This window comes from Cryptomeria japonica, chromosome 3 (assembly GCF_030272615.1).
Source record: "Cryptomeria japonica chromosome 3, Sugi_1.0, whole genome shotgun sequence".
NCBI lineage: Eukaryota > Viridiplantae > Streptophyta > Pinopsida > Cupressales > Cupressaceae > Cryptomeria > Cryptomeria japonica.
In genome coordinates this window covers 250,003,360-250,075,448 of record NC_081407.1, presented here as the reverse complement: position 1 = coordinate 250,075,448, position 72,089 = coordinate 250,003,360, and positions in this window count along the sequence as shown.

Here is a 72,089-nt window from a genome sequence, read left to right as displayed (position 1 = left end):
ATGAACAATGTATCCAGAGACTAATTAGATGAATTTGTGCTAATATTCTTGGATGATATATTGATCTACTCCAAATCTATTGAATAGCATGATAATTATTTGAGGATAGTGTTACAACGCTTAAGAGAGCACAAGCTATTGAGTAAGCTATCCAAGTGTACCTTCTATCAAGACAAGGTACATTATCTACACGATATCATTTTAGCAAAAGGGAATGTAATAGATCTAGAGAAAATTAATGCAATTTTAGAATGGCCAACACAGTAGAATGTGACTGAAGTCTAAAGCTTCATGGGACTTGTAGGATAATATAGGAAGTTTACAGAAGGGTTTTCTAGAATCGCAACACTAATCACTTTACTCTAAAAGAAAGGGAAAATATTTGAGTGGACTAAGAAGTGTGAACAAGATTTCCGAATTTTGAAGGAAAAACTCACTATAAATCCAAGTTCGACTATACTTGATCCAAATGGGTAATTCACAGTAATAATTGATGCAACGAGAGAAGGTGTAGGAGGAGTGCTAATGTAGATTGGACAAGTGGTGGCTTATGAGTCCAAAAAGTTGAAGCAATATTAACTGAACTATGCACCGCATGACTTAGAGTTGGCAGCCATAGTTCATGCACTACATATGCAAAGACATGAGTCCAAAAAGTTGAAGCAATATTAACTGAACTATGCACCGCATGACTTAGAGTTGGCAGCCATAATTCATGCACTACATATGCAAAGACATTATCTTCTGGGGAAGCCATTTAAATCAAAGACAGATCGGTTAGGACTCAAGTATACCTTTACTCAACCCAATTTGAATGCTTCATAAAGGAAATGGCTAGAGTTTCTCAATAAATATGACTTTGGGATTGAGTATATCAAGGGGAAGGGAAATAGACTAGTTGATGCTCTTAGCAGAAGAAGGCATCTAGTAGATCCATGCCTACAATATTGTGTAATAGAGATAATGCAATATAAGGTCCAACCAGACCAATATTCAATGGATAGTGCCACATGGGAGAATGTCGAGGATATAGACCATTCTTTTCCTCATTTGAGGACTTAGTTAGAGATAATTTTGTTTGCACTAGTGTGATGCTCTTATTTACTTTAGTGTGTGTTTAATAAGACATCAAGATGATGTCTCTTCCTAGTAGGGAAAGTTGTCACATCTAAATCTTTATTTTCATAATTTACCAAATAATAATAAATGGAAAACTAGATGAGACCATTGGACATATGTTGTTTAATGCTTTGGTGAATGTGTATATGAATGGAAGTTAGATATGATTAGTGAGAACACATAGAATATATTAAATGATGATGTTGCATATTTCAAATGTTTTATATTATGATCATGGTTTATGCACTAACCTATTGACGAGAGATTGAGTGCAAATGAGTGTAGGATGTAGGGTTGAAGGCCAAAACATGGTTGAGGTAGAGATGTTATAGCCCCTTGACAATAGTTGGCTTGATGGAAATCTTATGCACACACCTATGTAGTTGCATTCATACTGCATTTTGAATGGCTTTATTATGCATTTTGTGTTATCATGCATACTTAGTTTAATTTGTGTGTTATTCTTTAAAAGATGTTTATGGTTATGATTGTTAAGTGATTAGCTTACATAAATGCAATTATGTTTACTATAAATACTCATTTCAAAAATGACTCGTTAGGAAAAATAAAATCATCTCTTTTATTCTTTTATGTTATTGTCATTACATGAGTTCTTAACTACAGTTTCAGAATGCAAAAGCTTCAACAAGCTTATTCATCAAACTCCCAAGGGAGTCGATATCATCACATGCCAAATGAAGGCGAAATTTGCAACAATTTGGAAAGAACAAGCACTCAGCTTCAAGAATCAATTGACATTCTTTATAGCAACAATTGAGGGTATTTACAAGTAGAGAACCTAAAAATATAGAGGTATTTGGTGCCATATCTAGCAACAGATTAGGGCTCTTCATTCACCACAAATTTGGGCATTCTCACAACAAATCTAAGCATTATTCCTCTTTGATTTTTTAGTATGTATGTCTTTCTTGGTGAATTCTTACAATATGACATGTATATATATATATATATATATATATATATATATATATATATATATATATATATATATATATATATATATATGTCTCCATTGTTTTGATTTAAAACTCAACAATACACATATAACGTGTATATGTGTATATGTATATACAATGGTATAAATATATGTATATACATATAATTATATAGTAAAAGAATATAATTGAATGGCAAAAATGCTCTTTTGAATTTTTATCTTAAATTTTATCATAATTGTAGTATGACATTAGATCCTGCTTATTGGCACAATATCATTTAATTGACCTTTCTTTTTGAAATAATTGTACATTTAATGAGGGTAATATATGTACTTGCACCACTCTTTACGTGACTGAAATTTCTATATCCTTGCTACAAAAATATCATGAAATGGTTAGAAAAACATATAAATTAGATAGAATATTTGTTTGCATTAAATATCACATGAAATCATAAAGAATCACATAGATCTCATTTTTGCATGAAATGTAATATGCCTTTTCCTTAAATCTTGAATGAATCCATAGTAAGAAAATAAATGCATTTAGTACCATAATGTTGATTATTTGCATGAAAAGAAAAAAGAGTTATTTTAATAGGCATATGCATGTTTTTCTTAGATTGTTCTTTATTTAAGGAAAGTAGCTTTTTTTTTCTTTTTCTTTTGTGCGATGTGGGTTTACCTTCTAGGACAGGGGTTGAAGATTGGCTAACAAAGAGGCAATCTTTTTTTAGGATCTATATGCAGGTATACGATTTTAAGTGCTCTGGCCAAAGTCATGTGTTTTCATTGAAATAGATGAATGTTTGCCTAGATTAAATATATATTATGTCATGTCTTGATAGTAGGACATTGCATGTAGTGTATCAGGTTGCACTAGATTCCATCCTACCTTCCATTTCCAAGTTGTTAGGCATTTCATGTAGGGTCAACTATTCTTCATGTTAGGAAGAATTTCAGGGTTTAGCATAAACTTTGTGGTTCAATGGAAAAGCGCATGAACCATGTCCTCATCTCTTGGATTTGTGGATGACCGTGTGGGTTGGTGGCAGCAAAGATTTCATTTATTACGTTTATTTATCATTACTTGTATTTGCACATCATTATTTGTATGGTGATGACTACATCGCATCAGAGCCTAAGTTTTACTCTTTGTATATCATATTTCATGTACTTATATCCTAGTTACATGTGAGATGTAACATGTCAATTGTATATATTGAAGATGTTTCATTCATTTTCATATTTTTGTGAAATTGAGTTATTTATTTAAATTGTCATATAGTTTTAGGGTAGCGCACCTTACACCTAAAGGCGAAGGCCTGACAAAAGAGATCTAAAACACAAGAAAATTTTGCAGATTTAAAGAACTCTACAAGGTTCGAGGATATGATCTAACTTCTACTAAAAGGGCAAGTTCATTTTAAGCCCAACATATAAGTTCCTTCAATCCTTTTATATCCAAATTGAAAAGTTTCTAACTTCATTTTACCATATGCAAGGTACAATCATGCTTGACTCTAATATCGAGACATGCAAATACGATACCATTACACTATCATTCATATTGCATTCCAATTACAATCCATCTCATTACAAGAGGTCAAATCTTAATATTACAATTACAACTTGAAACTCAAATGCCCTTCATAATCAATATTACAAATTCATTTTAATTATAAAAGAATGAAACCTAAATAAACTAGTAGGTACAAGTCATTAACATCATCAATCTTCATCCATTATCCTCCATTCCTAACAGTGGTTTCCACACCACCCAATTTCATGGAATCAAAAGATCCATTCCCATCATGCTAGGGGATTGTCACATTGGCCATAAGCACACTCACAACAAACACATAAAGAGAGAGCTTACACACACACCATATACAAAATATATGCTCTCATACACATCGTGTAAAGTACATGCAAGTAACATCAAGAGATAAGAACAAGTTTCTTCTTTTGACACAAACACCCAAAGCACAAACCCAAACACTCTTATTGGACACATTCACCAATGGAGGAAATCAAACATCATCATTGTGCATGATCACCAATGGCACAAAACCAAAAACTCTCATTAGGCACATTCATCAATGGAGGAAATCAAACATCATAATTGGGTATGATCACCAATGGTAAAAAACATCAAAACAACTCAAGGATATAGGACTAGATCCTAGAGAGGGAGTAGAAAGTGACATTGTGAAGCTCCAAGGCATGGCTTATGTGAAACCAAGTAGTCCTCTCATACAAACAAAAAGACTCAATTATATTAGATCCACACTCCATGAGCGGTCATGTTTTCCATAAACATCCTTAATCTATACAAGCATTCAATGCATGAGAGTAGGCATCCATTATTTTAGTTATTTAATTATCCATGTTTCATTACTTTTCACTTATTACCATGACTTCTCAATGAGTTATTTTGGTGGCCCCTTTGTGCCTTGAACTTCGTTGGAAGCCACTCCCATACTCTCTAACACCTAATCCTAGGTTCATCACATTCACAAAAAAATCGAATGCAGCACATAGACTAATGCATGAAGTCATGACATAAAAAAATTCTTAGAAATGAAAAACAAAATTTCAACATGATCCTTACGAAAATCCATGGGGAGATCACTTTTCTTCCATTTGAAAAAATTCAAAAACACTTTCAAGATTCAAATTTTCAAATTAATATACATAAGAAAAACCATAGAATTTTCCAATTTCAACATTAAAACTGCTTAAAAATTCAAAATACAAACAATTTTCTAAAAATACCCTTTGGTTCTGAATAAAGAATAAGCATGTAGACTTCTCTTCCTCCATTAAAATTTCACATAAATCACTCCCCAATTTCAAATTTTCTAAAACTAGTAATATTAACAAAATCATATAAATTTCTTCAACTCCATTGATGAATGCTTAAAAATTCAAAATTTTAAGTTTTTCAAAATATACTCAACAACACACTTTTAAGGTCAACTTCACATTTTCATGGATTTTTTTTTTCCCTAAAATGAGGGCACAAAATGGAGTTTTTGAAAAATTCAAACAACAAATTATTCCTACTCAATTGAAAATTTAAAAGAGGTTTACAAAAATTTAAAATTTAATATCAGCATGGCAAACCCAATTTAGCTTATCAGACATCTTCACGGAAAATCACATAATACTATTGTAAATCACGATTTCAAAGGGGAAAAAATTAACGCATTTAAAGAAAATAAAATTAAAAAAAGCTTTTTAAAATCTAGTTTTTGATAAGTGCAAAGTTAAAAATAGACGTTCTGCCCATCTACATAATAGTACGACGCACCATTCAAAAATCATGCTCTCAACAGAAAAGACTGCAAATACCAGTTTCAGAATCCAAGCAAATTTTCCTGATTGGCAGAATCAGAATCCAGATATGTCGCCTGAAATATATAATACAAATCAACCAGTGGGCTAGAAATGTAGTTGATCTATTTGCATCTAGACACCATATGATAAACCCCCATCAAGTGAAAATGGTTTGTCACATCGAGAAAAAAAAGCCACAATGGAAAGCATGTAACATCTCCAAAGTGGTATTGAGTTTCCTGTACTCAAAATAAATTTCCATACATGTGGGCATTACAGTCACTACTTGGTTCCTCACAACAATAGTCTTAGTACAAAATAGAATATATGTTTGCGCAAATGAATGAAAAGCAAGTTCATACCTTATGAGGACTAATAAGAAATCTAAAAGCTACTTAAATAATGAATGCACAACTTGCTACTCCATGGACCTGACTTAAATAATTCTAAAATCTGTGACTGAACCTATTAATTGAATTCTGATTCACTGTACAAGTTTCAACTGAGTTTTGTCAGATGGCTCTCATGGGGGCACATTTAAATAGACTTATGGCTACTTGAATGATGAAAGCCCTCTAACCGAAGAGAACCCATCAAATTACACCTTCAATAAAAATCTTTATAAGACCTTTGAAAATTAAGTTCTAACAGAAATTTTGGGTAGTAGCGGCAGAGCTGTCAGGTAATGAACGTTGCAGTTCAGAGTCACTTATATGTAATTTCATTCTCTGGTACAAAAAGGAATAATTTTGCTAATACCTTTTAAGTTTTCTGATGCTAACATTCATCATCCCACTTGAAATTCCATGTACTGCATATTTCTCCAAGTCTACGTCAGATTTTATTTAGTCCCGAGGGGTCTTATATCACCCAAAGAGGCCAATCTCCACTTATCACTATTAACTCATCTTTTAGGGAGGCAGTAACCAAGGAACCCAATATCCATCACAAGAAAACCTGCCAAAACTCCTCCATCACCATTTCTAACAAATGGTGGCCAAACCTTCTTTCCCAGCCAAAATGGAAAAATCTCAAAATAGATATTCTGAATAGCTTCCAATTTTGTTTTTGGGAAATTGTATACAGGCTTTGATTCTCAGAATAAAATCTTTATTAAATGCTTTAAAAAAGCTCATCCGGGACCAAAAATGGTAAGAGAATGGATGAAGGACCAATGGAAGCCGACAATAATGATGCACAAATTAATCATGCCGAATGGAAACTCGATGCCAATATTTGCTGCCTCTAGGGAAATAAAGCGATTTCCCAAGGGGAGGATATGTTTATAGACAGGACAAAGCTTTTCATCAGACCACACTCAACCTAAATGTTAGTCTTCCTCGAACAGTTCTGGTATGGGTGTGATTTCCTTACAATTAAGTTTTGGGAAGAATTACGCCTGAAAGAATAAGCAACTCCCTAGATGAACAATAAATGTATTGACGCCTATAAGTCATTCTCAACCTAGTAGTTCTCAACTATACCAAAAATTGACTAAAAGATGTTTTAGAACAATCGCCCCTAAATAGAATGCTCTTAAAACTAGGAGGCATCAAGAGGGAAAAACCAGAAGAGGAGAACGTCCCGTCCAGATATATGTCACATGCATGACTGTCTTGGGAGAGTCTGTTGTACAAAAACATAAGAGCACATTGCTCAGGGAGAATCAAGGCCTCAAGAACCTTAAGAAAAAAATTTATATCCTAGCAACACCCCAAGGTCAATTAGTAGAAATTTAGTCGAAGGCAAACGAAGGTAAATGTCAAAAATCCCAAATAAACACATGACCATATGGTAATTCTTCCAATCTCCAACCCCTTTCAATTGCCAGATTCTCTAGTACTAAAGGGCAACGGACTAGAGGTATTGTTGATTAGCAATTAGTTTGGTTATCCCAATGTCTAATTCACCAAAATGGATTCCTGAAAGTCTATGAATGAAGCCAATTGATAATTGTGTTTAAATTTAAGTTATTTGGATACATACATACGTTCATAGAGTTTTCAAGTTGCATATTTAGAGACTGTGATGAATAATTGAAAAGGTACCAAGGAAAACGAAAACTATCACAACAAATGAACATTTACCAAGCAGAAACCCCTGAGACTAAAACTCAAGCAAGGGAGGTTGCACCTCCATCCACTAAGATTTACCTCTAGATAATCCCACGTGAGTAGAAGTTCTGAAGTAATTGAGGTTGCATTTCATTCCAGTAAAATTTATCTTGGGGAAATCCAAGTGTGAATAACAGTTTCAGCAAGTGCAGTTGCAAGGTTACAAGTTCAAAGGCCATTGTGGCTGGTTTCCGACATCTAGAACCACCAATTTGCTTGTTGTACACTACTCAAAATGGTCTCAGGCAGTATTTATTCCCTGCTAAATCCAATTCTAGATTATCTCCAAGCATCCCCATTACATGTAGTTATCATACAAACATGTGTATCGACTTTCATGCAAATTCAGAACACATGAAAAGGAAACAGAAAAAAATATTGTTTTATGAAATTCAATATGAATTCTGAATACTTGAAAAGTAAATGGAAAATGATATTGAAGTGCTTTATCTTCTAGGTGAAAGCTTTTATTCTCCTTTATCCATTACATAGACAAATACGGCCCATGGATTGCCAAGAGAAAACATGTAGCGAGTCACTAAAAAATTAAAAATTGGTGACATGTGATACCTGAAGTGAAATCATAGGCAAAACATTCAGTCCACAAAACATATGTCAATTAAACAAAGTCATTCTACAGAGACATCCCAAAAACCAATGGCCTCCTCTTTGCCCTTTAAAGTCCTAAATATGCCCAACTATAACACAATGATATCTAACGAACCAATACTTCGGAACAAGGAAGATCTCAAGAAGTTCCTGTAATATCACTCACAACAACTCACTTCTACCCTGCAAATAATGAAAGTGAATGCTCCTCACAAAGGTATTTCTCCTTAGATGAGATGGAACGCATGCACTGGATCTTGAAAAATGAGGCATCAATCTCCAGGTATATGGGAGCATGTCCAGGACCCAAAACTCTTGGGGCGTGGGTATAGGAAAACTAGAACTCAACATGCTCAGTAGACACATAGATGATGCCCAATAACTACTTTATTGTTGTTTTCTCTACCCAACACAAACAAAGATAAATCTTTCAAAGGAGGAACCTAGTTAATGAAGAAATCCGGCTTATTCAATAGTTTGTGCTCTGTCGGCACAAACTCTTCTTTTGAGTGTAGGATTTAATTTTAAAAAAGCAAAGGCCCTCAACAATATAGAGCTCAACATGCCTCCAATGAAGGAGGTTAATGCACTTGGTGCAAAAGAATAAGAAAAGAATAAAAGCAGAAAAATTATAAGAAAAAGAAAAGATTAAAAAGCAGAAAAACTTGAACTAGTCTTGTTGTTTGAAAACTGAATTCAGCAGCATCACACTATTGAGGCATTAGTATGTGACAACAGCCTTTCAGAGCATTGGTCAATTCTCCTTTCAATCTCTCTCATTTGTTCAAAACAGTTGATCACAATTCAAGTTTGAACAAAATCTGGTTAACTCATCCAGAGTTCATTATAAGGTCAATGAAAGGTGTGTTGGCACCCAAATTCGACCGTCCAATGGATCTTGAATCTTAGACCCCTTGTGCATTTTGGCTTTGTTATGCCCATCACAAATTAGTATCACCAATTTGAGACGTTTCCTAATAGGTCTCCCTTTGTCAAAGTTTACATTTGCATTGTTCTCCCCCATCCGCACATGCCTATAATGTGTTGGATGTTGCAAAGGTCCTAGAAAATGTTTAAGTGTGGAGGTTGTGTTGATGTGTTTTTCATGCACATGCGAACACAAAATAAAATACCAAGGTATCTTATCCTCTCTTGCACAAAATTTCCTCGAATGCTAAAGATTTCGCCTAAGGATAATTCGAGAAGACTTCAAGGTTCTTATATGTAGGGTCTCTACGTGTGGATAAGCTCAATTCAATCTGATGTGATTATGCTGGAATCACAAAGGGGACTTACGTTTGAATGCTTGAGCGTCTGATTTGCTGGAACTCAGTCCTATCTACTAGCCTCTTACTGATTGTAAGTGTGCCCTGTGTGGTCAACTGGAGATATTGAAATTGTTTAGGGTTCAATCATTACTTGAATACTGACATGTATCTTATTGATAGTATCTATATTCATTAATGATTCAAAAATCTTTGAATTCCCTTAGAAGATCACACCGATTCCAATAGAGTTGTTGTTCTATGGCAATACTGGGATTGGTAGAGTTTCACTAAGATTGCCCCCCATTTAGTCATTCAAAGGTTTAGTTTAGCATAGCCCTCTCTAATCCCTTATCTTTTGTCGTTTTTGAAACATTGGTTAGTATTAGGAAAATCCAGTTCCTCATTGGTTAAGTAGTTGCAAGAACCAGCTTTCATAGAAAGTATGTAAGGCCCCTTGATGAAACAACATACACAACGAACACTGGTGCTTATCCACATGTAGAGAACCTACATATAAGAACCTTGGAGTTATCTTGATTGATCCTTAGGCGAAATCTTCAGCATTCGAGGAAGCTTTGTTCAAGAGAGGATAAGGTACCTTTGGGTATTTTATTATGTGTTTGATCATGTATAAAAGACACATCAACAAAATTGGTGCTAGAAGGAGGGCGAGTGCAAGCGAGAACACTTCTCATTCTAAGGGGTCGAAGAGAAAGGAGGGACCTGAAAAGAGAGAATCATCCAAGAAGAAACAAAGAGTAAATCCGGATCATCCCTCGAGTGCTTCTTCTAGACATGAAAAAGAGATAAGTCAAGGAAAGGATCAAAGAGAGAAGGTTTATGAGATAGATGAGTCCATGGAGTCCACGATACAGAATGATAAACAAGACAAAGGAAGAACACCTCAACACTCATCAAGTCAGTCTCTTCCTCTCCAAATTGATGTTAATGAGCAACAAGGAGAAAGAAATGATGATGAAACAACATCTCCTTTTAGAGGCGAGAGGCCATTGCCTTAGGAAGTGCAAGTAAGAGAAGGAAAGTCTTCCATTCCAGATTGGCTTAGAGAAAGACTTACGAGGGTAGTTGTGGTTGAAGATGAGGAGCAAGTATTTGATTTGGAAAACCTTCTAGACAATTCTCAAGAGGAGATTGAAAAGAAGAAAGCTACAAAGATGTCTAAGGTAATCATAGATGATACAGGATCCAGAAAGATACAGATAGCTACACCAACAGTGGACAAGTACAATGATGAGATCATGATAGAAGAATATGATTTAGAGACATTTGATCTTGGTCCACTTACTTCCGAGCAAGCCATGGAAGATGCGACTGATTCAGTGAGGGCAGTCAATGATAAACTAAAAGAAGAAAAAGAAAATAATAAAAGGTTGGAAAAGGAGATTAATGCTTGGAGGAATTATTTTAGCCACCTTAATGAGCCATTAAGGCGACGGGATCCAGTAGTCTCACCCTTGCAGGCACTCCCTCGAGTCAATAAACCAGACAGAAAAGATGAAGAAATCAGCCCGACTCATGGATACATGGATTGATAGATCCTACATGGTAGCCAAGGAATTTATAGGAAGAATGATGAAAACAGTCCACAGGGCTATCCAAGTCCTCAAGATCATTCATAATCTAGTGGTAATTGTCGATGCATTCACTCACACTAGAGACATTATCATCCCGGTATTGCAAGTGGTAAGAAGGACATCAAGTTAGGTTTTAGCACAAGAAAGAATAATTGATGGAGGAACCCATAATCTCCTACAATGGTCAACTTTGCTCCAAATGAAGGAAGTTCTATTCAAGGACATTAGTAGTAGGTGCAGCCGAGTTGAGGATACTATCCATCCTATTCAGGATAAGGTGTTTGACGTACTGTGTGCAATCCTTGATAGAAGGATAGAGATTGAAACAAATGTGGACGTCCAAGAATTGGAGGATAGGATCAAGGTCATCTTTTGTAAAGAAGATAGCATAATCACAGAAGAGCAGCGAGATCAGATGTATACTACTATGTTCTTGATTGAGAAAACAAAAGAGTTGGAGCACGGATGGGAGATGACTCTTCTTGTGGCCTTTGATGAGGTCCTTCACTTGGAAGAGCGAATGAAGAACATGCCTAAGATTCCCATTGCAGAGATTGAGGAGATTACGTCCAGATTCATTGAATATGCCAGAAAGGAACAGGGAAAAGGGAACAAAATTATAGATGAAAAGTTGTTATGAAATGATGTGGCGATTCAATCCCATTGGACGATGCTTTCTCGTTATTTGTACCAATTTCTATTGGCTATATTATGATAATGCTTATCTAAATAGGGTTATTCTTGTAAAAAACCCTAATTAGGGTTTAGGTGTCAAAATCTCATCCCTTGATCTTCTTTAAATCTAGGCCATTCATTGTATTTGAGAATGCTATATAAGCTCTCACTCAATTCATTTGTAAGGTTAAGAAGAAGAAGAATAAGTTTATTAGCAGCAGAGAAGAAGAGTAGTTATTCATAGAGAATACAAATTTGGTGAAGAGAGAAAGTTGAACAATTGTTGTTTTATTTTGCTATGAGATCAATAAAATATTGAAGTTATGGTGTTTTATTGCAATCCTTGTGGCTTCTTACATGGTTGTTTATCTTCTTGAATCACTCTTATTGAAGATAGCATTTAGATGTTAGAGTTAGATTGAGTGATAAATGTTGTGCTCGATCTTTTCGTGAAGCTCAAAGTCCAAACCACTAGCCTCTTATTGATTGTAAATGTTCCCTGTGTGGTCAACTAGAGATATTGAAATTGTTTAGTGTTCAATCATTACTTGAATACTGACATGTATCTTATTGATAGTATCTATATTCATTAATGATTCGAAAATCTTTGAATTCCCTTAGAATATCGCACCGATTCCAGTAGAGTTGTTGTTCTATGGCAATATTGAGATTGGTAGAGTTTCACTAAGATTGCCCCCCATTTAGTCATTCATAGGTTTAGTTTAGCATAGCCCTCTCTAATCCCTTATCTTTTGTCTTTTTTGAAACATTGGTTAGTATTAGGAAAATCCAATTCCTCATTGGTTAAGTAGTTAAAAGAACTAGCTTTCATAGAAAGTACGTAAGGCCCCTTGATGAAACAGCAAACACAACGAACACTGGTGCTTATCCACACGTAGAGAACCTACATATAAGAACCTTGGAGTTATCTCGATTGATCCTTATGTGAAATCTTCAGCATTCGGGGAAGCTTTGTTCAAGAGAGGATAAGGTACCTTTGGGTATTTTATTCTGTGTTTAATCGTGTATAAAAGACACATCAACAGGTTGTATGTTAAAGTTTCTAAGTGTTTGAAGGTTGTCAGAGTTTCATACTTTAATGGTTAACCTTCCCAGCATACCTTTCCCCTCCCCCTTGACCTACTGATCCTTTATCTATTTAAATTCATCTAAATTTTTCAAACCAGAGTTTCAAACCATCCCTTACTCAGCTACTTCATTTGGACCTCCCCTAATTCCCAACTCCCAGCTCAATTTTCCTTAAGCACTTTATTAGAGTTGCAGGCTTCCTTCTACCTAAGTATCCCTTTTTGTCATCCCAAATCCTTGCCTTCTGGAAGTTTTTTAAGTATCATTTGTTAGACTTTTAGACTTTCCCTTTCTATCATACCTTCTCTATCAACTTTGACTCCTTGACTCCCGCACCATTTTATTTAGTCCTCATTTGGAGTCGGAATTTCGACCTTCCTTCTACCTGAGCACCTGTCATAAAGGATGCCAAATTCTGGTCTTGAACATTTTGATACTCATCTTTTCAGAGTTGAACATTTAGACTTCCCCCATATTGCATACCTGTATGAGTTCCTTGTCACCCCTAATCCTTGATACCCCAACTAAAGGCACAAGGTATGTGTTATCCTTGACATTCAAAATTTGAAACTCTTGTTATTTTCATTGTTCAAACTCACCTAGCCCTTGTACACGTCCAGAACACCATAATGGGCACAAATTCACACATTTCTAGCAACAGAAAAAAGGGGAAAAAGTCAAGTGTGTTTTTAATGTAGTGAGTGAATCTTGACCATTGTTCCAACAAACTTCCCATACTCTATCTCAACCTATACTGGATAACCAATGGCGAAATTCATGATATGAGCAACTCTAGATTGAGGAAGAACATTCCCACACATTTTCCTAGTACATCCAAGTTGTCTCCTATTTGTCCCCTACCTGTCTCCACATCCTGAGACATTTCTAGCAAACAAAACTTAATTAGGGACCCTATCCATCCCTACATCCTCAAAATGTCCCCAATATAGGTATGCCTGGAAAAACCCAAGAGACGTATCCCCATGGAACATAGCAAAAATGTCAAAAAATGAAGTCAAATGCTGAAAATCACATGGGTTTTCTTATAAACCATTGGTAATTTGGTAGGCAAGTCCACAAAAAAAACTTGTGAGTCTAAATAGAAAAACCCAAGTCACAGTGAAAACTCTGTGAGTACTTGGCTTAATGCAACGCACAAGTCGTGGTAAGTCAATTGAGTACTTACCAAGTTTTCCTACTATGATCCAACCCATCAATACTATCATTTTATCTAAAAATGCTAGGCACACTTTAGAAATTCAACAAGAGTGATGAATTGGATTTATTCCCCAAATGCCAAGCCATCAAAGAGAAAGTTATGATGCAACTATGCAGATACGTTTTGGCAGCAGCCACAACTACACCAACACAATCTCACCCTTTGACAAGCTTGGTCTTAAAGAGGAAATCACAATATTTTTTCTGTTTTATCGACTTTGATTAGTTTACAATGAGTCTTGATCTAGTTTAGCATCTTTGGTCTTAAATAATGCATAGAACTTAAAACATATTCTATTTGCATTGTCTTTTACTTACGTGCACATTTGATTTGTTGCTTCATTTCTCAATGGTCCCATTGATTTTTTGTTCAATTTTGCTTTACTTGAAAGTGTATAGAAGTTGTTTACAAGTCTTGCACACTGAATGTATGGTAACTCAACAAATTACGATCTACCACCTTTGGTGGATTACACCCAGTCACAACTAGACAACGTTGTGTTGGCCTCGTACAAGTAATCAGTCTGTCTTGGAATCAAGAAGTCACCTTTTAGTTTAGCCTTTATCACACATAGCCTAAGGGTTATACGTGAATTGAAAACTCAATAGAAAGCAAACACATTTCAAATTCTGATTTCTTGCATAGCTAACAGTTTCCAGCTTCCAGCATCCCAATCTCTGAATTAGTTTTGTTAGGAAGATTATGCTTTCAATTTCACAATGCACATAGATGCACACATTTCCACATAAACCGGCATCTTCACCTGCCATTTTCAGATTCTGTGATATTGAATTATAAATCCATTAGAAAGATGTCAAGTATAGCTAACCCATTTATTTCATTATGCATTTCCCTTTGGATCGAAAGGAACATATTAATATCCTATTTGAAAATGACTTGTGACAAGAAAGTTGAGTTGCTTACAAGGTATTTGGATACTTCTCTTGCATAGTGTCTAGCTGTTGTGACCATTTCACACATCACCCCATTGAAAATGGGGACCCCCTCTTTTTGCTCGCCTTTTGCTTCGTTTTTTTAGGATTTTGTTAGTCAGTCAGTTGTCTGGATTTAGGGTTTTCATTTCTGTCTTTTCAGGCCAGAATCCAGTCGTTTTGAGGGCTTTTGAGCTTCCTTTTCGAAGGATGTTAATTTTGAATGCAATGATTTCGCCAAATTGGTCTATTTTCAATTGGAATGTTGATGCAAAGCTTAATTTGTCTAAGTGTTGGAGATGAAATGTGATTTTTTGTCCGATTGAATATTTTTGACCAAATTTTGACTTTTTTGATTTTTGATCCCGGGCATTGAGAATGATTTGTTTTCGCCTCGTGAATTGATTAAACTTGTAAAATCATGTTATTTTGGCCTGTAGGAGCAAAATCGCTCCTGTCCCTCAGTGAAGGACGGGAGCTCGTTTTCAAATATCTTACTGTCCCTGCAGAGTCAAGATGAATTTCGAGTTGGAAGTAATGGAGAAAGGCGAGATCTTTCCATTGAATATAGATTGAAGATTTTCATAAACACAGAAATGCCTCCAAGAGCAAAATCGCTCCTGTCCCTCAGTGAAGGACCGGAGCTACAAATCAAATTTTGCCTTGTCCTTGCAAGATTTTGACGACTTGACGATTTGAAGAGATCCAAAGGAAGATGTTTTATCAGATGAATATAATTTGAAGTGCAAATATGAAGAAGAATGGTCCAGAATGCTAAAATCGCTCCTGTCCCTCAGGAAGGGACCAGGGCGAAGTACATTATAGCTCCTGTCCCTCTCCCAGGGACCAGAGCGATATTCTTCATAGAGGAAAATTCAGGCCAAGATCAAGTCAAGTTCATGTTTGGTGGCAAGGAAGACGGTGAAATGAACTCATTGAATATAAATTGAATATTTTAAAATGTCAACAAGGGTCCCAAAATGCCCAGTTCGCTCCTGTCCCTCAGGAAGGGACCAGAGCGATCTTTGTTATAAACGATCTTCTTGCCAAGTTTCAATCGATCCCAAGGCATGAATGAATGGAAGGACGCATTACGAACCCGTTGAATATAAGTTTTGAAGGTGACAAAGTGAAATGAAGACCACAAGAGCAAGTTCGCTCCTGTCCCTCTCCAAGGGACCAAGGCGATACAGTGAGTGTGTTGCCTTTCCCTCAAGTTTAAGACCGATCCAAGACAAGGAACAAGGTGGCAGGAACGTCTTAAGACATTTTTTTAATCAAGCACAAGCATCAAGGTTGTCACGTTGGAAGGATTTGCGCTCTAAGACCCCAGATCGCTCCTGTCCCATGGGAAGGGACCAGAGCGATAGTTCCATTAAGGCATAGATTTCAAGAGACAAGCAAATATCAAGCTACCACAAGGATCGAAAGGACGTCATTACACGCGTTGAAGATAATTGTAAGTTGAAATAAACAAGAACAAGCTCCCAATGATGAATTTCGCTCCTGTCCCTCAGGAAGGGACCAGAGCGATGTTGAGTATATTGATCAATTCATGCAAGAATTACGTTGAGTCAAAGCTTCACAAGGTTGTAAATGGTTCAAGACGTCTTTTGAGGATGACATGCAAGAGTTTTGAACGTCCAAACGTTATCAATCAAGCTAAGGAGTCCATATCGCTCCTGTCCTTTGGACAAGGACCAAGGCGATCCCATCAAAAACACTCATACTCCTTCGAAATTAAGTTAAGGCGAGGATGGGCATGGTAAAGGACGGCGTTTGGAAGACATCACAACGAAGATTGGAGTTAAAAGTTGCTAAGATTAAGGAGAAAGACATGGATCGCTCCTGTCCCTCTCCAAGGGACGAGGGCGATGATCCTCTAAACATCCAAACACCTCATGAAAGTAAGTGGAACGAGCGTAGAAGGAATAAGCAATGATGTTATTCACCTTGCGATGGAAGTTCGAAGATTAAAGATGCAAGATCAAGCGAAAACTTTAGGATCGCTCCTGTCCCTCTCCAAGGGACAAGGGCGATGATACATCTAAAGACACTCATGCGCACATACATGACGATCTAATTCGAAGGACCCAACAAAATGATCGATATTGAACGTAGAAAGGAAGGAGATGAACGTTAAAATTGCAAGAATTATGACAAAATCTTGGATCGCTCCTATCCCTCTCCAAGGGACCAGAGCGATGAGGTACGTCCTCTTCATTTTCAAATTTTTGGCGCCAAATAAACCTTTTTAAATTTATTTTAAATGCTAAGATCGATGAGTTTTGAAAATCCTATTAGCATTTAATATGGCGTTAGGCATTTATTAATTATTTTGCCTTTATTAAAAATCGAAATTTACAAATTAAAAAACGAAAGGCATTTAATTAATTATTAATTAATTGTTAAAATCGAATGGAGCGCTCATACATGGAGGTCGGCCTTGTTATTTAATTAAAAAATCATTTAAAAATCGTTTGAAATTGTTATATTTTACCAAGTCGGCCTTAGTAAATGGAGAGGTGCAAGCGCTATATATAGGAGGGTGAAAACTATTATTTTCACATCATTATTTTTATCCTTCTACATGCGAATTGAGGAAAGCGAAGATAGTGCGAAGTGTGTTTGAAGAGGTGCGAATTCCATCCAAGGTGGCGTAGGCAGTCAAAGGTGGTGCGATATTTAAAGACCTTCATTTGAGCGAATTTGCTAAGAGTTGAAGACCACGCCAAAGGTGAACTTGAAAGATCACGTCAAAGACAAAGGTGGCGAAATTGATTTTCTTTGAGGAGATAATGTTGAAGATTATTTATACCTCAATTTTGCCTAGGCGATCCTTTTCTTTTGCATTCTAGAGTTAGCTCTCTGTTGAGGTATGGCGATTTGATTTTTATTGTTTTATTTGTTGATCGTCATATTTTAATATTTTGAATTTTGAATTCCTAGCTCAATCGTTTTATTTTAGGAAATGATAACTCAAAGACTTATCATGAAGTTTCCTAAAATTTCTTCTCTAATCTATGTTATTTATTGCAAGATCTAGTTTCTCATTATGAAATGTTGTGTAGGTATGGCGACCCCGAAGGCGGGAGCATCCACCAGTCGCTCAGCTCTCATGAAAGAAGATCAGAAGACTGAAGAAGTGGAGACTAAGATCGTGTCGAAGTGGAGCCACATTGGAGATACAAACTTGGGGAACTTCAGCACGAAGAAGTTTCGAGAGGTCCCTTACATTGGTAAGCCATCACCTGTCGCCCGGAGAATAATCAAGAGTGGTATCATTAAGGCGGCAGGCTTTCCTCCAGTTATTCAGTGCCATGAATTAATGATCGAGTGTGCTCGTCACTATGATCCACAGTCCAGAACGATCGTGTCCAATGAGGGAAACACTTTGGCATACCTTTCAGAAGAAGCTATAAGTGAAGCTTTCCATCTTCCAGAGCACAGGGACATGATATACAAGAGCATAGAAGGAGCCAGATCAATGTACGAAGATGATCCAGATGCTTGTCTAAGCATTATCAATAAGAACTGGCTACTCAAAAGCCGTCCCCGTCTGAGCAAGGTCCCGAACACACCGCACAGGATTGATTTCCAGGAGGAGTACAGAGATTTAATTACCATGCTCAACCGAGTTACAGGAGCCCCTCATGCCTTCTATTTCGAGAAGTGGATGTTTTACTTCATCCAGGTGATTGTTCAAGGGAAAGGTACAATACATTGGGCTAGGATGATTAGCCATTGCTTAGACGTATAGTTGAGGAGACTTAAGGCTACTAAGTCCTTCCACATGAGTTCATATGTCATCTATGCCTTGATCAGGAGTGTTGAATACGCAGGACTACCTCACAGAGGAGTGATTGGAAGAGGACCCGGCGAGGTCAGAGCTTGTGATTCCTATGCCTACTTGCATCATCCGCCAGGGAGCAACTATAAGTTGGTTAATGATACTTTCACGATGAACATCACAAAGACGTTGCAAGGTGGAATTCACAACAGGTTATCTCAGGATGCCCAGGAATTCATAAAGAGGTACGGTGCTTGGTTCATTCAGTTTCCCAAGTTCACTTATATTAGAGTGCATGGATGTCCTTTACCTCCATACATGTTGCCGAGATATACGACAGACAGAATTGTGTTACTTGAAGTAACAAGACAGTTGGCAGCATATGTGAAGGCATTCAGACACAGACATCAGAATGGAGTTCCAGTACCCATTATTTTGGGTAATTCAGTTGAGGTATGTCCTAATGCTTTAGCCATGGATGACGCAGAGAAGGAGTTAGCCTTATATTCTTTTTCATCTTTTGTTTTGAGAGAAAGCTTTGATCCGCATGGACATTTAGAGGAGACCGTCGGTAGAAGGTTTAGGCATGAGTATCAGATCGAAGATTTTATGATGAACCTCTTAGATGATCTTGAAGTGAAACGAAAAATGCATTCTAGATTGCCTTTGGATTTCATCAGGAAATGCAGGATTTACAGAGTGGCCGACCAAGCTCAGGACAGTGGCAGACATATCCAGTCTTCCTATGATCGAGAAAGCAAAACAGTAAGGTTAGATTGGAATGAGCCCGAGGTCGTGGATTTAGATACTTTGATGGCACCAGTCTTGTCTTGTACTCGCAGATGGGTTGACATTCAGCATCAGAAGTTAAGAGAACAAGGCATAGCTATGTCTTTCACTTTGGAAGAGAAACCTGCCGAAGGTGGAGCTAGTGTGAGTGAAGGCAATCCTAATCCTAGAAATTCAGGTGAAGGTAACCTTCGATGTGCCAGTGAGGGCAATCTCCATTCAAGAGGTTCGAAGAGGAAAGAGAGACCTGGAAAGAGAGAGTCTTCCAAGAAGAAACAAGAGGCTAACAGAGATCGATCATCCGGTACTTCTTCTAGACCTGAGAAGAGAACAATTCAAGTGGAAGAATCCATGGAGTCGATGGTACAGAACGATAGACAGGAGGAAGGACAGGCACAGCATGGTTCACCAGATGGATCTCTCCAAGACTATGGGTTAGATGAAGACAAAGAAGACAATGAAATAACATCTCCTCCCAGACAAGAAGAAATAGTGCATAAAGAGATTCAAGTTCAAGAAACAAGATCGATTATCCCAGATTGGTTGAAGGAAAGATTAACCAAGGTGATCGTAATAGAGGACGAAGACAATGCAATTGATTTAGAGAGCCTTGTTGGACGTTCACACGAAGTAACAGAAAAGAAGAAGGCTACCAAGATGTCCAAGATGATTCGAGATGAGACTGGATCCAGAAAACTGCAGATAGCTACACCGGCAGCAGACAAATATGAGGGTGAGATCCTAGCAGAGGATTATGATATACAGACTTTTGAGTTAGGACCACCTACCGCAGAGCAGACTCTAGATGATGCTACCGATTCATTTGAGGCATTGAAAGACAAGCTTAGAGAAGAAATGGAGAAGAACAGAAAGCTTGAGAGAGAGGTCGGTGCATGGAGGACGTATTTCAGTCACATCAATGAACCTTTGGGACGTCAGGATCCAGTTAGATCACCAGTACAAGCATTGCCGCTTCAATCAATCAATGAAGCAGAAAGATTCAGGAACATGGTCCAACGTACAAGTAATTGGATGGATAGATCTCATACAGTGGCTGTAGAGTTTGTAACAAGGATGATGAAGTTTATTCATCAAGCTATCCAGGTTCTTGAGATGATCCACAATTTGATGATAACAGTAGCTGCATTCGCCCATACCAAGGACGTTATCATTCCTGTCTTGAAAGTTATTAGACACACATCAAGGAAGATTTTAGCGCAGGAGAGGATCTTGGATGGAGAACCTCACAGTTTGTTTCATTGGTCAACCTTACTCCATATGAAGAATGTTTTCTTTGAGGACATCAGTACTAGATGTAGCCAAGTTGAGGAGGTGATCAATCCGATCCAGGACAGAGTATTTGAGGTACTTCGTACCATTCTTGGCAGAAGGATCGAGGTCGAGACAGATGTGGAAATGCAGGAACTAGAGGATAGAATCAAGGTCATCTTTTGCAAGGACGCAAATGTTACAGATGAACAGTATGATCAGATGTTCGCCATCATGCTCCTGATTGAGAGGACGAAGGAACTTGAATCTACTTGGGACGCGGCTCTTCTAGATGCATTCGATCAGGTCATCCACTTAGAAGAGAGTATGAAGAATCTCCCCGAGATTCCAATCGCAGAAATCGAAGGAATCGTGACAAAATTCATTGCATATGCTAAGAAAGAGAATTGGAAAGGGAATAAGATTCTAGATGAAAGGTTGTTACAGATGACATGACATCTTATTTGTCATTGGTTTATGTCTCCTAGGTTTTTGTGCCAAATTTAATATTTGGCTATGTATTTAATATTGTTCAGTAAAAAGGAGGCCATTTGTAACAAACCCTAATTAGGGTTTAGGTGTCATGATCTTGTCCATTGATTTACTTTCAATCTGGACCTTTCATTGTAATTGGGGATGCTATTTATACCCCCATTTTTCATTTCATTGAATATATAGAGAAATAGTGGAATAGTGTGAGAGTTAATAGTTGATGTAAGAGAGATTAAAGTTAGAAGCAATTTCATTTTGTAGTAAGATTGAGCTTTGAAGAGAGAAATTCAAGCAATTGTTGTACATGATGACTTGGAAATCAATAAAATATTGAAGTTATGGTGTTTTCTTGCAAATTTCTAGAGTTATCTTCATGGTTGTTTGATCTACTTGAATCGTGCTCAATCAAAGTAGTTTGTTAATTTGAAAGACTAAGTGTGAGATTTGATATTTGGTAGGATTCGTAATCCAAACCACTAGCTTCTTGCTAATTGTAGGAACGCCTTGCGTGGTCGACTGGAGAATACATTGAGTCCTTTAATCTTCAATCATTATTGAATCTTGGATATGTACCTTCGTAGTAGTGTCCTTGATCTTTGATGTATTGAGTATCATTTTATTACCTTAGAAGATCGCACTAATTTCAATTGAGTTGTTATCTTATGGCAAAATTGAAGTTGGTTGAATCTTGCCAAGTCTCGTCCATACTAAGTCATTCATAAGGTTAGGCTAGATTAGACCTCTTTTAAACCCTACTCCTTTTGCTATTTTTGAAAGTTTCTTTAGTTTAGAAAATCTTTGAACTTTTGGAATACGTAAGGCCCCTTGGAGGAAACAGCAAATCACATCATACCACTAAAAGCTTGTCCACACGTAGAGACCCTACTAAAAGAACCTTGGAGTCTACCTAACTGATCCTTCGTGCAGATCTTCAGCAGTTAGAGACTATTTTCTCAAGAGAGGATAAGGTGCCTATTGGTATTTTATTCTGTGTATGATTGTGTATAAAATACACGTCAACACTAGCTTTGTTGAAACATTCCCAAACCCCAACTTGGAGGAGAGGAAGTGATTGTCTATGTATGTAGGTTTATTATTATTGGTGACCTCCTTACTATGAAGGCACTAGATCAACTAGTCTCATTATTCAAGATAAATATTGCAGTGTGTTCTCACACAAGTTCCTGTCAGCTAGGTGCTAAAATCTTCAGAACAAAAAGTCTTAGGTGATTCCTTCGTATAGTTTGGAAAGACCTCTGCCTATGAGAAATCAAATGTTGTCGCATTGTCCCATGTAGACTAAAGCAGGATAGTGGCCATTTTGCATTGTAAGTACCCATTATCATACAAACTGCATTTAGATTAGAATAATATCTATTCAATAACTGTAAACATCTTGTCCAATTCCAACCATTCCCAAGAATTTTTCCTTCCTTGCAATTCTTCTAACCTCAAATCACAGACTGCATATTCTGCAACCAATGTTTTGTATACCTATAAGGCAAGCATACTTCTTAGCAGAACATTTCTTACATATTGTTCATGATATCTTAGTCTATTTTGACTAGATTCAGTAGAAGTAGACTCATGGCATTAAGATTCCTTTTGGAATTCAGCTAGGGATTTTCTTTCATTAGCTGTGGATTGAGACTGACCATCACATTCCCCTATGAGATAGGACTTATCAACTTTGCATTATCCAGAAGTTGGAGACCAATGCACTTTAGTTGTAGATTGCCCATTGAAGTACCAAGATTTGGACAATCACTTGACACTTTATTCTGCTGTCTCAATCAGAGGTGTCACCATCAAAGAAGGATCTTTTAAATAAAGAGGAAAGCATTAACTTGTACCTTCTAAAACTGTTATTCTTGATCCAACGCAATTGCTCAATTACTTTTATCTTCTAACACATGAATAAGCGGATTCTAATAGAGTACTTAGTGTGTGCAAAGATTCCATGGGTACAATTGAGAATCAGATTCAAACCAAGAAATGCAATCTCCAAATTACTGTTAAGAAGATATATCTTGATGATACTCCGATAATCTGGAGACCATTTTCCATTTTTTAATGTGTTTCCAGCTAATGGTTAGAGTAGTACTATCGATAAATTATATTGACAGTCAAGTTCAACTCTCAAGGTGATATGTTCTTCATTAGTTCTAGTTTCGGTAAGGATTCCTCATCTTTCCTTCAAAGATTATCATTAATTTGTTCCTGAATGAATTGGAAACTTGCTTTTCACTTACCTTAACAAATCGGATCAATGACAAACCTCAATATTACAAAAATATGCACAGCTTCTAAAATGTAAAAACCATAAGTTGCAGACGCACCTGAACACATGGGATTGGACTCTAGGATATGATTAGTTCCAACAGGATATGCACTCTGACCATCTCTCCAAAGGATAAAGGTATTCAAGACTGAATGACAGCACTACCTACTATATTGAACAAATCCACGACTGAACTTGTTAGCAGTGCCAAAATTAAGGTCCAAAGCAAATTTGTTTAGAAGTGCACGAATGATAAGATCCAGAAACAGAAAATAGTCTCTGTAAAAGAAGTTATGCAAGAATGGAGACTGATTCCAGGCTAAGATAGATGTATAAAGTACTGACAAATTGACAATCAACCCTGGCCCCTTTCCAAGCTTTTGAAGAAGAGGATTCCAATGCTTAAGTGTCCAGCAAGGAGATGGTTCCCTTTAAATGCAGACATGCCTCAGGAAATACAGTTCTGCTATGATTTCTTGCAGGGAAGGACTTACAAATGAATACCAAGTTGTGCAAATACAGAAACATTCAAATATAATCTCATTTGACAAACTAAATGTTGTTAGGAATTGAACATTAAGGAACAAGGATAAAAAGGAAATATTGTGGAAAGAAATTCAAATAATCATCTATACTGAAACTATTCTTTTTTTGTGGGAAAGGGGGTGGTGGTGGGTGGTAGGGCAGGGGCGCAGAAAAATCATTTCCACTCCCTGTTGTAGTAACTTACCAAATAAAGTCAATGGTGATAACCATGGTTCTTAACTCCACTGCTAATGCTCTCAAGTCCTCTCTGAAAATTGTGACCAGCATTCTCCTAAAAATAGTTGCCAACTTGCCAATTATCCATGCTGCCCCTAATGTTGAAAACGTAACAAAAAATCGAGATTACAATTCTTGTGGCATGACTAAGTAAAGTGTGATAAGGAAAAAAAGGGAGCACTTCATTAAAGAAGATGGTATTAGACTTACAAAATGATTTTAAAAATTTCAAGCAAATGGAAAGTTTCATATATCTATTAAAGCCACTAGTGATTTTTATTTTTATTTATTTAAAGTAGTGTGTTGAAATATACACTCCAACTTAAACAGGTGTCATGAGGTAATGAAGGATGAATTTTCTGTTTCAGTTTTAATTTGGTATCAGAGCAAGGTGATAGGAAAATCTTTCACCCTTGGGTTAGTATGTAGAACTCTGCTATGTCTCTTGTTGTCAGCTGTTAGAGAAATTGGCTACAAAATGCTCTACTGTTATAAAAAGAATCAAGTGCTCTATGTAGAAAATGGTGCCACCGTGAAGCACATGCAACCAAAAGAAAGGAGTGCTGTACGAGGGATCCTTCAGATTTAGTGCAAAACCAACTATTGTGTGTGATGAGGCTTGTGGAAGAACCATTGGATATTGATAGTGAAAATGACTTCATTGAAGACAAGACCTTTGTCCTATCTTGAAGAGGCCAATAATTTGAAGACAGGGAGGGAAGTAGTAGAGGATAGATAGATGCTCAATGGTCTGAGTTGTTAGTAGATTAGAGAAACTATATCTCATTGGAGTTATGAGACATACACGTGAGGATTGGTGTCCAATAGTGTTGTGACCAAATCACACATCACCCCATTGCAAATGGGGCCCCCTTTTTTTAAGCCTAGTTGGAGAATAGGGTGTCTTAGTTTAGCATAGTATAGAGTTAGAGTCTTTAAATTCAAAAATACAAAAAAATCAAAAAATTCAAAAATACAAAAAAATTAAAAATTTCAAAAATCCAAAAAAATTAAAAATTTCAAAAAATACAAAAAAATTTGAAATATTGAAAAAATCGAAAATTTGAGTAAGGCATGAAGAGGCATAGGTCGTGCTTAGCCTTCGCACTCGTCACGCGTTGCTTTCGCGCTTAGCTTTTGTGCTCGTCACGCATTGCTTTCGTGCTTAGCCTTTGCACTCGTCATGTGTTGCTTTTGCGCTCATCATACATTGCCTTCACACATTGCTTTCACACGTTGCTTTCGCGCTTAGTCATCACACATTGCTTTTGTGCGTCACTTTCGCGCTCATCACGCATTGCCTTCGTGCATTGCTTTCGCACATCGCTTTCATGCTTAGTCATCACACATTGCTTTTGCACGTCGCTTTCACGCTTAGTCATCACACATTGCTTTTGCGCGTCGCCTTCGCACTCATCGTGCAAAGCTCTCGCGCATATCATTATTAATTTTTATATTCGTCGTGTGAAGCCTTTGTGCCTACGTGATAGCGTTGCACTCGTCACACATTGGGGACTTAATTAGTCAACGAAGAAGAAGGTGCACGGCAAACGTAGAACGAAGAAGTAGAAGAGGTATGGGTGTCACGTGATGAGCTTGCAAAATCAATGCAATAGAAGGAAACAATAATGCCTTGCGAACGCTTTACAAGCGCTACCTCCACACTCACGTTATGCGACATATTCCTCACATCGCATTCAACGTGACAACACAAGGAGTCGATAAAGAGACATTTAATGAGATGCATTTAGTGTTCATGTTCGATGAAGCTCAAGGCGGCTAACTTACAAGTTTCAAGCAAGGTTTGACGCATCTCAATACCAAGCAATTAAGAGATATTTAATGAAAGTGACGAACTTTGTACTTGGCTATTCGATGAACATGAAGGAGAAACGTCCAATGATGCCACCTTAGCATTTGTACAAAGCGGCTTCTATGCTGTGACCAATGACAATCAAAGTGCGATGAAGGATATTCAATGAGAGAGGCTGCTCAAGCTCACTCAAGCTCAAATATTTAATTGATGCCCTATGTGAATTCAACATGAATCATTAAGGTGACTAATGAGAACGGAGGCTTACACGGAATCATCATTGGATCACCTTTAATAATGGGTATGCCTGCATTCAAATTCAAAGGTGCAAAGTTCGACTTTTGATATAATAGATTTAATGTTCGATGCCCTACATTCATAATCGACTTTTTCAATCCATTATATGTCGGCATCAATTCATTTAATGAAATGAGCTCAACAGCCGTGATGAGGTACTGACCTCTTGGATCAATTATAAGTTTCAATTTGATCATTTCATTTGATCAAATTGTGTTCAATTTGCTTTTCATTTGCAATATTCGACCTCCAATTATCAGCAGACTGCTTGGTGGGGACTGTGACTTCAATCTAGACAGCGATGAATGCATTCCACTTACAACGATCCTCTTACATCAGATAGCGATTGCATTCAGAGATTAACGAATTGGTTTTGCTTGTGGAAGTCGTGCTACATACCTGATCAAATTCTTAATTATTGGCGAAGTGACTACATTCTGATCTGTGAAGCGATTTCATTAGCGAGTTGACTTGGTAATAATGTGGTTTCAGTGAAGTCATGAAAGCGATTCTCATCTAAAGATCGGCATATTATTCACTCTAAGTATAGACCCAAGTGATCTTGAAGAGGCAGCGAGCTCATCTTTGCATGTAGTGAATTTGACAGAAAGGTTGAATCGGCATTCAATGATAAGCTCGATCATCTCGGTGATTAAGATGAACAGCAAATGCATAAGCCACAGAGGGCTCTATACCGATTATCAGATTGGTCTTCTTTGGGATGGCAGATTTGATCATTATCGTAGCAATGCAATAGTGGGTCACGACTTTGGTTACATCGACACAGAGACCTTATCTGGAAGTGAAGAAAGGACTGCATTTCAACCTCATCGACAAAGTATAACCATCGAACTCACCTTACTGAGGACAAATTCCGATCAAGCGATCTAAATCTGAGACAAAACGATAAGTGACCTTGGATTCCTTTTGACCAGTGAGTTTGAAACCATTTTGATCTTTACATTTGATCAAAATACATATATCCGATTATTTTGAGAGATTGCCGGTGTGAGATGGTTTATATATACATTTTAAAAAGACCAGACCATGTTCCAATGTTATATGTATTGTAACTTAACCAATCATAAGGATTCTTTTTCTTTATTTTGATCATCTTATAGGCTTTGAAAAGACTATTATTTATTACTAAGATGATTACATCGAATGGTTAAAGGTGTCACTTGGGATTGTAAAGTCTCATTAAGGTTTTCTTGCATAATTGACCAATATAATCAGCTATCATTACGTGACACTAAACCGACTCTCGCAGGTACATAATGGCAGGATCGCGACAAACGCTTATCAAGGAGGACTCAAAGAACGTCATCACAGAGTCAAAGATTACATCATATTGGGGCAATGTAGGTGACACGAACCTTGGATGCATGGACATGAAGAAATTTCAAGGTACGCTTTACACCACCAAACCAATAGGATGCGCAAGGGCAATGATTGAAAGTGGCATCGTCAAGGCAGCCGACTCCCCTTTAGTAGTGCAATACGCCGAACTCATGCGCAAGGCACTATGATCCTGATAGAAGAGTGATTACCGCACCAGATGGGAGAGACATAGCTTGTCTCTCCAAGGAAGCAATCAGCAAAGCACTTCATATACCTCAATTTACAAACATGATATACAAAAGTCATGACAGCGTGAAGGGAGTTTACGATGACAATCCAGATAAATGTCTTGGCATAGTCGATAAGTATTGGTTATCGAAGAGAAAGGCGAACTCTCATCAAGAAGGAAGATATTGCATCACGTCACATCACAAGCTCGAACCAGGCATCCTAGGCAAGAACACAGTCCATCCAAAGCAATGGCAGGGTCTAAGGCATTCAAGGCACGATGAAGATCAAGTATAGGCAAGGCAACGTCTACACGAAAAGCAACATCAAAGCAAGGATATGAGTCATCGTCACATCAGGAGCTTGGACATGTTGAGTATCAAGAGATATGCCTCATTCATTTCACAACTTGTGATGAATTACAAAGAGCGAGATGAGGTGGCGCCTAGTCATCATTTATCCAATTATAGCATTTCATGAGAAGGTGTCTAGATTCGATGTACTTAGCTCATTCATCAAAAGAAGATAACTACCTCATATGGGCACAAAGTTCGATGCACCTACCATTGTCATTCATTTGTTGAATTTTCAAAGGACATGTGTCCTATCAAAAGTAATTTTATCATTGGTCAAGCATTAAATGCTTTGTAATGGGTTCAACAAACCCTAATTAGGGTTTCTATATTGTAATCTTGGCCATTGATCTCAAATCAATTTGAGCCACTGAATGTAATGAGAGCACTATATAAGGCCTCCCTTCTTCATTTGTAAAGTAGTAGTAAATAGTGAAGAAATAATAGACAGAGTTCAAGAAAGTAGTAGAATAGAAAATAATTAGAGTAGAGTAGGAAGAGAAGGCAAAGATTGTTGTCAGGACATTGTTACAAGAAACATGTAAACTTCATTGAAGATGTGGTGAATTTTATATGTTGATTCAACAATTTGCATGGTCTCTACTTCTCATTTGTTTTCATGTTGTTAGATGAATGGAAGACTTTGTGTATGATCAATGGTAAAATTCGTATATCCATACTACTAACACCTTGCTCATGGTAATGTGCCCTGCGTGGTCAACTGGAATCATTTAGCTAAAGCTTAACTTCAATTATCATTCTTCATTGATATGCATCAACTTGATGGTGTCTATGCTTGTGGTGATGATTTGAAAATCATAAAGCTATCCTTAAAAAATTGCACTAGCCTTGTGGAGATGTTCATAGCATGTCGAAGAAAGACTTAGTTGAATTCCACCAAAGATTGTCCTTTTCTCTTACATTCTTAGAGTTAGATTAGATCTCTCTCAACCCTATCCTTTTTTCCTCTTTTTTTAATCCAGTGAATTTGCATGTTCCAGCATCATTAGAGCATTCAAGAATTCAACGTAAGTCCACCTTGTGAAACCAGCGATATCACATCATATACAACCGAGTCTATCCAAGAGCAAGTCAAGACTTGACATAAAAGAACCTCGAAGTCATCTCAAGTGATCTTTATGCGAATCTTCAGCATTTTAGAGTCTTTACTCAAGAGAGGATAGAGTATTCAATACTTTATTTTGTGTTCGATAGTGCATCAAAAAACCATCAACAAATAGTTTAGAAGGGGATCTGAGATCAGGAAATTCAACATCATACCTTCACAGGGGTGATGAGACACTTCATGTGCAAATGGTATCCAATGATGTTGGGAACTTAGATGATAGCCAGGTGACTACACAAAGTTGGGGAGCAACTTGAAGAAGTCTTTACTGTCCAAGAACTATTTTCAAAGAACAAATTCTACATAGTCTATTGTTTTGTTCTATGTTGTTTGTTAGTTTAATGTTGCAGCATTGAGTGAAGGTGTTGAAAAATACACTCCATCTTAAACAAGTGTCATTAGGTAATGAAGGATGAGTTTGATGTTTCAATTTTTAATTGTGTTCATATTAATAAATGTTCTAGCTGATTGAGAGGGTATTTTTTAAGCACAAATAAAAAAAATCCATATAATTGTTGAAACTTCCCTTTATGAGTTTTAAGGGTTTAAGAAAAAAAATCCTCCTTCACAGAGCTAGAGCATTTATTAATACAAACATGACTATAAATAAAAAATAAGAGCTGTTAAAATTGATCTAGGAAAACCACTTTAATATATAAATGTTGATTTGTTTATTGGAAACTAATGTCACAAAATTTTGCACCCTTGTTGAGCTATCAACCCAACAACCTTGTGAAACATGGAAATAAGCCCAAAAGCGTGGAACCTTGCGCAGGGGGTTGAATCTTCAAAGAAAGCCGACTTCCTTCCTAATCCAAGCGCAAGTGTTGAACCAACCCAACACTTCAAATTCTACTTCTAAACCTAGTCTAATAGCTTGTAGGAGAAAAGAGGTGAGAAATGTAGAAAGTAAAGAGGTGATGCACCAAAATAAGAGATGTCTCTCTCGCTGCCCTGAAATGACACGAGGAATCAATCAAAATACCATGGAGATGCACAAACTTCAATACATAAAAGACACCAAACACATGTATGGAGGTTAAGGTTTGTCGAATGTCAAAAGGGAAGAAGATTTTCCACAAATCAAACTCAGAAACAAGTTAACACAAAAGATATGTGAGAGAAAGCCACAAAATACATACTTATCATGAAGGTAAGAAGACATACACAACATGCACAAGTCGAAGAGAGGCAAGAATCATGCTTTCAATTCATTCACAGGCCAACGACCAAACTTAGTGTTGTAAAAATGCAAGATATTATACAAATCTTCACGAGAAGTGAAAGAGCAAAAGATAACTCAAGATAGCAGGGAGATAACGCCTTACAAGGAGGCTAAACAGCCTATTTATGGCAAACTGGTCATAGAGAAAAAATCAACGATCAAAGAGGGGAAACCAAAACCCTGACTCTTGCGTGTACACATGGATGTCAGTTTGAGAAGATAGGGAAGCAGTTGGATCTAACATGATTGTGCGTGCAAGAAACCTAACCATACCCTGACAAAGCAATCCTAAGAAGGAAGTACATCTAGAAGGTGGATTGCCTAGCAATCCAAGGTTAGAGCATGCATACCTGACATGAAGACCATCAAGCAACCATAAATAAGCATGGCTTTGGACTCAACTTGATGGCAACCTGCAAAACGCATTAATTGCGCCCCCTGTAGCTCCATGAATCGAAATAGACAAGTTGCGAGAGCTTATGAAGCATCAAGATCTTTGAGTGTTGATCACGCCATATGGAAGTGTTATTGGTCATCGGGTTTTCAAAAAATTGTCTCTAAGGGTGAGGAGTTGAACTTTGGAGTTCGAAAGGCCAAAGGGATGAGAGGGAGGCAAGAGAAGGATTTCGGGTTTTAGGGTTCAAGGAGATAGGTTAACATTTACCCTTTGGGTAAGGGTTAGATTGGTTCCCTGAATCTCAAAAATCTGACAAAGGGAGGGATTTTGGGTTTTAGAGTCAAGGAGACAGGCTAATGCTTACCCTTGGGGTAAGAATTAGATTGGTTCCCCGAGGCTTGAAATCTGACAAAAGAAGGGATTTCAGGTTTCGGGGGGACAAGCTAACACTTACCCTTTGGGTAAGAGTTAGACTAGTTCCCCAAATATCAAAATTTGACAAAGGAAAGGATTTTGGGTTTCAAGGAGAGGCAAACGCTAGATTATCTCCCTAAATCCTAAAATCCGACATCCTTTAGGAAAAGGGAAGGAGAGTGGGATAGCGGACCCTGAGGGACTAAAGGCAAGATGCAAGGATGAAAGGAGAAGGCTCGAAGTCCGACCTATGACAAAGGAATACTTAAGCATTTTCTTGATTCTCTAACTTGATGTTTGATCAATTGGGGCAGAATTGGTCCATGGCACATATCTCTGATCGGTTCTCATTAATGGACCGTGGGTTTCATAAAATGACAACATAGACTTTCCATGTACTTGACATTTTTCTTTTTTTAATTCTTATAACATCAACTTCTCCAATGAATTGCTCTTTTTTTTACTTTGTCTCTATTTATTTTTTCGTGTCAGTTGATGCAATATACAATTTCAATTTTGTTAGTTTTCAATATTAGGGGCATCATTGATAATTGGTCACTGCTGTTAGGGAGCACTAGAGAGCGTTGGTAACAATTTTGAAGGAAGTGAGAACATTGGTCATGAAGTTGAGAACCATGGCTGTCATTTTTGTGAAGCGTCAACTTAATAAAAAAAGTTACTACAAATTTCTCCAATTTTAAATTTTCTTCGTCTGCAAGACTCTTCCTTTGTTTTTGTAGCACCGGATACAACATATTAATGTAATTGTTGTCATTTTATGACACCCTTGGTCCATCAGTAAGAACCAATCAGAGATACGATCCATGGACCAGCGCTGCCCCAGTTGATCAAGGAGAAAAGCAGAAGAATTATGAGGTGAGAAGTGTTGTCTTGCCTCAAGGAAGTTCCTTCTCTTTGCCCTCTCTTCTTTTCTTCTTTGGAACCCCGAGGTTCCTGTTGGTGTCTGTTTTATCATCTACCAAACATTAGGATAGGATACCCGAAGGTATTCTATCCTCTCCTGAAAAATCACTACTGATTCCAAGGTCTATATGTGCGAACAAGCTACTTTAGTGGAATAGCTTCTTGGGTAGTGTATGCTGAAATTTTCAAGGGGGACTTACGTTTGACAAGTATTCTTCAACTGCTGAACTTAGATGGATTTAGCAATTTTAGGCTCTTCTTTTTTTTAGGATTTTCTGGGATTTACAATTTCAAAGAAAGGGAAAAAGGGATAGGGTTCAGGAAGGCTAATCTAATCCTACGAATTCTGGAGACGGTATCAACTAGGTGCTCTCGAGAAACCAAACCTTGCTTCGCCACACTAGGGACAACTACACAAGGCCAGTGCAATCTTCAATGGGTTGTGCTTATGATCGAGATGTTGGGATGCACAGGGGATGGGCTCATACTAACTTTGCACGGTGAGATGGAAATCATCCATACACCAAAAGTATGAGCGGAGATACACCATCAATTGACACTTATCAAATCCTTTATTCGAATTAACAACAATGAAAGCAAATCTAAGTTAATTTTAACTAAGTGTTGAGGAAATTGAAACCATGCAAATCATTCAAATAATAGAGATTACAAAGCAGCGCACATGCAATATATTATTTGGAAATGACCTTAAGCAACAATACATCAAAAACCTCACCCTTTTCAAATGAGGGGAGGCAACCTTATATAGTTTCTCAAAAATAACTAAATGGCCGAGATCAAACAATGATCAAGGGCCAAGATTGAAAGTCCTAAACCCTAATTAGGGTTTCCCGAAATACTATCAGTTCAAGCAAATGAAAGAGTGACAAGTGGCGCAGCTGCTAATTTTACTGAGGTGAGTGGCCACTTTCCTCTTTTAGAGATTCAACGTATCTGGACACCACGAGCTTGACCTCCTCCATGGTGACACTTGGCAAACCGCCAATTTGGAAGTCGACGAGATCCACATCGTCGACGCATGTAGCAAGGATGCCTTCCCACTCCACTGCTTGGGTGAGGAAGTTGTCATCGATGGAGAGGAAGTTTGCAATCTTAGAAAGATCGCCTTTGTCAATCATCCCTGAATCTCGAAAGAAGCTTGTCTGAATCCTGGCTCTCAGGTTCTTTGCTTGTAAATGCTTCTCCCTTAGGCTTTCCTTCTGCCAGATCTCTGACGCCACCCGGAATACCTTGCCCAAGATCTCTCTAACCCTTGCTTCTGTCTCAAAACACTTGGTCTCGGATTTCTTCAGGACTTCAATCCGAGTGACCAGAGCATAGTACCACGTGCCGAAGTCGTACCTGTCTCCTGTCTGTATGATGCCTGCATCCACTAAGCTCTTCTTTGACATACCTCGGATAACCTTTAGGTGAGGGAGTATTTCATTCTGAATTTCATCCACTTCTTCCCAATTAGATGATAGATCTTGGATATGATCAATCAACAAAGAAGTTGCCTCATGTGCTGATACTAAGTTCTCTACCAGGGTGTCAGCATGTATCACAGCATCTGAAATCCACTCCTTTTCTTGAGTGTACGATCCCTTCATCTCATCATAGTCCTTCATTGATCCCTGCTGAAGAGGCTGTGGTGGAGTAGCCGGGACTTCATGGTTGAGCGGGCTGGTAAGATGAAGAACATACTTCCTCCACTGCTGGTTCTCTTCCTCCACTTTCTTTCTCTTTTCTTTCTCATGAGCCAGCCTTGTCTTTATAACATTACAGGAGTCGTCAAACTATTGGACCTCCTGGTCCTGGGTAGGCTTACCCATCTCTATGGTGGTGATCTTGTAGTCATCTGCAGTGACATTGTCCCTAGTCTTCCCTTCTTTGGGCATTGCTATCTGGACTGTCCTGAATCCGGCACTGTCCCTCTGAATCAGGGAGAACTTCCTGGCTAGTTTGGGCGGTTTAGCTGCGGCAGGCTCATTCACCTTCTCCAGGAATGCTGCGGTAGCCTCCTCGGTTGAGTGGACATCCTTGGGAACCTTGGCCTTTATCCTTGCTCTGAGCCAATCAGGAATGGTCGATTGTTCTACAATGTTCCGATCAAACTCATCGTCTGCTTCTCCTGGGTTCGCTGGTATGCCATCCAAGAAAATTATAGGGGCTTCATCCTACCCCCTGTCTGGAGTTCGAAAGACCTTCTCCATCACCTCCTCAACTGGCTGAGAAAGCACTCTTACTTCATCATCACTCACATAGATATTTATCTCTTGTTCCCCAATTGTATTCTGATCAGGCGCAATGGAAGCAGCACTTAGGATGGAGTGACCTTCGCTGGATTCTCTTCTCTCAACTACAGCCCTTTTCCCTGTGCACTTTGTGGAGCTTCCACCCAACTCCTTTCTCTTTCGAGATCCAACACTTTCCGGATTCCAGGCATCACCGGCGGAGGTACAGGGGTGGACGGACAGGGTATCATCCACTCCCATTAATTCATAAGTTAGAACCATACCTTTGGCCTTCAACTATTTTGTCTTTTCAGATGCCCACCACTTTGAGTATTCAACCACTGACCTCATGAGGTCTGCTAGATCTGATTTTTCTCCCTCTGTCCAATCTATCAAGACTAAAGGCTCATTCTTCATCTTCTCAAAACCCGGTTGCTGAAGTTCTAGGCTTTCTTCCACTTGATCGGCAATTTTGAACACTTCCGTTGCTCTCACCATACTTAGAGGAATTCTTGACCAGAACCTCTTTCGGATCTCGAAACTATCGGCTACATTAGCCTAGTAGTCTTCCAGATCTAGTCTGTGCTCAAATGTTGTCCCTTCGATCTTCTTTATCCTTTGGAATGGATCGAAATCTTTTCTTGCCTTGTATTGGTAAAAGGGATACCAGGCCAGTTCTTTCTCAGCGGTAGCTGCAGCTTGTGATGATGGACATGTTTCCAGCCCATTACCAATTGTAAGTGAGAATGTGCCTGCCTTCTTCTGTTTATCCCTTTGAATCACTATATACTCCTCCAATTGTCTCACAACCTCGAGCAACACCACTCGGTTGGTAGGGTAAGTTGGAAGCTTGTATGGAGGACCAGAGAATCCCTGAATTCGGAGGTAAGTGAACTTTGGATATTGGATGTACCAACACCCGAACCGACCGATGAAGTCCATAGACTCTTGAGAGAGCCTCTGGTGCAAGCCACCTTGAAGGGTCCGAGTAATGTGCATCAGGAAGGCATCATTCACCCTTTTGAAATGGAACTTCTCCTCCATATGGAGTTGGGGATAGCAATCATATACCGGGAATTGGTTCTCCTTGTTCCCAACTTCTCCTCTACAAGTGAGACCTCTGTACCTGTAGGTCCTAGCTAAAGAATAGAACAAGTAAGAACTCATGAAGAAAGTCCTATTTGCCTCCAGATTCCTTAGTTGGCTGTCTAAACTGTCGCTGATCATACGGGCCCAATCTATCATTTTTACTCCATTGATTATTTCATTAATGAAATAATACATCCAGGGTTCGAATGGAGCTCCCTGAGGATTTCCTATTATTCTATTGAGCAAGACTATCATGTCCCCAATGTCCTCCTTGAAGTATGCTCGTACTAGGCTCTTTCTCTGGAGTTTAGAGGCGCCCTTCCTCGGCTTGTCTAACCAGGAATGATTAACTATGGCATCATATTCTTCCAGGTGATCATGGTACAGACTGTCAGCTTCATCCTTGGTCATATATACTGTGTTGTGGTACTCAGGGATCCTGAAGGCCTCTTTGATGGCCTCATCGCTGACATTCGCCAACACTCTTCCATCAGGTGCAACAATATCCTTACTGATGGGGTTGTAGTGTTTGGCACATTCAACTACTAGTTCATTGCACTGCATGGTGGGGAGGAAGCCGGCAGCGTGCACGATACCACTCTTCATCATTTTCCGCACAATGGTGGTAGGCACAAGGTTGTCCAGACCAAACATTCGCTTCTTAAACTCCCTCAGATTGATGTGTCCGAGGTTGGTGTCGCTGATGTTCTTCCACTTGGAAGTCATCCTTGACTCTAGAGGAGCATCTTTATCTACCTGGAACTTCATGGTGCTCACGACCTGCAAATGAATGATAAAAACCTTAAGTTAGAAAAAATTCTGCAGAATTTCGAAAAAAAATAACGGGGCCGCGAAATGGCTAAGTGTTGGAAAATTTTCATTTTTCACTCTCATTACTTAGCCACAAAAGTTGAATTTTCACCTCCAGACCCTCAGCCTTGAAGCTGGTTGAAGTTACAATCAAGTGTTAAAACTTTCGAAAATTTTCATACTTAGCCAAAAAAATTGAATTTCACCTCTAGAACCTCAGCCTTGAAGCTGGTTGAAGTTACCATCAAGTGTTAAAACTTTCGAAAATTTTCATACTTTAGCCAAAAAAATTGAATTTCACCTCCAGACCCTCAGCCTTGAAGCTGGTTGAAGTCACCATCAAGTGTTAAAACTTTCGAAAATTTTCATACTTGCCAAAAAAATTGAATTTTCACCTCTAGACCCTCAGCCTTGAAGCTGGTTGAAGTTACCATCTAGTGTTAAAAATTTCGAAAATTTTCATACTTAGCCAAAAAATTGAATTTTCACCTCCAGACCCTCAGCGTTGAAGCTGGTTGAAGTCACCATCAAGTGTTAAAACTTTCGAAAATTTTCATACTTGGCCAAAAAAATTGAATTTTCACCTCCAGACCCTCAGCCTTGAAGCTGGTTGAAGTCACCATCAAGTGTTTAAAACTTTCGAAAATTTTCATACTTAGCCAAAAAAATTGAATTTTCTTTCTCCAAAATCATTTATTAAATTCTAGAAAAATATTCAGAAAATTCACAATTTTAATTTTACCTCTGACTTGGCTAGACTTTTCTCCAAATATTGAGAAAATTCAGAAAAGATGCCTTTCTCCAGAAATCTATAAGCCTTCTGCCAAAATATTTATCCGACTTCCAGCAATATCTAGAATTTCCTCCAGATGATCTTCAAATTGACATACTTTACTAAGCTCTCCTTAGTAAATTTGAACTTCTTGGTGTAATAATGAATTTGATAATGAAGTATTTGTAGACAAGTTTTAAGAAAAACCCCTAAAATCATCCAACTTATACTTCTAATAAAAAAAAAACTTTCCATTTTGATTTAAGTTCGAAGATATTCATTAATCCTCCAATATTTCCTTTCAAAAAAACTTTCCATTTTGAATTAATATCTTAATAAATTTTTAATATTCCCTCAAAAAAACTTTCCATTTTGGATTTATTTTGAGGATTTTTTATTTTATTTTATTTAAATATTTCTTCATTATGGATTTAGTTTTGAAATCTCTGTGGATTTTGTGACATCATGTTGACTTTGTTTGACCTTCCATGTGTAGGTTGATTTTTCGAATTTTATTTCCATCTTTTTCAAATTTTGGCGAATTTAGCCAACCTCTCCAAGGTATGGCGGACTTTGGCTAGAACTCCTTCATGGCCTCTATTAACGTGAAAATTTGACTAAGGCATTGGGGCGGACTTTGATGTTGACTCCTCCATGGCCTCCTTTACCTTGGCGGACTTTGTAGTAGGCACCTTCCTTGGCAGACTTTGGCTTGGCCTCTTCATGGCCCCTTCAACCCATGGTGGACTTTGACCTTAGCACCCATGTGACCTCTATAGACTTGGGCGGACTTCAACCGTTGCTCCTCCATGGTTTCCTTAGGTGGGGCGGACTTTAGACAAGGCTCCTCTTGCTTGACTTAGCATCTTGGGCGGACTTTAGACTACACTCCCACCTTGAGCGGACTTCTAGCAAGGTTTCCACATGATTGACTTAGCATCTTGGGCGGACTTCTAGCAAGGTTTCCACATGACTATGGCGGACTTTGGTGTCTTCTCCATCTTGGGCGGACTTCTAGTGCTTCTCCTCATTGGGCGGACTTTGGACTACACTCCCACCTTGAGCGGACTTCAACCTTAGCACCCACATGTGACCTCTCCAACCTTGGGCGGACTTCAACCTTAGCCCCTTCATGGTCTCCTTCTTCCTTGGGCGGACTTCAACCCTTGCTCCTTCATGGTCTCTTCATGGCTGGGCGGACTTTGGAGTTACCTCCTTCATGACCTCTTCATGGCTGGGCGGACTTTGGAGTTACCTCCTTCATGGCCCCTTTTATGCCTTGGGCAGACTTTAAGTCTTGCACCTCCATGGTCTCCTAAGGTGGCTGGGCGGACTTTGGAGTTACCTCCTTCATGGCCCCTGTCTGGTTGGGCGGACTTTACCTTGGCCTCTTCATGGTCTCTTCATGGCTGGGCGGACTTTGGAGTTACCTCCTTCATGGCCTCTTCATGGCTGGGCGGACTTTGGAGTTACCTCCTTCATGGCCCCTCTTATGCCTTGGGTGGACTTCAAGCCTTGCACCCACATGATCTCCTAAGGTGGGGCGGACTTCAAGCCTTGCTCCTCCATGGTCTCCTTAGGTGGGGCGGACTTTGGAGTGGGCACCCATGTGACCTCCATACTCATGGCGGACTTTAGGCAAGGCGCCCACATGACCTCCATTAGCATGGCGGACTTTAACCTCAGCACCCACATGACCTCTTCATCCTTCGTGATGGGGTTTGAACCTGCAGAAACACTTAAAAAACCCTTGTTAGCCAGACTTTGAAGAATTTTCAAAGAAATTTCAAAATTTCACAGTTTAACCTAATTTAATCGGATTAACTTGAAATTTGAAATCTGTGCTTAAGTGGATCATCTGAAAAAGCAAAAAGCCTAAAATCTAGGGATTTCAACTTTTTAGGTCAAAACTTGGAATTTTTGAGATCTGGTCGGAGCTGGTCGATGGTGCAAGTGTAAACCCTAGGTTTGCATCCCGGAAAAAGCAAAAAGCCTAAAATCTAGGGATTCAGCTTTTTTAGGTCAAAACTTGGAATTTTCGAATTCCGGTCGAAGCAAGTCAGTGGTGCAAGTGTAAACCCTAGGTTTGCATCCCGAAAAAGCAAAAAGCAGACATCCCTAAAAAATAGGAAAAACTTTCTAAAAATAGCCATACCGAGGATCAGGCTAAAAATGCCAAAAACGAAACTTCCTAAAAAATAGGAAAAAGGCAAAAAAGCAAACTTTCTAAAAATAGAAAGTTGTCCAAATTCGTCCAAATCAATTGCGATCTTCGTCATTTGGCCTCTCTAAGCACTCTGGTGGTGTTCACACTTCGGAATCACATAACTTGCAAAAACTAACTTTCAATCGTCAGGGCCTGAAATGCTCTGAACTGGACAAGGCTTGGTGAAACTGCAGCAAAAGGTCACAGGACACTAACAAAATCCTAGAAAGCAGGAGAAGAGAGGGTCCCCATTTGCAATGGGGCGATGTGTGGAAAAGGTCACAACAGTTCCGAAGTTCCCTTTGCTTCCTTTTCTTTCATGTTCCCTGGAACCCCGAGATTCTGAAGTTCCCTTTGTTGATTGTAATTAGGTAGGAATGGCGGGTTCCAATTGCCTTAGGTAACATTGGAATCCGCCCAAAGGTCTAGCCCCTCCTTCAACGTGTAGGGTTGGGCCCTCTCTCACGACACTCTCTAAATCCTCACGCCACACTCAAGGTAACGTGCTCCCATAAATAGGGCCGACCCTATACTAATAAGGCATTTCGGTAAAAGAGATGTTAATAATTACAAGTTGTCAATTAAGTAAAAGCCGACTTAATTAGTTCTTGCACCACATATAAATAAAGGGCAGGTTCACCTCATTCAACACACAATACAATATCCTTTCATGCGAAATATATATCTGCTTAATGCGAAGGCTGAAGAAGGAACATATGCGAATCATACTTGCCATTGAAGGTGCTAACATCAAACACATACTGTCATAAAGAAGTGCGAACTGCTCCAGATTCAAGGCGTTAAGGTTACAGATCAGTTTCAAGCATAAGTGCAGACTTAAGATGCACTAAAAGTGCAGATCTAGTGTATGAACCGGATTGCTGGTTAGTGTGCTAAAGGGGCAGACCTAATACTTATGAAAGAGCAGACTTATTGAAGATTTCATCAGCCCTAACAGTGAACATCTTAGACCTCTACAACTACTTGAGATAAGTATTGTAATCAGAATATTGAATATAATCCATAATCAGATCTGAGGATCTTTTCTGGCTGGGTTTTTCCTCCTAGGAGGTTTTCCCAGGGTAATTGTGTTTTGTTCTTATTTGTTCATTTCTATGTTATGCCTAAATCTAGAAATCTCTAAATTTCACAACAAACAATCTAATTAGAAACTAAATTCTGATTTCTGAGTTTTACATTAATTTGAAAGTATAAAAGTCAACATGGTATCAGAGCTATAGGCTAGATCAACTTTCAGATTTTAGAATTTAGTACTCCTTTATTTCCAGATTGTTGTCTCATTCATAGGTCAGGTCAATGGGGTTGAAAGTTGAAGATAATCTTGATGAAAATCTCAACTTTTCTGCATGGAAGGTTCGAATCATGGTGGCTCTAGAGGAAGAAGATCTTCTTCACTTCATAGAACCGAAAGAGCTAACTGAACCTATGGATGCAGCTGAGCTAAAACAATTCAAAAGGGATGTTGTCAAGGCCAGGAAGCTTCTCATTGATTCAGTTAAAGACCACCTAGTCACCTCCATTGCTTCATTCACTACTGCAAGGGAAATATTCAATCATCTACAAGGTACCTATGAAATTAACAATCTCAGTAGGGCAATTACTTTAAGACAACAATTACTTAATATCAAAATGTCAAAAGAACATTCTGTTATTTCTTATTTTATGAGAATTTCAGAACTCAAGAATCAAATAAGTACAATTGGACATAACATGGAAGACAAGGACCTTGTTATGATTGCCCTAAATGGTTTACCACACTCATGGGAGTTTTTTATTCAAACCATAAGTGGTAGAACTGAGTTACCTACCCTTGATCGCCTTAAGAATGATTGCATTCAAGAAGAGTCACGCCTTACCACAAGGGGGCAATTCAAAAGTCCTCATGTAGATGATCAACACATGCTTGCAGCCCAATGCAAGAAAGGTGGAAATTGGAAGAAGCATTATCCAAAGAGAAATAGAGAATTCAGACCACCTAGTTCTCAGCATTCTTAGAAGAAACCAAGAGATATCTCTCGTGTACGATGTTTCAGATGTGACAAATTTGGTCACTATGCTAAAGAATGTCAGAATGATCCTACTCAAAGAGAAGCCAACCTAAATGAAGTCTTAGAACAAAATGATGACTTCTTATTCATCTCTACCCTGTCAAGCAGCATACCCACGGGCAGTAATACATGGCTGATTGATAGTGGTGCTTCCAGACACATCACAGGCTACCGTGATCATCTTTCAGACTTAGTAGAAAAGGATACCAGTCTTCACATGGTAATTGGTAATGATGCTCGATATTCGGTAAGAAGTTCTGGCACTACTTTAAATTTAGACTCTGGTATTTCACTTCACCTTAGTAACATCTTATTTGTTCTTGGAATTAAAAGAAATTTAATTTCCATTTCTGCTCTAGAAGATAAAGGTTATCAAATTGCATTTTCTGAGGGAAAAGTACTTGCTTGGCCTAAGAAATCTAGTTTTAAATCTGCTCGTGTAATTGGTAATAGATATGATAGTTTATATAAGCTCTCTACTAACCCTGTTCAAGCCCTCATTAATGAAGCTCCCTAATCCTGTGAGCTATGGCATAGAAGACTTGGACACTTACACTATCAAGCACTTCCCTCTCTTGAAAAATTAGTCAAAGGTATGCCTAAACTCAGTCAAATTCATGATAATACATGCAAAGGTTGTGCTATAGGTAAAAATGTTAAAAGCCCTTTTCATAAAAGTGAAAATAGAGCTAAAGATAAACTAGAACTTGTTCACTCTGATTTATGTGGTCCTACGTCTATAGCATCTCCCAGTGGATTTCTTTATTACGTAATCTTCATAGATGATTTCTCTAGGAAAACTTGGATCTACTTCTTGAAATCTAAAGAATCTGATGAAGTCTTAAGTAAATTTAAAGAGTTTAAGGCATTGATTGAAAACTCCTCTGGTAAAAGAATTAAATGTTTAAGATCTGACAATGGAGATGAGTATACCTCCGGTGGCTTTTATGATTTTTGTGTTAAGTCAGGAATTAAGAGGGAGTTCCGTGTTCCATACAATCCTCAGCAAAACGGAGTTGCTGAAAGGAAGAATGGAACTATTGTTGAGGCTGCAAAGGCTATGATTCATGATCAAGATTTGCAGACCTTTCTATGGGCTGAGGCTTCTAGAACAACGATATATATTCAGAATAGATGTTCTCACCGTGTTCTAAAGAACATGACTCCTGAAGAAGCCTTCACAGGATCCAAACCGGACATCAGTCACCTCAGAATTTTTGGAAGTCCTATTTATGTTCATGTGCCCAAGGAAAAGTGAACCAAGTTGGAGCCCTCCGAGAAGAAAGGCATGCTAGTCGGATACAATGAATCCTCCAAGGCCTTCAGGATCTATATTCCAAGTCAAAGGTATGTTGAGGTAAGTAGGGATGTCACTTTTGAAGAAGATATTGCCTGTAAGAAATCAAAAGGTTCTTTTGTTATTGATGAAGTTAATGACAATCAAGATATGAATGTTGATACTAACCCTGAGATTTAGAGGGAGCCTGTTGAACCTCCACCTCAAGAAGAACATAATGATCCACCAGAGCCTATGAATCCCACTGATATACCTAGTGACATTGTTGTTACCAAAAAGAGGTCAGTTTGGGTAAGAAACACCATTCAAGAAGCCGAAAGATTTGCTGCTCCCAGTGGCACTTTCCGAGAAACCAAGAGACCTCAAGTATTCTCCAACTACGTTGCATTGATGTGCAGTCTCATTGAATCTGAACCTTGCAATGTTGAAGAAGCCTTGAAACATCATGCCTGGAAGCTTGCTATGGATGAACAGTATCAGTCAATCATCAAGAATGATGTTTGGGACATTGTGCCCAGACCCAAAGGTAAATATGTTGTTTCCTCTAAATGTTTATTCAAAATTAAACATAATGCTGATGGTAGTATTGAAAAATATAAGGCTAGATTTGTAGCTCGTGGTTTTTCTCAAAAGTAAGGCATAGATTATGAAAAAATATTTGCTCTTGTTGCTAGATATACCTCTATTAGAACTATAATAGCTATTGTTGCTACTAGAGGTTGGAAGCTACATCAAATGGATGTTAAGACTGTCTTCCTTAATGGTGTCATTGAGGAAGAAGTCAATATTGAACAACCTTAGGGTTATGAGATTCAGGATAGAGAAACTCATGTGTGCAGATTGAAGAAAGCCCTGTATGGCCTCAAACAGGCCCCTCGTGTTTGGTATGAAAGAATTGATAAATACTTGTTAAGTTTAGGATTTTGTAAAAATGATGCTGACTCTAATATCTACTTTAAGTTATCCAATGATGAAATGCTAATTCTAGTTCTATATGTGGATGATTTATTTCTTACTGGTAAAGATGAACTTATCATTAGATGTAAGAAAGAACTAGCTTCAGAATTTGAAATGAAGGACCTAGGTCTAATGCATTATTTTCTAGGTCTAGAAGTATGGCAAAGATCTAACGAAATTTTTGTAAGTCAAGGAAAGTATACTATTGATATTTTGAAAAGATTTAGAATGATGGATTGTAAACCTATGTCTACTCCTATGTAATCTAACTTAAAGAAGTTAAGTGTTTTTGCAGCTAACTCTGATTTTGCAGCTCCATCAGAGTACAGGCAGTTGATTGGATCACTGATGTATCTAGTTAACACTAGACCAGACATATGCTTTGTAGTGTATGCTCTCTGTCAGTTCATGAGCATGCCCAAACGTGTTCATCTTATTGCAGCCAAGCACATTCTACGATACTTGCGAGGCACAGTTGGTTATGGGCTGAAGTATCCACTTAACACTTCAATAACCTTGGAAGGTTATTCAGATGTAGATTGGGCTGGAAGTGTCAAAGACAGAAAAAGCACTTCCGGCATTTGTTTCAGCTTAGGATCCACAGTGATCTCTTGGGCTTGCAGAAAACAATCCTCAGTTGCACTAAGTACTGTTGAAAATGAGTATATTGCAGCAAGTGTTGCTTCTAGAGAAGCAGTGTGGCTTCGTAAGCTTCTTGTTAGGTTGTTTGGACAACCTTGGGGACCTACAGTTATTCATTGTGATAATCAGAGTTGTATCAAAATGTCTATCAATCTAGTATTTCATGACAGGTCAAAACATGTGGAAACTCATTATCACTTCATTCGAGATATGGTGCAAAGAGGCGCCATTCAGCTAAAGTATGTCGGCACCGATGAGCAGGTTGCAGATATTCTTACCAAGCCTCTGTCCAAAGTGAAGTTTGTGTGCTTCAGAAACAGACTCGGTGTTTTGGAAAATGAAACCCCGATTGAGAGGGAGTCTCAACCTCAGTGATACATTGTGTTGTATCAAACCACCCTCTGCGGGCAATGTAAGGTGGTATTGTAATCTTCTTAGGGAGAAGAGTTATTGTTAACCATCCTCTGCGGGCAATGTAAGATGGTAGAAAAGATCCTCTCCACCCTCTGCGGGCAATGTAAGGTGGATCCAGTCTATGCTTGTGTGCAAGCTAGAAGATTATATTATATAGTTCCATTATATGCTTGTGTGCAAGATGGAAGACTACAATATTCTGATTATGTAATCCATTCTTTGCTTGTGTGCAAGATGGAAGATTATGATTATGTTTTCTCCTCCCTAATTAAGAGGGAGTGTTGATTGTAATTAGGTAGGAATGGCGGATTCCAATTGACTTAGGCAACATTGGAATCCGCTCAAAGGTCTGGCCCCTCCTTCAACGTGTAGGGTTGGGCCCTCTCTCACGACACTCCCTAAATCCTCACACCACACTCAAGGTAATGTGCTCCCATAAACAGGGCCGACCCTATACTAATAAGGCATTTCGGTAAAAGAGATGTTAATAATTAAAAGTTGTCAATTAAGTAAAAGCCGACTTAATTAGTTCTTGCACCACATATAAATAAAGGGCATCTTCACCTCATTCAACACACAATACAATATCCTTTCATGCGAAATATATATCTGCTTAATGCGAAGGCTGAAAAGGAACATATGCGAATCATACTTGCCATTGAAGGTGCTAACATCAAACACATACTGTCATAAAGAAGTGCGAACTGCTCCAGATTCAAGGCGCTAAGGTTATAGATCAGTTTCAAGCATAAGTGCAAACTTAAGATGCACTAAAAGTGCAGATCTAGTGTATGAACCGGATTGTTGGTTAGTGTGCTAAAGGGGCAGACCTAATACTTATGAAAGAGCAGACTTATTGAAGATTTCATCAGCCCTAAGAGTGAACATCTCAGATCTCTACAAGTACTTGAGATAAGTATTGTAATCAGGATATTGAATATAATCCATAATCAGATCTAAGGATCTTTTTTGGCTAGGTTTTTCCTCCTAGGAGGTTTTCCCAAGGTAATTGTGTTTTGTTCTTATTTGTTCATTTCTATGTTATGCCTAAATCTAGAAATCTCTAAATTTCACAACAAACAATCTAATTAGAAACTAAATTCTGATTTCTGAGTTTTACATTAATCTGAAAGTATAAAAATCAACACCCTTTGCTTCCTTTTCTTTCATGTTCCCTAGAACTCCGGAACCTCCTTCTCTTTGCCTTCTCTTCTTTTCTTTTTCGGAACTTTGGAACCCCGAGGTTCCAAAGTTCCCTCCTCGTCTTCTTCCCTTCCCCAGAACTCCGAAACCCCAAGGTTCCAAAGTTCCTTCTGCTGCCTCTCCTTTCTCCTTTGCGGAACTCCGGAACGCCGAGGTTCCAAAGTTCCTCCCTTTCCTTGCCTTCTTTGGAACTTTAGAACCCCGAGGTTTCGGAGTTCCCTTTCCTTGCCTTCTTTGGAACTTCAGAACCCCGAGGTTCCGAAGCTCCTTTCCCTTAGCCCCTTCTTTTCCCGGAACTCTGGAACCCCAAGGTTTCGAAGTTCCTTCCTTCCTTGCCTTTTCTCTTTTCCCGGAACTCCGGAACCCCGACGTTCTGAAGTTCCTTCTGCTGTCTCTCCTTTCTCCCTCTGGAACTCTGGAACCCCGAGGTTCCGAAGTTCCTTCCTTGTCTTCCCCACTTCGAGAACCTGAGTTTCCAAAGTCCTCGGACTTCTTTCCAACTAGCAACACTTCCGGATGGCGTGATCAACACTCAGCTTTAAATGCTCCGACGACTTTTGTGACTTGTGCACCTTCTTTTGTGGAGCCGTAGGGGTGCATTTAATGTTTTTGGCAGGATTTCCATCAAGAGAGGTACAGGGCCATGCTTGTTGTGGTAACTTATGTCATGTCTGCATGCTCTGACTTTGGAAGATCAGTCAATCCACCCTTCTCGGGATTGCATTTTCAGGGCATGGCTAGGTTGCTTGCATGTACAAAAGTCAGGTGCATGCACTTCCCTACACTCCCAGACTGACATTTCCCTGCACACACAAGGATCATGATCACTCTTGTAACCAATTTTCTATATAAAGGTTGTCAAGCCTCATTGTAAAGGGTTCTCTCTCTACTGGCTTGACCTATTCTATGTTCTTTCACTTCTCTTGTATTTATCTTGCATTTTTGCAACTGTAAGTTTGGCCATTGGCCTTATAATGAATTGGAATCACCATTCTTCCCTTCCTTCAACTTATGTATGCTGTGTATGTTTCCTTACCTTCATCATAGGTGTATGTTTTGTGGCTCTTCCCTCATATATGTTGTGTTAATTTATTTATGAGTGTGACCTGTGGGAAACCTTCTCCCCTCTTGACATTTAGCGAATTCTAACCTCCATACATGCATTGGGGTCACTCATACTGAAGTATGTGCATCTCCTGGGTATTTCAGTTGAATATTTGTGTCATTTCAGGTAGGGAAAGAAACAAATCTCTTCTTGGTGCATCACCTCTTTTTATTTTAAGCATTTCTCTCTTCTCTTTTCCTCTGCAAGTTGTTAGTATAGGCTTAGGAGTAAGTTTTGAAGTGTTGAGTTGGTTCAACACCTGCACCTGGATTGAGAAGGAAGCCAGCCTTCTCTGGAGATTCAACCCCCTTGCGCAAGGTCCCACACTTCAGGGTTGTTTCCATGTTTCACAAGGTTGCTGAGTTGATATTAGAACTCATGGCTGAAAATGGTTCTATGGTTACGGATGAAAAAGAGATTGGGGCAATTAGTATCCAGTATTTTCATAATCTCTTAAAGGCTCAAACCCAATTTGTGAGGCATAATAGTGATCAGTTTTTCGAGCAAATCTCCCACTATTCTAACTGAAAAGGATAATGAAATCATGACTATAGAGGTGACTGGAGAAGAAGTTAACGCTGATGTCTTCTCTTTTGGTGTTCATAAGGCTTCAAGTCCAAATGGTTTCACCCCTCCTTTCTTTCAAGATATGTGGAAGATTATAGGGAAGGATGTCACTGCTGCTGCTGGAGAGTTTTTCAAATCAGGAAGGCTGTTGAGGTAAGCCAACAACACTTTTAATTCTCTTTTTCTTAAGAAAGGGGTTCTTCTTCCATAACCGACTTCAATCCCATAAGCCTCTATGATACTATCTATAAGGTTTTCTCCAGGATTTTGATTTTCCAGATCTACCCTTTACTCTCTAAAACCATTTTGTAAAATCAAAAAGGATTTTATTGCAAGGAGCCGAATTCTAGAGGCTGTCCTCACCACCTGTGAGGTTTACCATTCCATGGAGAAAAGTAAAAAGGAAGGTATGGCTATTAAGTTGGATATTTTTGAAGTAAAGTATCTTGTAGCCACTTTTGAGCTTTCACTTGCACTAAATTCATATTAACCCTTTTGTTTCATCACTATTTAAAACTTATTGGGCATATTTCTATGTTTTGCATATCTATTGGCCAGAGAAATTGCAAATACAACTTTGACTAAAATCCTTTGATTCATACACTTTAACAGATGTCCGTATTCTATTTAAAAGCTTCCATTTGGCATTCTTATGAGACTTGAATTTAACTCTACTAAATTGAACTTGTTCAACAAATCCGAGTTTCTAAATCCCGTTCAACAAATCTGAGTTTCTAAATCCCATTCAACAAGTCCATTTTGTGCATTAAGTGCAAACATTCGTTCGTGGCATTCTATCAAACAATTTCCCTACCTTAGCTTTGTTTTTACTGTTAATAGATCCATCTTATGCATGCTTTTCAAGGAGGCATCTTATATTTTCACATTTTGGATACATGTCAAGACTTTCTTGTGATTTATTTTGAAACCACTAGCTATTAAATTAATAATACTTCGAGACGTTTTGTCAAAAGATTGCAAGCAATCCCTGTAAGCGTTCATCCTTTCAAGGTATTTTGTCAAATAGTTATCAGCATATACAACAAGTGGACATTCTTCAAATTATTTTGTCAAACGATTCTTGTACATATATCTCTGCCTCAATTTCTTTAGGCCGTTTGTCAAATGGTTCACATACATTTTATGTGCTTTCACATTTTGCATGTATGTCGTTTTGTCAAATATTGCATGCAATCACTGTAAGCATTCATCCTTTCAGGGTATTTTGTCAAATAGTTTATCAGCATATTCTAGAAGTGGTCATTCTTCAAATTATTTTGTCAAACGATTCTTATACATTTTCTCTGCCTTGATTTCCTTAAGGCACTTGTCAAATGGTTCACTTACGTTCACATTTTGCATATATGTCTATAGTGGCACTCGTAGTTTCAAACATCTAAATAAATTCCTTCAAGCTCCAATCGACACCCATAGCATGCCATGGCTCTTAGGATGCTTGCAAATGCTACAGAATTTGGCTTCGCACTGCCAATGATATTTGCTTGAAATTTTCTAAAGCCTTTTCCACAAATCCATTGCATGCGTACCCTGCAATCATTGCATTCCATGGAGCCCTCTGCGCAATGACAAACTTCACTCAGGTATTTTGTTCCTTCTAGTGCAAAACCATGTTAAACCCACAACTTCTTTTTCACTAGGATTTCAAAATGCAAAAGAAAGAAAATTCTCCTCTTTCCGAGGACAAGGGTTTCATGATGTCTGAATGTTGAATAAAACATGCAATGAGAACAATTTCCTTTTTGCTTCGAATGTGGCATATGATCTATTTGTCTCTACTAAGCACTCACCGTTTTTCTGCAGGATTTTGCAGATTCATTCGTCTTGTAAAAGATCTCTTCCGGCTTCAATCGCTTTGGACCGTTGTTAAACCTTTAATCTGGCTCGGGTTTCAAAAAATGAATGACAATCGAACAAACACAAAACTTCATCGTACTTTCGTCTTCCAAAACAAAGTGATTATGTTCTTTTGACTTTTACTAACTGCCCTTTATTACCGATTAGGACATTATGTGATTCCGATAACCCTAGCGGTGACAGATGGGATTGTCACACCCACTATTTTTATTTTAATAGGGGAAAAAATACAACCACTACCTATTTTAGTTGACCTTTAATAGAACTTTAGTCATCAAAGAAACAAAGACATGTGTTCACCAAATTTCTTGTAATTTAGGTATATGCGAAAAATGCTGCAAAGATGCTAGAATAATACTCTCCTATACAAGGTCAACAACTTTTATAATTCAAAAGCTTTGATGACAGCTAAATATGGTGATGCTTGTGATGACCAAAGTACTAAGAGGATTCCCATGGACCAAGTTGTAAATTTTTTTTTTTTTTTGTAAGTTTTTAAATTCTGAATGATCATTTTCAAATTGAGCACACTCTAATATTATAAAATGGATGGTTGGAACATTAATGAATGATATACACTTTATATTTGCGATGATCATATGACTTATGTTTTAATGAAAAAGTTTAAAATTAGTTGGGATCAAAATATATGAACACCAAAAGGTAGGTTTCTAGCAAATAAATAGGAGTATCGAGTGATGATAAAATTTCCCCAATTTGTGTGCATATATTCTATCCAAGGGAGTGTTGATGTCATGTATCATTATGATAATAGTAGTTCATTGCCTTAAATCTACATATTTCATAGTGGTGCAAGTATTTTCTAATTTTGACGCAAAGTTTTTTTCTAAAATTTGTAGATTCTCATATGTGTTATTATACAACTCTCATTTTTTAGTCCTTCTAGGGCTTCATATAGGCTCATACTATTTCCCTTTTTAGTGCAATTTAAAAAAAAATGTATTTTTTTTTCATCTTTATGTAGTTTTAGTATTGGTTCATTTTAATCTTATTCTAATCTTTATTTTCATTTTTTAGCTTCTTTTTTATGTTTGTAAAGGATTGAGATCAAGTCCATTTGTTGATATTTGCTTCGAGCAATTATAATTGTATTAAACACAAAGTGCTTAGTGATATTGTGTTGGAGGAGATCATTGATTGAGTGAATGAACAATGAGATCTTCTAATGGTCGTTCTTGTATTCCTCTTGTTACATGTTTCGTTTTTCTTGCTTCATTATGTATAGCAATTAAATTCCACTTCAAACACTCTATAACATTTTTTCATGAAAATATTAAAATGAACAAATTGTTATGAGTTCAGAGGTTGTAAAGGATAGTTCATGGGCTTGATGGAAAACCAAAAGATGAGCATGGGAAGGCTAAGTGATTCAATAGTTGTGAAGAAGCATTTGTCTATATGTGCTTGTATGTATCTCTTGGGTTGTTTCATTTTAAGTGCTTTGCTACACCTATGGATAGGTGGACTATATTGTCAACTTTGTTTGGGAAAACAAATGAAATCCAAGGATATTTGTTAGGAAATGAACTAATAAGCCCTAATCCGTGCAATTTTGACAGCATACATGACTTCATCAACAAATTAAATTTATTAAAAATATAATCGAAGGATAAAAAATTGAATACACAATTGATATTAAGTGTTTCTTTTAAGCTATGACCTAACTATTTGATGCTTATGTCTATTTTTTGTTTCTACAAAGAACTCTTTGGGGAGTGACATCAATATGCCTACCTTCAAGGAATTTTCTACATTGCCAACTAGGAAAAGATATAAAATTGTTCAAAAGGGAACCTTAAAGTCTTTAAAACCACAAGAATTTCTTACGAAGAGATAAGAAGGATTCTACTACCAAAGAGAAACAAAATAACCAACCTAATAAGAACACACAACTACAATCCACATCTACATCCATCCAAAGGAGAATTATCTAAGAAGGAAAAGCCTCGATGTACATATTGTAAGAAATTATGCCATGAGTAACATAAATTTTATTCAAAATAGATTGATGAGTTAAAGTATATTCTAATGAAGAATTAGACTGAATCGCCTTCAACTATGTTTGGAGTTTCTTCTTCTTACATATAGCTAGAGAAACATAAGAGAAACAAACTTGTAGTTGTAGGTTTTGGTTCAAGGAGATGGATCCTTGATTTTAGAGCTTCATATAATATGGATTTGCCATAGAGTATGTTTTTATTTTATTTGAGGTTGTTCTACATCAATAATATTAATGGTTAGCAACACATATGTGCCTATTTATGGAAGAGGACCTATGACATGGATGAGGGATCCTTCAATGATTTCATTTATGTTGCTTCATTATCAACTAGAATCTTCTTTATATTTATTAGATTACACATAGCTGGATAAGAAATAGTGTTGAGTTTTATCTAATTACATCTAAGTATTAAAAAATGATGTAAAAAAGGCATGCATTCAACTCAACACCTGCCATATCAAGCAATTTATTAACTTAGATGTGCTACATTTAATTATCAACCAAGGAAGTGTATCTTCTTGGATGATGTTGTCACTGTATGTGCAATTGAAGAGACTCTAAGATGTTTTCTCAATTATATATAGGAAATTAAACCGAAGCAACAAACTTAATTGAAAACACAATTAATATTGGAAGTAAACCTATCAGTGTAGTAGTTGTCACAGGTAACTATTATAAGGAAAATTCAACGATGTTGTAATAGGCTCAACTATGCACAACTTATCAATAAAAACTAAGAACATTAATCTAAAATCAAGGAATTTAACTTAACAATTCATTTTATCATTAAAACAACTTAAGTTACTATTAACAACAATTTAAGCTACTAGGAGTATCATAGTTACCTCAAGTGGACCTTGCTTAAGTAGATAAAATCCTAAATTATTAGTATTCAAATATCAACTCAAAGCTCCATCAAGATTAAATTAATTCTTTATTGCAATTCAAAAAGAGTACACAAATTGATAACAAGCTTATTGATTCAATAAAGGTATTGATAAGAAAATCTAGTGACTAATTAGTAACTAACTATCGACTTTGATAGGATCTAACATATATATAGCATCCGAGAGTTTCATTAATTGCAAACTCTAAACAACTTGTAAACAAATGTCAATCCTCTCAAGAGCATAGGGAGAATACTTATTCCATCCTAAACAACAATAGGAACCTAATAATGCAAAGTTGTGAGTGTCACAATTATCTTAGAACTTTGCATCATTAAGAAAATAGTTATAACTAAAAATGTGTGGAGTTAGGGCACAATAATTTGTGAGGGCCATGTTCTACCGTTCCTACAAATTCTCCTTATATTATATAATTACATCTATTCTTAACAACAGCATCAACAAAGGTGGAAAGATTCATAAATAAACCATTACCACATTCATTGATCGTTGCCTTTATCAACTACACAAGTTTGAATGCGTTTTAGGTGATCATCCTTCAACTATGGGTTGATAGTCAAGCTTTGCTACAAGTTAGTTTTCTTCAAAAACATCTTATCAACATTAATCATCATTAATCGTCCTTATAAATTCATAAACATTCACATGATCAAACATTCATTTATCAATAAAAATATATCATTAATAGTTCCTAAATACTTAAGATAGTTAGGAAAGTTTGGATAAATGTCTTAAAAGTATCAAGAATGTCATGAGAAATATAGAGCTAAAAACAAGGAAATGAGGACAATTCAGGACTTGTCAAGTCCTATGCTGAATAAATTGCATAAAAAAAGAAGGAAATATACTACAAATACTTGAGAATAATAAGACAGATCAAGGGAGAAACCTCCTAAGCTACTTCAAGGGGGCTACCTCCTATAGTCTTCAATAAAAACACACTACACAATATGATGATAATAACTAATCTCTACCCCCTATATATGCCATAGATGATGCATAAGATGATCTAACTACCTATATATGACTTTATAAATGTTCATATAACTTATTTAAGGGTTATGCTAGCCACAAGTTGACTACATTTTAGTTCAAGAGTGTAGCAAGTTCATGCCAATTTCTATGGTTATTTAATATTTGCATAGAAAAGACATTGTTGAAGTTGGGGAGGTAGATGATTGATTTATATTATACACCATCTCATATTTTACACCTAATGCCCCTTTGGCTAATGTTCACATTCAAGCATCTAGTATGAAATGTTTTGAGGAGATACAAGTATGGTCATCTAAACCTTGGTATCCTTTTATCTATTGGTTATAGATACATGTGTTGAAATTCTATCTCCTACTTTTTAAAAGTTCAATATTGATCTAGATGGGGCTTCAAATAGCTAAACACATTAGGAGTATATATATTATATTCCAAATACAACTTCTTGGGATGAGTAATTGACATATATATCAAGCTTTCTTTTGTGTCCCTTCGTATAGGTTTGAATGACACCATTGAGTGTATTCATCACACCTTTGATGTTAGATCTTATGGAGTTGCAACATATTCTTTGACTATCACGGGGACATATTGAAAGCCTCTTGTTCTTTCTCTGCCTATTCATTTGTAATAGTTTGACATTGGCTTGGAGATCCTTGAATAGAATTTGGAGGATTCATCATGATATTTGGATCTTCTTCTAAATCTATTAGGTTCTAGATTTAAATTATTTAATTGGGCTTGAAGTTATCCTAATTTGATTGTTATACCTCTTAGCACCAACATGGTGATATTTAAGCACTTTTTAGAGACACCATATATTCTATTTTTTCTTCCCTCATATTCCTTTTTATAATAGGAAGATATCAATGCATATACCTTCATGATTTTTTCTTCCTAAAGGGAGGAACATTGTTTAGCATTCACAGATTATCTTCAACATTTAACATCGATGTTGAAATATGAACCATCAAGCTTCAAATAATGAAAAATGATGAGGAGATATCCACCTTGGTCAAGTTAGTAAAGTAATCAAATCACTAGCATGCTTGTGGTTGGTAAAATCCAAGCTAAAACTCCTTTGACCATGTCATAACAAAGTGAAAAATTTCAAGTCAAGGGAGAAACACTTTCTCGTGCCTTAGGCCATTACTTTAATTGCCAATGTTCTATAGATAAAAGTGACAAATTTCTTACTAAAGTGCACCCAACATGGACATCAAGATGGAAAAAAAGGTGACACACTTTTGAGGGAGAAAAACCATGACAAAGTTCCACAAATGTTGACAAAAATGAGCTAAGTATCAAGAGATATTTTATAAGGTGTTAGGGATAGAGAAATGACACACTTTAGGTCTTGCAATGCCTCTTAAAAAATATTCCAACTAGAAAGGAAATAAGGAAAAATATCAATTAAATTACACCACCTTTTAAAATCAGTTTGAAATTATCTAAGCTAAGCACACCCTTTATGTGGCTTTGGCACCAAATAGTTACACCCAAGTTAGTTTTAAGGTGGTAGAAAATTAAGTGAAAATAATCTAGGATAATGTAGTCAAAGCAATGTGGAGCACATATAATGGGTGACAAAGCCAACATAAAACTCCACCTATGGAAAAGAAAGACTATGTTTGTTTTGGCACATAAAACTTCACCTAAGGAAAAGAAAGACTATGTTTGTTTTGGCTTACTATTCAAGTGGAAATGACATCTTAAAACATTTTCACACATGTTGAGGGATGGAAAAAGAGGTATGAAAATGTACCAATCATTCAAGGGGAAATAAGTGCATATTGAGGCATAGTTTTGAATGGAAAATAAGTATTTTAGAAAGTAGATTTAGAGCACTAAAACTTATGTTCTTTTTGCACTACAACTATCTTCAATTTCTCATCGAAGATCAAACTTTGTTGATTTCAGAAAAATAATTGGCATCTTAAGACCCCCTTTTTATGTCACATCTTTGTGCACTTACACACATCTCCTTTAATCTATGAGTCACACAACATAATATATATGGCACGTAAGTGCATCTATGACACAACATGGATGGAAATTTACATGAAAAGACATGTTTGACTTGTCTAAATTGGTCCTTGGAAGTTGAGCACTCCAACTTGGAAATATTGCATGAGGAGGAAAGTACCCCACTTAGCTATTTTTACTAAGTGAATGAGATCCTCTTGGGAGGAAGGAGTTTAGGTATTGACTATGCATGCACTCTTGATTTTGATGTCCCATTCAAAAGAGGAACACTTAAATAGTGCAAGAAAGTGAAGAAGAGAAAACTTCCCTAAAGTTTGTTTATAACAAGGAGAGTGGAATTTCATCATTTTTTACATGTTATTAAGATGTTGAGTATTGGTTTTCTTGTCATAAGATTCTATAGGCATGTAAAATAAATGATATACCTCAAATCCATATTTGAGGAGATATTTTTCTTCATTGTATGATAATGTTGAATTTGATCATCTAGCTAATGTAGGCATTGACCAAGAAAACATAATAGTTATATGTAATCATAGAATGTCCACTCAAGTAGAAAAATTTAAAGCAAGCCACCTTGATCTTTATTTTATTTAGTAATCATTAATAAGGATAAGGTTTCTAAGGTTTGCATGCATGCTAGTTATGCTTCTATTAGTAATAATGATGAGTCATGCCTACAATATAATTGTAGCATCCCTTGTATCTTGCTATGGTGGCATTAGTTGTATGGGAGGCATTTGTTCTAGAGATGGAGAGATTTGGCAATGGGAAGTATTAGAGGGTGATTTGAAGACACATGAAGGGGAACTTATAGTGTAGTGAGAGTGCATTATGAAGTATACTTAGTTTGTGATGTTTAGGTGGTATTCCTTGATTGGTTTTCTTATTAGTAGGTATTTCTTTTGCAGTATGTGCAATAATGACAAGCAATGGTAGGGCTTGCAAGGGTAAAGAGAAGAATATTCAAGGATCATTGTAAAACATAAAAATAAAAATAATATTTGCCCATGAATATACATGGCAACCATAGGGTTTGTGCAAGCAGTGTTGAGAGAAAGAGAATTAAAGTTTGGTAAGGAACCTAAATTAATAATAAGGGGATATTTCATTAACAATATTTTCCTTGTGGTAATATATGTTAATTTGCACCTCTACCTTCTAATGTTATTCCTATTTGACCAATTTAAATATATGGTAATTTCTAAGGACATGGGAGATGTAGAAGTGGCAGAGTCTAGCAGGAAAGTATGTTGAAGGAGAAGATACCTTATCTTCCCAAGGTCAAGAAGAAGGAAAAAAGAGGGATGCGTAAGCTATAAAAGAATAACTTAGTGTATTAAGGCATTCTATTGAAATGTGGGGAAGGTTATAATGACTTTAAATGTTTCATATGATCATGTAAGCTTGAAGTGGGTAGTTATTACACTGTCCAGGTGTTTTACAATGGGTTTGTTCATAGGTCTAAGCACCACATGAAGCTTAGTCATTATAGTCATTTCCTTTCCTTAGCAAGGTAAACTATCTTTTGCCAAGCTAGCTCAAGGGATGCTAAATCTTCCTAAAGAAGGTAAACTATTTAGTATTAACAATAAATATTTGACTATAATTAAAATTTAATATACAATAAATTTACATATTAAAATTAATAATAATTTTGATGGGGTAAATACTTTTGACTGAAAGTATAATAAGACCATAGACGAGGGACCTTATCACTAGCATGAATACTTAACAATGACACTTCAATAAGAGTTTGAACCCTGATGACAAAAACTTCATACCACTATTAAAACATCACACTATACTATTACGAATAATAAATTAACAATTTTTATTAATTATTACATTAAATTAAACCAAAAAAAACAACTAATAAATTAAAATTTATAAATATGAAAAGTTACTTCAATAAGATGAAATATGCAAGTTTGATCTCATAGACTTCTTCATAAAATGATTGTATGAAAAGATTTTAATGAGGTCTACCATGAAACTCAAGCCCTCTCACCAAATTAACCCGTCTTCCACATTGATATGAATCTTGAATATCAAATATCAAATATCAATAATCGAGGCACAGCAATTATTTATGTTTGACTGGAACTTAATTGTTTAGGTCACAATAAATGTTTTGCCCTCTTTTTCGAAATGCGTGCCTCATCGTCAAATGACAATTTCAAAAAATGAACTGCAAATTGCAATCCCTTTACCCGCACATTTTCTTCTCGTGATTTTTGGACACGATTTCAAACTGCTTCCTTTGACTAGGTAGAGTTTGCAGCAATTAAACAAATGCATTTAGGGTTTTTCGTAGGTTTAAAAAATCCCTTCTATTTCCCCTCTAGTGGTGGTGGTCATGGATCGATAGATAGTCTTTCTTTTTTTATTGGAAAATGAAAGAATATTACATAGTTCAATAAAAGATTCGTTTGTTGTATGGACAAGTCTATGTTAGAAATATGTCTATTTTGGAGGGTGTTAAAAAATAATATTTATTGGAAGTCAATAACATTAAAAATTCAAACCCTATAGAAGGTTTTAGCCTTTGATTAATTAATTAATAATTAAAAATTATTTATCTTGTATCACATTTTAATCATTTGGGTTGATTATTCATTAGAGAAGAATTCTTAAATATAAGATGAAATGATGTGATACACTTTGAATATATCATTTGAATGTGTGAACGTGAGATTTGTAAAATTGTGCAAAAAGTAACTAGAAGTCAAAGAAGAGAGGTGAAAAACTAAGTTTCTATATGTAAGTTTTCTTAATAAAATTGAATGATATTTTTTAAAGATTTTAGAAGGTACTATGTATATTGTATGATATTATTTTTATTATATTAGAAACAATGATTATTATAATTAAGGAAAGAGCAATAAGTTATCTCTACATTTCAATTAATGTATATCACATGATCACTTAACTCTCCAATTACTAATTTTAAAGAAATCAAAAAAATAATAACTAAACATTCATTAACAAATTTTACATGTATCAATAGGTGGTCCACCTTACTTCTAATATTTAAAATTTTAGAATTGTATAACTTTATTGGTACCTAATTGATCATTTTTAAGGTGGTTGTAGTGCACAATTATTGGGACATTTTTTATGTGGTTGTAGTACACAATTATTGAAACATTTTTAAGTAAGTATTGGTACACTTTAAAATTATCACTTTTTGACCTACATTTGTGATGTTACTATTCAGGAGGTGGAACAATACACCTAAGTCACATATAAAGAGGAACGATATGTACCTTTAAACACCTAAGTCACATCTAAAGAAGAACGATATGTACCTTTAAACACCTAAGTCACATATAAAAACAATCATAAATATCGTCTGATATACCATTTAAGATCCGTAGATATATGAAATAACTAACTGTAAGCTTGTGAAACACTTATAATAACTATGTTCAAGAAGTATGTAATCAACCTTTTATACAAACCATATAACTAGATTGATAGGCGACCCTCATGGTAAGAATGCCATTTCATTGATGTTTATCTCTTTCTGGGATAATATAGAAACTCAATATCATGCCTGGTATTATAAACAGTTTTGCAAAGAGCACAGCACTCGACAGCGTTCATTCTCAAGATTCCGAGTGCTACCTCTAGATATTCCATGCTTGTTGAATGCATTGAGCTCTCCCATAGCTGAACATCATGCCTGGTATCACAAACAATCTGGGAAAGAGCGCAACACTAGACAAATTTCTAATTCTCAAGGTTCCATTATTTGGCAGAATTATAACGAAGGAAGATTAGACATAAGGTGGTTCGGTGGTCTATGCTCAATCTGCAATTGGCATAATTTTTTCATTAAATTCTATTTTGAATCTCTATTTTTGAAGATATCTGTGTTGTTTGTCTTACTCTGAGTGATGGAAAAGAGAGGATGAGCGTTGGTTGCAAGAAGAGAAGTGTCGAGGAAGCATGGTGGTTCAGATAAGCCTGCTGGGGCTATGAAGAAGCCTATTCAAAATGAGAGAATAAAGAATTCAAAGCTAAGTTTCTTTTAGGTATTTTTATAAAAAGGATTCAATTATCTCTCATAGATGATATCACTGCTTTTTGTTGATACATGGATAAGTCTGAAAGGTTTGTGTGAAGTCATAAACGACAAAAATAATTATCTTTGTAAGAGGAAATTACTTTTAATCAAAATGGAATAAAATAATTCTGTTTGTAAGAGGAAATTATGTTAACACAAAAAATAATTATGTTTGTAAGAAGAAATTAATTTCAATCAAAATGGAATAAAATGAAAGCATTAGTAATTATTTGTTTAAAGTTAATGAATAAATTAACCCATGTTGGTGAAAAAATTTCACATAGTGATCTAGTTACTATTACTTTGAATGGCATGTTGAGTGACTATCAAGTGTTCATTACTAATATGGTTGCAAGGAAGAATGCACTTACATATTACTTTGAATGGCATGTTGAGTGACTATCAAGTGTTCATTACTAATTTGGTTGCAAGGAAGAATGCACCTTATTTTGAAAATTTACTAGGTATCCTTCTACAAGAATAGGAAAGGAGGAAGCATGTTGACAATAGACTTTAGATTGCATATTCAACTTTGATGGTCAAGGAAAAGAAGCAATCCAAAGGAAAACAATGGCAAAAAATAAAGGAAGCAAACTAAATGATAAAAGGTATCAAGATAGGGCATCATCCAAGTCAACTTCCAACGTGCAGAAAAATGGAAATTGTAATTATAGTGATAAGTTTGAACACTTTACATATGAATGTTGAAAAAATAAGTTTTTGATTAGGTAAAATAGGTTTTGAGGGGACTGGAAACCCCTTATAAAAGGATTTTGTAGGGATCCAAAACCCACAAATAGAACAATGCAACTAGATAACTCATAGACTAACAATAGCCAGTCAACAACCAAACACTAGAAACTAGGCATCAAAGAACTAACTGAAACACCCATAAGGTAGAAGCCATCAAACAAGAGACCTCGGAGATACATAGACAAAGGGTTTTGCAAGGTTCCCATAACTTGGACCATGGGTTTTGACATGGCTCATATAACCACAAGACCCAAAACAAGAGACATAACTTAAAGGAGAAACCTGGGTAACTGGGTTTTGATAAGGCCCCCCAAAAATTTTGAATAACATCAGTAGAGGGTTTTGAAGGCTCCCCAAACCTTCACAATGGGTTTTAGAATGGCTCCCATAACCATCAAGAAAAACTCAACAATTGTCCCCAAACAACCAGTCCCCATCTCCACCTCAATAGAAGATGTCCCTATCTAAATAGGGTCGACAAGGAAAGAAACTAGTAGAAAAAAGACTTTGAATATTAGCCTCTCCAACATCCACTATAAGATCTCCACCTCCATAGGTCACCACTCCACCTCAATAGGAGCCACATGATAGGAAGCCAAGAGAAAAGCAAAATAGGGCCTCACCAAATGAGTAATAAAATCCACAAACAAAGCTTGATCAAAACCTGCAAGAACAAACTTCTTCCCCCAAATAGATGAAGAGGCCCCTAACCAAAAAATCTAAAGATCAACAAAAATTGCCTCTAAAAACTTAGGGGCACCCAAAAAAAGCTTAAGGAGAAGCCCATAGACTCCCCTAACAACCACTTTGTAGAGAGCCAAAGCCAAGACAAAAGAACCCTTGCTTGGATCTAGGAAAGGAAAGGGAGAAGGTTCATCAAAGCTTCTCCTGCTAATGCCAAAAGCCATGAACCCTTCCCCACCCAACGCCACAACAACTTACACCCATACAACAAAGGAAACCAAGACACAAGAGAAAACCACAAACCCAAAAGTAGAGCCCACCAAAACAACCTTAACCAGGATATGTCCAAAAAAGAAGTTATTTAATGAGTCAAAAAATGATAAATATGAAGGCAACTTTGTGAATGGTGAGGATGAGATAAATGATGACCTCCATAATGTAAATTGTTTATTTCATATACCACTCTTTCTACTAGAATATATATTTTGTAATGTACATTTCAAGAATTAAGAAGAATTTAATATTGATTCTATCCATTATTGATCAAGATTTAAAAATTGAATTTGTAAAGAGCAAATTACTTGCAACCAAATTGAAATATGTTTGTAAAGAGAAAATTACTTTCAATCAAAATGAAATAAAATTGAATTCATACTGATTATAAGACTTACAAAACGTATAATGCTACTACTCATAAAGTGTTTGCTAGCATATGTAGATTATATTCAAGAGGAAGAAAATGAACAAAGTAGTACTTCATGGAAACTTCTTAAAGAAGATATTGATAGTATAAATATTACAAATCAACAAACTCATAATCAAAGTGGGTTTGAAACAAGGCAAAGTGAAACTACTTCATCTAGCTATGAAGCATAAGCATTAAGATGATCAATGAGGAAAAATAGGGCACTAATCAAATATAATGATTGTCCTCTAACGACTCAAGTAAAAAGTGTAGATGAACATTAAATTTTTGAAGAAGCTAAGAATCATGAATAATGGATGAATGCTATGCAAGATGAATATGATTCAAATATGGAAAATGACACTTTGGAACTAACTAAAATACCTACAAATAAAATGTATATATCTCTACATGGTTGTTCAAATCTAGGTTAAATAGTTTAAACTTTCCACCATCTATCTATAAAAATCAAAGTCGTACCATCTTGTCGAGCCCTACTTCAATTCTGAAATAATAATATATTTGCTAAAATCATTCATTTCAAATGCTTGTAATCAATTTCTTTTGATTTCATAATCACCTCTAGAACACTTCCCGTTATGATTAAATCATCCACATACAATAAAATCAAAGCAAACAACATTCTTATGTTGAATCTTGGTAAACCCTCGTTGGGAGAAGTTGTCAATTTTAACATACCATGACCTTGGTACTTGTTTAAAATCATACAATGTTTTCTATAACCTACATACCAAATGTTAAAGTCATACAATGTTTTCTATAACCTACAAAAGATGGTGGAAAGTTTAAACTATTTAACCACAAGAAAACTTGAAGTTGCATATTTAGTCAACATAAGTTTAGCTAATTCATGGCTAAACCACTTGAAACTAGAAAATAGAATTATTTGAAGGTACCATAAATAAGTTTATCTAACTCATGGCTAACCACTTGAAACGAATTATTTGAAGGCATTGAATATACTAACCGAATATTGAGTTGATAGGTTATTTAGATTCTTATGCAAAAGTGATCCAAATGATAAAAAATCCACAACTGGTTATACATTCTACATCAAATCAGGTGTACTATCACAAAAAAATAGAGCTGCATTATTATAACACAAATCACAAGATGGCTGATGTATTCACTAAGTCATTATTTCAGTAGAAATATGCTAAGATTTCATCAGAATTCAGTTATTTCATTAGGGAGGAGTTTTAGAATAATACATAAGTGTCAAAAGTCTAAATTCATTGTTATTGATCTCTCTCAATTAGCTGTTATATTAATTAACAGATTCGTAGAATGCTGTTGAAATCATTTGTAAGTATAAATATGCAATCCCTGTTTATGAATAATGTCAGCATCTTTCAGCTGTTCCAAAAAAAAATTCTATATTCTGCTATGTGAAAATGGGTTATGTAAATACATTTCATTTACCTTCAGTCACTGGAGTCCAGGAGCCAAGATGTCTTCCAAGTGCTGTGTAGCAAATTGATATTAGGTTACGGTTGTGCTACTTTTCTTTTCTATTTCCATAACCATCTTTTCTTTGTGCTACTGTTTGCCTCCTAGTTCTTAATTCAGTGGAATTGCTACTAAAATTTGTATTTTTCAGGCATTTTCAAAGAAAAATGCAGAGTTAAGGGAGATTCCTTATCTCTGACAGACAGCCAAATAATGAATTTGGGGCTGAAAACTAGGGAATAATGGCAGTGATCAATGTAGTGTTGGAAGTGAAAGGAACATTTAAAAGGGCCCAAAGGGCACTAGAGCTTCCATTATCACAATTCTCTAACATTATGTTAGGGATTTTGAGCATGGAGACATTTAAAGGTAAAAAGTATCCTATTGTGCTCCATGACCTTGACATTTTTCTACAATTAGCAGATTACAATTATGACCCTCGGAAAGAAATACAGGGATCTGAACTTAAATTCCTTGTAAGCCCATGGAGATCACATCATCTAAACCTTGTGGATCTACTATTTTAGTAGAAAATCAGTTGAATTCAAAGACAAAAGCTGCCTCACCAAATGAAATGATATCATAGGACCACGGATTGCAGTGTACGCCACAGCTAGTCAAAGATTCATGGGATGGTATGTATCTTAACAGGCACACAAAGAGCTGCAAATAAAATGCAATCATACCACATTGAACAACTTTACCGTCCCCTACAGAGTCTGCAAAAAAATCATTCAGCTAATGGGCTGAAAAGTACATATATGTTACTAGGTTCTGCCCAAGGTGCATGTACCCGTACCAGTACTGTTCTGGTTCTCTTACTGCTCTGAGTATCTCATGGGTTCTTCTATTAGTCTGGGTAGTCAATTGTCATTCAAAAGATAATTAAAAACATGCAGGTCCAGTAAGGTCATTTACAATATGGGAAAGGAAGACAATTTTAGTGTATATACAACGTTATTTTAATAGTTGTATACATTAGATGATATTTTCTTTCATAACAACAATATTTCTTATGTTTTATTTCATTCTGATGATGGATTATAGAGTATGATCCAAAAAGTTGATGCAAAAATTATCACACAATCTAATTCAGAAAACAATAACATAAACAATACTTGTTTCAAAGTCTATTAATGTCTTTGTTATCTGACATTGCTATTTGGGAATGGTTGTAGGTTCTGTAATGCTTCATGTGATGTAATTTTATCTATCTTTGTAAACGTTTGCTACTAATGTCTTTTCTGTGATTTCTGCTATGTTTTGATTTTTTTGTTCTCTTGCATCTCTCTTTGGAATTATCATTGTAATTGTTTTTCTTCTCATTTCAATAAAAAAATACTTGTTTAGATGAACATCTTATTTTATAGATGACACACTTTTGTTGCATAGTTATGATATATTTATATGAAGCAAAAGTGCATATATTTCACTTGATAATGAATGTATTTATGACTTTTTATATGGCATTCATAAGTTCTCATGCACTTATGTAATGGTCCATCTTGACAAACTTTTGGTCATTTTAATCTACAGATGGACTAATTATTGACAATATCGACATAATACAAATGCATTGCAAGACTAAATTCTATAACCATGAGTACTATATCAACAATAGAACCCCACCTAAATATTGACCCCTCTCCATTATAGAAATACAACTAGCAATTTGTTGTGACATATTCACACATCACCCCATTGCAAATGGAGACCCCCACTTTTTGCTTTCTGGGGTTAGCCCTTTTGGTTTCGTTGTTAGCTGTTTTAGTGTCTTAGCATTTGCATTGAAGTGGGGCAGTAGGTGGATCTCCTCAAGAGGTCGGGTCAATTGAGTGATTAGGGGTTATTTAGATCATTCATAGGGTGTTTTTTGTGTACTATCAGGTCGCACTTCAAGTTGCTAAATCAAACCTTGGTTGAATGCATAATGTCCTCCTAGGTCCCATCCCTTACATCAAGGACAAAGTGAATTCACCTTAAGGAGTTTGGAATGTCATCTTGATCCTCAAATGTCCTGAAATTTGGCTAAGTCTGGAATGTCATTCTGATCCTGAAATTTGACTAAGTCTGGAAAATTAAAGAATCCTCCAAAAACTAGATTTTGCATTATAACCCTTGGAGGTTCGAAACCACTCTCAAACATCCTGACAATATATATGGAATATAACTTAAAGTATAAGAAAAAGAAAGATATAAGGACATGTCCATATATGAATCCTGACGGAGAGACTAACATGTCAATTTTCGCTCCTGACCCTTTGGAAGGGTCCAGAGCAAATTTCAATTTCGCTCCCATCTCTTCCAAAGGGTTCAGAGCGAATTTCCTTATATCACCCTTCTTGGTCCTAAATTGCCTCATAAACCTTATCCTTATGGTGTGGTTGAGAGAGTATTGATGTGTGAAACAAAGTGAAATGATGAAAGTTGAGGAATTTGAGCATAATTGCAAATTTCGCTCCTGACCCTTCCAAAGGGTCCAGAGTGAAAAAAAATTTAAGCTCCTGACCCTTCCAAAGGGTCCAGAGCGAAAAAAATTTAAGCTCCTGACCCTTCCAAAGGGTCCAGAGCGAAATTCCCCAAAAGACCTATTTCTTCACTAAGGACATCAAACAGTGGACATACATGGCAAGGAAAGGATTCAAAAGATCAAGTCTAAAGCAAAGATGAGTGAAAAAGGATGAGAATTGATCCAAAAAGAGCAATTTTGCTCCTGACCCTTCCAAAGGGTCCAGAGCGAATTTCTCCACAAAGCACTATCCCTTGCTCCAACCTTTGAATTAATCCATTCCTAAGCATTCTTGAACGCAAATCACTTGCTTTTGATGAGGAAAAGTTGAAAATGAAGTCAATGATGGAAAATTGAGCCTAAAACATCAATTTCACTCCTGACCCTTCGAAAGGGTCTAGAGCGAAATTCTTAGGAAACCTTTTTTCCTCACCAAAACCTTGAAATGTACACCACTTTGAGAGAAAGTTGACTTGATGGTGATAGAAGGAGGTTTGACAAGTTAAATTCAAGGCAAAGAAAGGAGAAAAGAAGTGTGAAATGAGCCTAAGGAATAATTTTGCTCCTGACCCTTCCAAAGGGTCTAGAGTGAAATTTCTTAAAACACTATTTTCCTCCTTGTTCAAGCCAAGATATTTGTTCCTAGGACATGGTGGAGAGAGAGATACCTTGGTATTTTATTTTGTGTTCGCATGTGCATGAAAAACACATCAACACAATCACACCTTGATAGAAGGAGGTTTGAAAAGTTAAATTCAAGGCAAATAAAGGAGAAAAGAAGTGTGAAATGAGCCTAAGGAAGAATTTTGCTCCTGACCCTTCCAAAGGGTCCAGAGCGAAATTTCTTAAAACACTATTTTCCTCCTTGTTCAAGCCAAGATATTTGTTCCTAGGACATGGTGGAGAGAGAGATACCTTGGTATTCTATTTTGTGTTTGCATGTGCATGAAAAACACATCAACACAATCACACCTTGGTGTTCAATGGGTACGCCAAGGAGGCGTGGAAGGTCAATTAAAAAAAAAATTGGTCTATTTTTTGCAGAAATACATGGTATACCTGAGGTATATAGGGGTAGAGAGAGGTAGAGATATATGGATAGACAAAGAAAAATATGGAGTGATAGAGATTGCAATGAAGATGAGTGAGAGAGGAAGAGAACGATAGAGACAAGTACAGGGAGAGATAAAGATAGAGACATGTAGGGAGATAGAAAGGAAGAGATAGAGAGATAAACATGAAGAAGATATACACAAAGATATGGATGATGGGATAGAGTAATAGAAAGATGGGAAGGCAATGAGATATAGAGAGAGGGGGAGAGGGAGAGGTAGAGAAAAGTAGAGTTAGAGATAGAAAGGGAGAGATAGAGACAGGAAAATAGAAAGAGGGGGAGATATATGGGAAGAGAAAGAGATATATATGGGTTCAGAGAATGAGAGAGAGTGGTAGAGAGAGATTTAGATAGGGGGATAGGGAAGGAATGAGGGAGGGAGACATGGGGAGAGATCTAGAGAGGGGGAGAATGAGAGAGGGGGGAGAGAAAGGGGGAGAGATGGTTTGAAATTGTAAATGTCATGCATTAATATCATTTACATATCTTGGTTACAATGTAGAGACCCATTAATGTCATATGCATGAGGTTAATATTTAGGTCATTTAGATAGAGATACAAAGAAAGATGGAAGAAAAATATGGAGAGATAGAGATAGAGAGACAACTAAATATAAATATAAAGGTATAGGAAGAAGGAGATGGAGAGAGAGGGAGAGACAAATTGATAGAGAGAGGGAGACATGTCTAAAGATATAGGTGGAGATAGGAAGATAGAGGTAGACATGAAGATATAGGGAGAGAAGTAGTTAGAGAGATAGAGAGAGGTAGATTAAGAGATAAAAAGATAGATAAATATAGAGTGATAAAAAGATAGATAAGGAGAGATAGGGAGCTATAGAAGAAGAGGGAGAGGGAGGTATTGCTCACTATGATGTAATTTTGTCTGTCTTTTTAAATATTTTCTACTAATGTATTTTTTGTGATTTTTGCTCTATTTTGAATGTTTGATTGTCTTACATCTTTATTTGGAATCATCATTGTAATTGTTTTTCTTCTTATTTCAATAATAAAAACGTGTTTAGATGAACACCTTATTTTATAAAGGACCCACTTATGTTGGATAGTTATGACATTTATATGACGCAAAAGTGCATTTATTTCACTTGACACTGAATGTGTTTATGATTTTTTATATGACATTCATAAGTTCTCATGCATTTATGTAATGGTCCATCTAAGTGACAAACATTTGGTCATTTTGATTTACCAATTGATGAACTAATTATTGACAATACATAATATATACAGTGAAATTTGGAAGTAAAATTATTACAAAATCATAAAAAACCGAACCATATAAAACTCTAGTTCTACAATCAAGAATCCACCATACACCAATGAAGAACCTAAAACATGAAAATCACAACAAAATAAAAAAATTATGCCATTCACATGCTTCGTAGGGTTTGATCTCCATTGTTTGGACTATCTCCATTGATCTTGTTTGATATTTTTGCTCTTAGATTTTGTATTGTGCACAAGAGCTCAACAAAGAACGGATTGTGGTTGTGAAGTTGCTTGATCGCTTGAAGGCTTGATTGCATAAAGATTGTTGGATTAGGGTTGATAAGGATGAGAGTATCCTCTTATATAGAAAACACCTTAGAAAATAGAGGGATAGGATTAAGAGGTGAAAGGATAAATGGTCGGCTAGGATTAAAGGATAGGTAGGGGAAATAATAAAAAATGAAGGGGGTAGTTAGAGGAAAGTTAAGAGATAAATGACAAGTGTCATGGAGGGAAAAAGCTAATAAATTAATTAATTAAATAAAATATTTATTTAATTTAGGAAAAGGATAATTTAAATAAATAAAAATATTTATTTAAATAGGGAAAAATTTAAAAAAGACAGTGAATTAATTAAATAAATTAAAATCTATTTAATTAATAGAAAACTTAGGATAAAATATTTAGTTAATTAGGCCAGGACAATTTTAGGTGTCTACACATAGGGTAAAAGCACAATGTTGTGTCACACTTTTATAAAGGAAGTGGCCAACATAACTAAATCTGTTTAACTTTTTTTGATGAATAGGCCTTCTCTATTAATTAGAAATATTAAAGTACATATTCACAAAAAAAGGCCGGGGGATACGAGATCACCCCGTGAGAGTCACCTGGCCAACGACTGGAAACAAAAAAAACAACAAGCTATTCGTCAAAAACATTCCTCAGGCAGCCAAAGCAAAGGCAACTGAGGGTGGAGGATCAGGGTCATCTTTTTTGCCCCATACATCAGCGGGGCCAGGAGTCGGGTCTGGCACAGACCACCCATCTTTAGGATCTCTTTAAATTTCTCCTTCCTTCTACCTGGGAGGTGAGATCACCAAAGCCAGGCGAGGAAACTTGGAGGTGGTGGCAGATGGCCACCCAGAATCAGTAGCAGGAGGAGCAAAGGCCACAGGAGTATCAAAGGGCCACCCCGAGCCAAAGCCATACCACGATGGGGAAGCCGAGCGACGATGCCAAGAAACATCTCTCTCGCCTGAGGGGCGGCAGGGAGGCTGGGACCACGGGGTCTGAGAGTGATGGGCAAAGGAGATGAGACCGTGGCGACGGCCACGGGCTGGAGTATGGTCGACAAAGACAGAGTCCGACGGTACTCAGACAATGGCACAAGGGGCATTGCCCTAGTGTTGAAGGAGCTCCTGAATGTGGGCCACCTTGTCAGCTTGTACCTGAATCTCCATTAATACATTGTTACAAATGCAAGCTTTATCATAAAACGAAACATTAATATACAAGCAGCTGTGAGAAAAAATAACAACATTTCTATCCTTCCAAAGAGTGAAAGGGATCTCCATTCTGAAAGCATGCCATATCTGGGAGAACTTATAGGGGATTCTAGGCGAATCACCCAGAAGAGCCATGTGCCAGGAAAATGGCTCACACCGAAAAGGCCGAAAAAAGTCATGAATCCAACTCCAATACTGTTGAGCTCTTCTATAGAACCAAAAGATGTGCATAAAAGTTTCTGGGTGACCACAAAAAGGGCATCGAGGATCAGGCACTCCCAAATGCTTGAGTCTGGAACCCAAATGTAGACCTTGAAAGAGAGCACACCAAGCAAAGTGAGCAATCTTAGGCTCAGTGATGGCGGACCAGATAGCCAAAAACCTGAATCTCTAGGCAGTCTGGGAAGACTATAAGTGCCACTGCTGATTGAGAGTATGAGCCATAGGCAAGTGAGGAACCAACCAGAGATAAATTATTTTGGGTTTGTAGTTGGTAAAAGGAGTCCAAGGATACCACTTCCAGTCTTTCCACCAAGGTCTAATAGACCAAATACCGAGCTTATGAAGCAAATTTGAGGGAAGGGTCGAGACCAGAAGGTCATAAGTCTGTCAATCTGGCCGAAATAGGCGAAACTAGACTTGGAGGTCCTCCCAAGATCGGAGGCTCATAGTAGATCTGGAAAAAAGATCCTTAGGGGTATGAATGTCGTGCTTGTGAAAGTGCAAAGCACAGACACCCTGAATTTTGGCCAAAGGTAACCCTTGCACCTGAAAAAGAGGGGACCACCAAAGGTTGTGCTGGTTCATGGATAAGCCATCCCGAAAGCCATCGTCAGCCCACCGCAGCCAAGGCTTGATAGCTTCCCAAGCACGCTAGATACTTTTGACCATAAAAGTACCCTGTATCTGAATAGGGTCTGTCATGGTGAGCAAGGTTTGCAAGCCTATCCCCTTCCAGGCTGGCCTTTTTGAAGGAAATCCTGAAGAAATGCAATGCCAGAGAAGAATTTTCCAGGCCTCATCTCTAGATAAGGCTCTGATAACCCATTTAGCACATAAGGCCAGCCCTTGGTTCTGGGTAGAAATAAGGCTGAGTCCTTCGGATTCCTTGGGGAGACAACAGTAATCCCAAGCAACCCTGTGAAAACCATGATGGTTACACTCAGATGCCCAAAGAAAGGCCTGCAAAAATATTTCCAACTTCATGTAGGAGGCCTTTGAAGGAGTCCAACATGAAGAATAGTAAACATGGGTGGCGACCGACACTTTGGAACAGACTTGGAATTTACCAGCCAAAGAGAGAGGCTTGGTGATCCAGTAGGCAATCTTTTTCTCGATTTTGGCTAAGACCGCTTGCTAGAGATTCGAAGGCAAAGCTTGGAAGGGAAAAGGAATGCCCAGAAAGCAAAATATTTTGCCATGCTGAAGCCATTTCCAGTCATACTGAAGGATCCAAGGTAGAGTAGGAAGAAAGGACTGTCTGTAACATTGCGTCTTGTGCCATTGAATGGCCAAACCAGAAGCCAAGCAAAAAGTGTTAAGACATTGAAGAGCGGACTGCATATTATCTTCATCCTCAATGAGAGTGAGAAAGGAATCATCTGCAAAGTGGCCATTGACAAGTTGGGAAGGTGACTCAGGCAAGGAGATACCACAGACACACCCAACAACGATAGCATTAGCAAGTAAGTAACCAAACCCTTCTGCTGCAAGAACATATAAAGCAGGAGCCAGAGGGAACCCCTGGTGAATGGATCTGAAAAGGCTAAAAGCTTCAGATTGCCGGCCATTAATGGTAATGCAAGCCTAGGCATCCCCGAATAACATCTGCACAGACTGGATGAACCGGGGACTAAAGCCTAGGGCTTTGAGCATAGCCAAGATAAAAGGCCATTCAATGTGATCATACACTTTAGCAAAGTCAATCTTAAGAAAGATTGCCCGCTGTTGAGAGCATCTGGCCCAATCCATTCCTTCCCAAACAACAATAATATTGTCTAGAATAAGCCTGGATTTAATAAATCCAGTCTGTTTCGAGCGGACAATAAGCGGTAGGAGATGTCGAATCTTAAGGGCCAAAGCTTTGGCAATGATCTTATAAGAGACATTAAGCAAGGTGATAGGCTGCCAATTGCAAATGTCCTCTGGGTCCCCAGCCTTAGGGATAAACTTGATGTTTCCCTGATTAATCATTTTTCCCAAGGAGCGGGAATGAAAAGCTTCCAGATAGACCTTATGAAGCTCAGGACCAACACAAGGCCAAAGAGCTTTGTAGAATTCATAGGGGAAGCCATCACAACCCGGGGCTTTGTCATCTGCCATAGAAAAAAAGGCTTCTTTGAGATCATCAATGATCAGTAAGAGATCACAAAAGGCTTGTTGCGAGTCAGAGAGCGTTTGGGAACAACAACTAAGCAATCTTGTAAGGCTTGGGTTCTGACCAAAGAATCTCCCTGCGCTGTGAACACCTTCTCATAATGACGGACAAAGGCTT